Source organism: Oncorhynchus kisutch, linkage group LG11 (genome assembly GCF_002021735.2).
Source record: "Oncorhynchus kisutch isolate 150728-3 linkage group LG11, Okis_V2, whole genome shotgun sequence".
Taxonomy (NCBI): domain Eukaryota; kingdom Metazoa; phylum Chordata; class Actinopteri; order Salmoniformes; family Salmonidae; genus Oncorhynchus; species Oncorhynchus kisutch.
In genome coordinates, this window is record NC_034184.2 from 31,610,749 (window position 1) to 31,682,837 (window position 72,089).

A 72,089-nucleotide genomic window follows, 5' to 3' on the forward strand; every position below is an offset into this window, starting at 1 on the left:
ATCTGTAAATAAGGGCACCCTCATAGACGTCATCCTGACCAACTGGTCCTCCAAATACACCTCCGCTGTCTTCAACCAGGATCTCAGTGGTCACTGCCTCATTGCCTGCATCCGCGACGGATCCGCAGTCAAACGACCACCCCTCATCACTGTCAAACACTCCCTAAAACACTTCTGTGGGCAGGCCTTTCTAAACGACCTGGCCCGGGTATCCTGGAAGGACATTGACCTCATCCCGTCAGTTGAGGATGCCTGGTCATTCTTTAAAAGTAATTTCCTCACCATTTTAGATAAGCATGCTCCGTTAAAAAAATGCATAACTAAGAACAGATATAGCCCTTGGTTCACTCCAGACCTGACTGCCCTCGACCAGCACAAAAACATCCTGAGGCGGACTGCAATAGCATCGAATAGTCCCCACGATATGCAACTGTTCAGGGAAGTCAGGAACCAATACACGCAGTCAGTCAGGAAAGCAAAGGCCAGCTTCTTCAGGCAGAAATTTGCATCCTGTAGCTCTAACTCCAAAAACTGTGAAGACACTGTGAAGTCCAAGGAGAACAAGAGCACCTCCTCCCAGCTGCCCACTGCACGGAGGCTAGGTAACACGGTCACCACCGATAAATCCATGATCCATGCCCCCCCCCCCCCCCGCAGCTACTCGCCCAAGCCTCTCCAGGTTCTCCTTTACCCAAATCCAGATAGCAGATGTTCTGAAAGAGCTGCAAGACCTGGACCCGTACAAATCAGCTGGGCTTGACAATCTGGACCCTCTATTTCTGAAACTATCCGCCGCCATTGTCACAACCCCTATTACCAGCCTGTTCAACCTCTCTTTCATATCGTCTGAGATCCCCAAGGATTGGAAAGCTGCCGCAGTCATCCCCCTCTTCAAAGGGGGAGACACCCTGGACCCAAACTGTTTCGAAGATCTAAGGTCTTCGAAAGCCAAGTCAACAAACAGGTCACTGACCATCTCGAATCCCACCGTAGCTTCTCCGCTGTGCAATCTGGTTTCCGAGACGGTCATGGGTACACCTCAGCCACGCTCAAGGTACTAAACGATATCATAACCGCCATCGATAAAAGACAGTACTGTGCAGCCGTCTTCATCGACCTTGCCAAGGCTTTAGACTCTGTCAATCACCATATTCTTATCGGCAGACTCAGTAGCCTCGGCTTCGCAAATGACTGCCTCGCCTGGTTCACCAACTACTTCTCAGACAGAGTTCAGTGTGTCAAATCGGAGGGCATGCTGTCCGGTCCTCTGGCAGTCTCTATGGGGATGCCACAGGGTTTAGTTCTCGGGCCGACTCTTTCTCTGTATATATCAATGATGTTGCTCTTGCTGCGGGCGATTCCCTGATCCACCTCTACGCAGACGACACCATTCTGTATACTTCCGGCCCGTCCTTGGACACTGTGCTATCTAACCTCCAAACGAGATTCAATGCCATACAACACTCCTTCCGTGGCCTCCAACTGCTCTTAAACGCTAGTAAAACCAAATGCATGCTTTTCAACCGTTCGCTGCCTGCACCCGCACGCCCGACTAGCATCACCACCCTGGATGGTTCCGACCTAGAATATGTGGACATCTATAAGTACCTAGGTGTCTGGCTAGACAGTAAACTCTCCTTCCAGACTCATATCAAACATCTCCAATCTAAAATCAAATCTAGAGTCAGCTTTCTATTCCGCAACAAAGCCTCCTTCACTCACGCCGCCAAACTTACCCTTGTAAAACTGACTATCCTACCGATCCTCGACTTCGGCGATGTCATCTACAAAATTGCTTCCAACACTCTACTCAGCAAACTGGATGCAGTTTATCACAGTGCCATCCGTTTTGTCACTAAAGCACCTTATACCACCCACCACTGCGACCTGTATGCTCTAGTCGGCTGGCCCTCGCTACATATTCGTCGCCAGACCCACTGGCTCCAGGTCATCTACAAGTCCATGCTAGGTAAAGCTCCGCCTTATCTCAGTTCACTGGTCACGATGGCAACACCCACCCGTAGCACGCACTCCAGCAGGTGTATCTCACTGATCATCCCTAAAGCCAACGCCTTTCGTTCCAGTTCTCTGCTGCCTGTGACTGGAACGAATTGCAAAAATCGCTGAAGTTGGAGACTTTTATCTCCCTCACCAACTTCAAACATCTGCTATCTGAGCAGCTAACCGATCGCTGCAGCTGTACATAGTCTATCGGTAAATAGCCCACCCAATTTTACCTACCTCTTCCCCATACTGTTTATATTTATTTACTTTTCTGCTCTTTTGCACACCAATATCTCTACCTGTACATGACCATCTGATCATTTATCACTCCAGTGTTAATCTGCAAAATTTTAATTATTCGCCTCATGCCTTTTGCACACAATGTATATAGACTCTCTTTTTTTTCTTTTTTTTCTACTGTGTTATTGACTTGTTAATTGTTTACTCCATGTGTAACTCTGTGTTGTCTGTTCACACTGCTATGCTTTATCTTGGCCAGGTCGCAGTTGCAAATGAGAACTTGTTCTCAACTAGCCTACCTGGTTAAATAAAGGTGAATTATTATTATTTTTTAAGTACCAGGATTTCTGCATAAATTGGTCAGAAAACTTGATCTGATCTTCATCTAGGTCACAACAATAGATAAACACAGTCTGCTTAAACTAATAGCACACAAACAATTATATGTTGTCATGTTTTTATTGAATATACCATGTAAACATTTACAGTGCAGGGTGGAAAAGTATGTGAACCCTTGGTTTTAATAACTGGTTGACCCTCCTTTGGCAGCAATAACCTTAACCAAATGTTTTAGGTAGTTGCGGATCAGACCACAACGGTCAAGAGGAATTTTGGACCGTTCCTCTTTACAAACTGTTTAAGTTCAGCAATATTCTTGGGATGTCTGGTGTGAACTTCTCTCTTTTGGTCATGCCACAGCATCTCAATCGGGTGGAAGTCAGGACTGACTGGGCCACTCCAGAAGGCATTATTCATTCTGTTGAAGCCATTCTGTTGTTGATTTACTTCTGTGTTCTGGGTTGTTGCCTGTTGCATCATCCAACTTCTGTTGAGCTTCAATTGGCAGGCAGGCAGCCTAACATTCTCTTGCAAAATGTCTTGATAAACTTGGGAATTCATTTTTCTGTCAATGATAGCAAGCTGTCCAGGCCCTGAGGCAGCAAAGCAACCCCAGTAAAGCAGCCCCAAACCATGATGCTCCCTCCACCATACTTGAGATGAGGTTTTGATGTTGGTGTGCTGTCTCTTTTTTTCTCCACACATAGTGTTGTGTGTTCCTTCCAAACAACTCAACCCTATTTCCATCTGTCCACATAATATTTTTCCAGTAGCGCTGTGGAACATCCAGGTGCACTTTTGCAATCTTCAGATGTGCAGCAATGTTTTTTTTGGGACAGCAGTGGCTTCTTCCGTGGTGTGCTCCCATGAATACAATTCTTGTTTAGTGTTTTACGTATCGCAGACTCGATAACAGAGATGTTAGCATGTTCCAGAGATTTATGTAAGTCTTCTTCTTCTTAACCTCATTAAGCATTCTGCGCTGTGCTCTTGCAGTTATCTTTGTAGGATGGCCACTCGTAGGGAGGGCAGCAACAGTGCTGAACTTTCTCCATTTATAGACAATTTGTCTTACCATGGACTGATGAACATCAAGGTTTTTAGAGATACTTTTGTAACAATTTCCAGCTTTATGCAAGTCAACAATTCTTAATCTTAGGTATTCTGAGATCTCTTTCGTTCGAGGAATGGTTCACATCAGGCAATGCTTCTTGTGAATAGCAAACTCAAATTTTATGCAGGTTTTTTATAGGGCACAGCAGCCCTAACCAACATCTCCAATCTCATCTCATTGATTGGACTCCAGGTTCGCTGGCTCCTGACTCTAATTAGCTTTTGGAGAAGTCATTAGCCTAGGGGTTCACATACTTTTCCCAACCTTCACTGCGAATGTTTAAATTATGTATTCAGTATAGACAAGAAAAATACAATCATTTGTTGGTTATTAGTTTAAGCACACTATGTTTGTCTATTGTTGTGACTTAGATGAAGATCAGATCAAATTTGATGACCAATTTATGCAGAAATCCAGGTAATTTCAAAGGATTCACATACTTGTTCTTGCCACTGTACATGTCAATGTCTAGTACTAAATTCAATGTCTTATGACATTGCATTGCTGCCAACATTGTTTTTTTGCAACTACTTCACCAGACAAGTTAATTGACCAACCATAGACTTTTTTCAGCTCACATGATCATGATATTCCTAAAATCTAAATGAAAACCCCGAACTTTGTGAAATGATCAATACAAAAGGTATTCTGCTTACAAATTGAGAACCCATCCAATAGAGTTATTGCCTTGAACTGCAAATATCTACTGTAGAGCCACATTAAAAATACAAATGAATTATCCTTACCTCGTGGCACTCAATAAATATAATCAACCATGTAGAGAGAGGTTCCAAGACAAAGATGATTGAACAAAATACACTTCTAAACTATTTTTGTTCAAGTATTTTGCCATGAATTCATAAGTTGATGTCAGTAGTTTTGAGCAGGCACGCCCCCCTCTTGCTATCTCTGCAGTTCAGTCTCCCAATGCATGAGAGACAGTGATTTCAACTGCCACATCAAGCCAATTTGCATATTTCTCTCACATGGTTTCTCAAACAACCAATGAAACATCTGAGGAGTTTAGCTTCAACCAATCAGAATCAATATGCCTTGGACTCTAGTCAATCCATAATGGGGTTATGAGTGTGCAAGGTCCATGGTTTGGATAACTCAAACTGACACACTTTCTATTTGAAAATCATTGTAGACCTCTGCTGGTATTGATGATGTGCTACAGCTAATTAACTGTTTCTGTTTTATGTTTTTATGATCTCCTTTCCTTCAATATAAAAAATATGAACACGTGACAAAAGTGAGGTGGAATCCTTCAATTAAATTATTTTATCTCACCCCTAGAGTTATCAAGGGCATTTTCCAAGGTGATATGGGTATTGTATTTTGGTCAAATGTTTGCAAGAGTGCTATTTAGAGCTTATTTATTTTCTCAATTGGTTTTAGGCAATGGTTATAAGTTCATTTTTATCCATTATTATCCAAGACCAAATTAATCCATTTGAATCGCTTTTGATATAAGATCTAAAGCCACTTTCTAATAGTGAACAGATAATATTAGTATTTAGAAATGTCACCAAATCACTGTGTGTGTTGACCTATTCTTTATAGTGAGTGAATATATCAGATCTTTTAAAAAAAGATAAAGATGGCCATTTAATTCCCTCCTATATTTGGGCCTGTTCGGCACACTACGGGGCACACTAAGTCATTTCAACGTAGATAATAATATTTGGTAGAGACATTGATCAATGAGATTACAACCTACAGTAAATTCACCCACTCAAAAAGACAGATAAAAGTTAGTGATAACACATTATATATTAAACTATGCTTTCAACGATCTAAAAGCACAATCAAATTCCAATGGAAAAAAAAAATCTGATTTTTGGTTTAGTTGTCAACCAAATGTATACAGTGATGTAAAGTACTTAAGTAAAAATACTTGAAAGTACTACTTAAGTAGTTTTGGGGTATCTGTACTTTATCATTTATATTTTTGACAACTTTATACTTTTACTTCACTACATTCCTAAAGAAAATAATGTACTTTTTACTCCATACATTTTCCCTGACACCTAAAAGTACTTGTTACATTTTGAATGCTTAGCAGGACAGGAAAATTATCTAATTCACACACTTATCAAGAGAAGATCCCTGGTCATCCCTACTGCCTCTGATCTGGCGGACTCACTAAACACATGCTTCGTTGTAAATTATGTCTGAGGGTTGGAGTGTGCCCCTGGCTATCCGTAAATTAAAAAACCCTTCTGGGTTGCTTAACATAAGGAATTTGAATGTATTTTTTAGCAATTACGTTTACTTTTGATACTTAAGTATATGTAAAACCAAATACTTTTGGGTGACTTTACTTGAGTCATTTTCTATTAAGGTATCTTTACTTGACCACTGGGTGTCATGCCTGCTCCCGCACTTCCTTCCCGAGCACCAGACTCCCCAACATTGCGCATTCAAGCCACCTTCAGTACGCACACCTGTCTTTCTCACATAGTTATTCTCACATAGTTATTCCTCTTGTCCAGATGGGTTAGGGCAGTGTGCGGTGTGGTTGCGATTGCGTCGTCTGTGGACTTATTGGGACGGTAAGCAAATTGGAGTGGGTCTAGGGTGTCAGGTAGGGTGGAGGTGATATGGTCCTTGACTAGTCTCTCAAAGCACTTCATGATGACGGAAGTGAGTGCTACGGGGCCGTAGTCATTTAGCTCAGTTACCTTAGCTTTCTTGGGAACAGGAACAATGGTGGCCCTCTTGAAGCATATGCGAACAGCAGACTGGGATAAGGACTGATTGAATATGTCCATAAACACACCAGCCAGCTGGTCTGCGCATGCTCTGAGGACGTAGCTGGGGATGCCGTCTGGGCCTGCAGCCTTGCGAGGGTTAACACGTTTAAATGTTTTACTCACTTCGGTTGCAGTGAAGGAGACTCCACAAGGTTTGTTAGCGGGCTGTGTCAGTGGCACTGTATTGTCCTCAAAGCGAGCAAAGAAGTTATTTAGTCTGTCTGGGAGCAAGACATCCTGGTCCACGACGGGGCTGGTTTTCTTTTTGTAATCCGTGATTGACTGTAGACTCTGCCACATACCTCTTGTGTCTGAGCCGTTGAATTGCAACTCTACTTTGTCTGACGCTTAGCTTGTTTGATTGCCTTGCTGAGGGAATAGCTACACTGTTTGTATTCGGTCATGTTTCCGGTCACCTTGCCCTGGTTAAAAGCAGTGGTTCGCCTTTCAATCCACGGTTTCCGGTTTGGGAATGTTTTAATAGATGCTGTGGGTACGACATCGCCGATGCACTTTCTAATGAACTCGCTCACTGAATCAGCGTATTCGTCAATATTGTTGTTGGACACAATGCGGCACATATCCCAATCCACGTGATCGAAGCAGTCTTGAAGCGTGGAATCAGATTGGTCGGACCAGCGTTGAACAGACCTGAGCGTGGGAGCATCTTGTTTTAGTTTCTGTCTGTAGGCTGGAAGCAACTAAATGGAGTCGTAGTCAGCTTTACGAAAGGAGGGCGGGGGAGGGCCTTATATGCGTTACGGAAGTTAGAATAACAATGATCCAGGGTTTTACCGGCCCTGGTTGCACAATCGATATGCTAATAGAATTTAGGTAGTCTTGTTTTCGGACTAGCCTTGTCAAAATCCCCAGCTACAATATATGACTGTGATTATAATCTAATAGAATTCCCTTGGTAGTTAATGCGGTCGACATTTGATTGTGAGGAATTCTAGAAAGATGCTTGTTTATGTCGGCGCGATGCGTGAAGAAACCAGCTGGCTGCACCGACTCCGATAGCGTCTCTCGAGTGAGCCATGTTTCCGTGAAGCAAAGAACGTTACAGTCTCTGATGTCTCTCTGGAATGCTACCCTTGCTCGGATTTCATCAAATTGTTGTCTTGAGACTGGACATTGGCGAGTAGTATGATCGGGAGTGGTGCGCGATGTGCCCGTCTCCGGAGCCTGACCAGAAGACCGCTTCATCTGCCCCTTTTACGCCGATGTTGTTTAGGTTCGCCGGCTGGGATCCGATCCATTGTCCTGGGTGGAAGGCAAAACACAGGATCCGCTTCGGGAGAGTCATATTCCTGGTCGTAATGATGGTGAGTTGACATTGCTCTTATATTCAGTAGTTCCTCCCGACTGTATGTAATGAAACCTAAGATTACCTGGGGTACCAATGTAAGAAATAACACGTAAAAAAATAAAATACTGCATAGTTTCCTAGGAACGCGAAGCGAGGCGGCCATCACTGTCGGCGCTGGATGTCACAAATGTTTGCCTCCCCGTACCTGCTTCTCAACTCCGGTGTCACTCCTTGCATTGTGTACTTTTTCCACCACTGAATGTATATCTCTGCGCTTTCAGTCATTTAAAAGTATAACAACATTCAAATGGGAATACAATATCAGATAGTTTGCTTATTTATACAACAGAATATTGTGATTTCACTGTGCTTCATCTAATAGCAGAACCAAATGACATGGATTGCAGTTGAGATTACATTAAACGGACATGGTGCAAGTGACCAATGCCGTTCAAGATTCTGCACAAATTATTACAGCAATTGTGAAGATATCCACAGACCTGTGATGACCTATGCATAATATATTGAACATGCATGCTTTAAATGATTACATAAGAAGAAATATATAGTTACAGTAACCTCAAAATGTGGCCCTAGTTGTGTTACTCATTTTAAGGTTGAATGTTACAGTTTGTAAGATAGCCTTAACTTAACAACTGAGTTGGAGACTTGAATCAAACATATAATTTGTTAATTTTTCGACAAATGAATAGGCTATTTATTGTATTTCAAAAGTGATATTGAATTGTGTTTGGTTGTCAGCAAATTTCAGTTTGTCTACAAATTAATCATTTTTATGTTGGATTCATGTCTCCATCTAAAACAATAATCAAAGTCAAAGAATATAATTAAATCCACACTATGAGGTTGGAATAATATTGTGAACTTGTGAAAATTAGGATAATGCCCCTTTTAGTGTAAGAGCTGTTTGAAAACACTGCCTGAAATTTCAGCCTGTTTTGTTGGGATGGAGTTTTGGCCTTCCCTGGTGACATTATTATGCGGTAAATTAGTTAATAGACCAACGAGACAGAGAGTTCCAAAACCCTTCACCAATAACAGGTCATTTTCAGTTTTTCCCTCCCCACTCAGACCACTCCCAGGCAGTGCTAGCTAAATTATTGCTTGAAAAATTGCTCTTTGCTAAGAAGCTATTTTAGTTTATTTTTGACTTTACCATTTTAATTGAAAACAATCACAATAAGGTGCTTAATTATTAACCAGAAATGATTTGATATTGAGATAAAATTGTCTGCAATGGACTATTAACCAACTGAATAGGCAAAAGTTACTTTACTAACCTTTGCCTGCTCATAGTTGTTTAAAATCACCTGATGCACACGAGAAGTCTATTCAAGAACGCTGATTAACGTTTTGGGGAATCGCGTTGTTACAAACAAACCGTCACGCAAGGTAGCATACATTTAATCAAACTGAACGCACCCAAGATGATGTCATCAGTTTTTCCGAATGATGTCATCGGAAACGCTTATCTTCTATCTTTTTGACGTTGAAAGGTGGTGAGATTTTCTTACAATTACATGTATTTACATTTTAGTATTTTAGCAGGAGCTCTTATCCAGAGAAACTTACATAGCAGCTGTGTAAATCACGTCTTGTAGTAAAGTGGTGGTGCATGTAAGGAGTGATATCCTCCAGCAGATGGCAACATCTTCATGGACAGTTCAATATCTAGGTGGTAGCTGGTTACAATATAACATTAGTAATTACGTTCAGCCAAATAAAGGGTTTAAGAAATGTTTCCATATACTGCTGGATTAGCATATGAAACTATTTGCTGTCCACAATGCAAACAGTAAAAAAAATTAATAAATAATATTTCTGAAAAGACGGAGATAGTTCCCCAACCAAAGTTTTTTTTAAAACAATACCACCCATCCACTTAATATATTCAGGGCGTGACAAATGAGAAGGCGGATATGAGGATTTGATGTTGCTCAATGTAAAGCCTAATGTACAGCATAATCTCATATAACTAGGGTGGTAACACTAAGAGTCTGTTACCCTGTTTTGAGTTTGTATGACATTCTATTGAGTTTCTTTCCTGTTACAAACAGACATTGAGCCCCTGCTCGCCTTATACAAATTGGAGTGAACATAGAGCTTCAGAACACTATTGTCGCAGTTTTAGCGAGGCAAAAAAAGGAACAAGGGGGTCTTTCTGTGAGGCAAAGTGGGAAGCCATCTAGTATATTTTGTTGGTTATTTTTATCCATATCTATCGAATATGTGACCCATACTGCTCTGCTCTAGCCTACTGAATGTTTGAAGAAGGACATTTAGAATGTGGCCCACCGTGGAGATGTTGAATGTGGGGTATTGGGGCAACAGGACACTGGCAGGGTGCCTGTTGGGCACTTGGCTTTGAGCACTGAATGACGGCCAAATGAACACCCAATTCATTGTATGGGACAGTGGGATGGGGGAGAGGGTGGAGACAAGAGGAATGGGGGAATATTACCATTTTGGGAGATGTATAAGTCATTTGCATGTGGTGTCCTAGCTCCATCCAAAGTGATTTGGCTTTCCAAATAGGACTCTCTCATGAAATAATGTGTGGATGAAGGGTGGGTAAGTTGCGGGTGGGTTGAATAAAGAGAAAACAATAGCTTAAAGAATCCATACATTTGTAATTATTGTGCAAATTATATCTATAGGCTACATTGAGCTTTTTCTTTCAGTAGTTTAGGCTGGCATTAGTGCTTAAGCCTAAACTTTCCGGCTTATCTGTACACGTGCCAATTAGTCTACATGCCAATCGGCAAATGGTTTTGAGGGCAGAAAAGTTCAGGTGATCCATGGAAGCAAAAATGAAAATGTTGGATTCGAATTCAATAAGAGAAAAGCTGCGGAATTGAGAGTTGGAAATAAACAGAAGGGAGAGATAGACAAGTCATGTTTGGGAAAGAGCTGGTGATGTGGTAAAAGAGGATGATAGTGGTGCCGACTATGTGATGTGTGATGATTTTAAGTCGCTATACCAGGGTTTTCCAACCCTTTTCCTGGAGAGCTACCATCCTGTAGGTTTTTTCTCCACCCTCAGTTGTAACTAACCTGATTGAGCTTATAAACCAGCTAATTATTCTAATCAGGTGCACTAGACTAGGGTTTGTGCAAAAACCTACAGGCCAGTATCTCTCAAGGAGACTGGGGAGCCTTGTGCTATACAAATTCGAGAGACACAAGGGGACTTCAAATAACTGTAGCCTATTGTTCATGGGTTAATTGCATTTTCTCCCTGGTCCTTAAACATATTTTCTCTGCGAAAGAAGCAGAGATGACAGAGAAAACTTGACCTATGTCAACTAGATTGAAGCATTCATTCTATTGATTTATGACATTATTCTAGTGAGCAAGAGTTGATTTAGTCTTCTAGGGAAACGTATAATGACAGAAGAGATGCTGCATGTATTTAACTATACACAGATTGACTAACAAATAGCCTAGATTAAATTTCAGAAATTATAAGCAGAAACATGTCTAAATCCGTCCAAAAAAGAATTCAGCCGTCTTTTACTGTAGCTATAATCTACAGCACATTTTCTGTATTAGCAGGTTAGTGTTGGGTGCTGGCCTCAGATTTTCAATTTATCATATATAGTCGGGAGGTTGCGGATGGGTTAGTTAGTCTATAGTGCCACTGCAGCCACACAAACTGAAGCTTAGAAAGGTTTGGAGACACATTTGTTTTGATATAAAATATGTTATCATATATTTCAACATTGCTTTAGATAAAATATCAGTATGTTTGTTGTGTTTGTCTGACATTCCTGTAATTCATTTACTGCAAACATTAGTATGCACAGCAAAACATCAAAATACAACAAAGCCTTTGTTGTACACTGTTACAAGACTGTACAGAACTTTGTCTATCATTACTGCCCTGCAGGTCTCCTTGATCATCTTTTTCAAGAAAACCTGCAATTCACATCATTACAAGACCACCACTTAAGATTCCCAGTCATATCCCCGGGCATCAGCAATAACCATAGGTGCAGGGTTGGGGTCAATTCCATTTTAATTCCAGTCAATTGAGGAAGTACACTGAAATTCCAATTCTGCTAAAGGCTTTTCAGAAATTATTTTTTTGAATTGGAGCGTGAATTTGGATTACTTTTTGAATTGACTGGAATTGAAATGGAAATGATATGTTGGCAAACGGAATGCGCTACTCAATCCAACATTCTCTTTCGTTTCTGGATTTCTGGCTAAACCTTGAAGTGACCTTGAACAAATACAGTAAAGTGTCTTTCTTCAACCAATAATTTGTTTCAGTGTCATTGTCTACAAGTCATGGACATGCGCTCCATGACAAGAATACTATAGGAAATATTACAGTATTATCTGCACAAAAACACAGTAGTAAATATTACAGTAATGTCTGCAAAAACACTACAGTTTTTTAACTATAGTATTACTACAGTATTTCATTTGCATATGGGTGTGACGAGTGGTGGGTGTGGCATGAAGCAATGAGTTGCGTATTTAAAGTGCAGTGGCCATGCTGACAGCATTCCCCTCTGTTTTTCAACTGGTCATTCAGTACAACATCATTTCCGTTTAATTGAATGTTCCAGAATGTAAAAACGTTCTGAACGCAGCCCAGGTTTTCCATCTATTCTGGCCACGCCCCTCCCTTGCTACTCACCTCACCTGTCACCACTCTACTCATTAACACCCTTGACTATTTAAGCAGCAGTTTCTGCCGCACGTCTTCCTTATTGCTGTTGGTGAATGCATGACGCGGCCATCTTATGGTTTCCTTGCATGTTGTAAGTGACTGAGTACTTTTAGTGACAGGGAAATATAACTTTCTGAAACATTGACACTTTCCAGCCAATTGTGTTGAAAATAGGTTCAGTACTCTATGCTTTGATCAACAAAGTGTACCCTAGTGGCACCGCTGGTCAAAATAATTTAGAGCAGCCAAATTATTGATGACATCCCACACGCGATAACATGTGTGCAGGATAACCTTTTTGTCTTCTACTGAAGCTAACACAAAACCAATCAGGTGGTTGTTTGACAAAAAGAAGCTTAGGACCAGATTTATCACGCTCTTCTGTTAAAGTGATACAAGCATCAGAACACTGCTGTGACGTAAACTACTTAGTGATTTCGACGCAAGCTTTGGAGCTCCGGTATAAAACGAAACCACTAATTTATCCTGCAACCTTTCCCCACGTGCTCCTGTGCTTGTGTGCATTAAAACCACACAATTTGGTTTCCTGCTTCATCTCCTCATTTCATCTGCATTCGTATCAATGTGCCATGGTAGCACTCTGAACCAGTCAACCTTTTCAATAACACCATTTTCGGTGACCCGTTTTTAAAACAGCTGAAACAGCTCTTATTTGTTTTCTACCTGAAATTGTAATAACAGCATGTTACATTATGACATTGTCACCCTAGCTTTAAATATCAACTGTGTTATTATAATTTGAGGAAAATAGGCAGGTCTCTCGATTCACCCTAACTTTTAGAAGGGATGGTGAGATGATTAGCTTAGCAACCGCATGACAACGTGAATACAATTGGCTGACAGTCTGCTGGGCAGAGCGTTACACGTTTCTCCATTAATTTCCCGCTATGATTCTTATCTCTTCCTTTTCTAATATCTCTGAATGCACTGAGCCACTGATGTCCAGGCAAGAAGCAACTCGCCAGGGAATTATCGATTTCAGTCACAATATCCTTTCACCTCATATAATGACTTCCATGACATACACTGCCTTCAGAAAGCAGTCACATCTGTTGACTGTTTCCACATTTTGTTGTGGTACAACCTGCATTGAAAATTAATTATACTAAGATTGGACTCACTGTGTGCAATAACAGTGTTTAACATGATGTTTGAAAGACTACGTCATCTCTGTACCCCACTCATACAGTGCCTTTGGAAAGTATTCAGACCACTTGACATTTTCCGCATTTTGTTATGTTACAGCCATATTCAAAAAAAAAAAAATATCCTCAGCAATCTACACACAATACCCCATAACGACAAGGTGAAAACAGGTTCTGAGAAATGTTTGCAAATGTATAATTATTTTTTGTTTTACTTAAACATGCCCCATTTAAGAAATTTAGAACCAGGAACAGATATAGCCCTTGGTTCTCCCCAGACTTGACTGCCCTTAACCAACACAAAAACATCCTATGGCGTTCTGCATTAGCATCGAACAGCCCCCGTGATATGCAGCTGTTCAGGGAAGCTAGAAATCATTATACACAGGCAGTTAGAAAAGCCAAGGCTAGCTTTTTCAAGCAGAAATTTGCTTCCTGCAACACTAACTCAAAAATGTTCTGGGACACTGTAAAGTCCATGGAGAATAAGAACACCTCCTCCCAGCTGCCCACTGCACTGAAGATAGGAAACACTGTCACCACTGATAAATCCACCATAATTGAGAATTTCAATAAGCATTTTTCTACGGCTGGCCATGCTTTCCACCTGGCTACTCCTACCCCGGACAACAGCACTGCACCCCCAACAGCAACTCGCCCAAGCCTTCCCCATTTCTCCTTCTCCCAAATCCATTCAGCTGATGCTCTGAAAGAGCTGCAAAATCTGGACCCCTACAAATCAGCCGGGCTAGACAATCTGGACCCTTTCTTTCTAAAATTATCTGCCGAAATTGTTGCCACCCCTATTACTAGCCTGTTCAACCTCTCTTTCGTGTCGTCTGAGATTCCCAAAGATTGGAAAGCAGCTGCGGTCATCCCCCTCTTCAAAGGGGGGGACACTCTTGACCCAAACTGCTACAGACCTATATCTATCCTACCGTGCCTTTCTAAGGTCTTCGAAAGCCAAGTCAACAAACAGATTACCGACCATTTCGAATCTCACCATACCTTCTCTGCTATGCAATCCGGTTTCAGAGCTGGTCATGGGTGCACCTCAGCCACGCTCAAGGTCCTAAACGATATCTTAACCGCCATCGATAAGAAACATTACTGTGCAGCCGTATTCATTGATCTGGCCAAGGCTTTCGACTCTGTCAATCACCATATCCTCATCGGCAGACTCGACAGCCTTGGTTTCTCAAATGATTGCCTCGCCTGGTTCACTAACTACTTCTCTGATAGAGTTCAGTGTGTCAAATCGGAGGGTCTGCTGTCCGGACCTCTGGCAGTCTCTATGGGGGTGCCACAGGGTTCAATTCTTGGACCGACTCTCTTCTCTGTATACATCAATGAGGTCGCTCTTGCTGCTGGTGAGTCCCTGATCCACCTCTACGCAGACGACACCATTCTGTATACTTCCGGCCCTTCTTTGGACACTGTGTTAACAACCCTCCAGGCAAGCTTCAATGCCATACAACTCTCCTTCCGTGGCCTCCAATTGCTCTTAAATACAAGTAAAACTAAATGCATGCTCTTCAACCGATCGCTACCTGCACCTACCCGCCTGTCCAACATCACTACTCTGGATGGCTCTGACTTAGAATACGTGGACAACTACAAATACTTAGGTGTCTGGTTAGACTGTAAACTCTCCTTCCAGACCCATATCAAACATCTCCAATCCAAAGTTAAATCTAGAATTGGCTTCCTATTTCGCAACAAAGCATCCTTCACTCATGCTGCCAAACATACCCTTGTAAAACTGACCATCCTACCAATCCTCGACTTTGGCGATGTCATTTACAAAATAGCCTCCAATACCCTACTCAGCAAATTGGATGCAGTCTATCACAGTGCAATCCGTTTTATCACCAAAGCCCCATATACTACCCACCATTGCGACCTGTACGCTCTCGTTGGCTGGCCCTCGCTTCATACTCGTCGCCAAACCCACTGGCTCCATGTCATCTACAAGACCCTGCTAGGTAAAGTCCCCCCTTATCTCAGCTCGCTGGTCACCATAGCATCTCCCACCTGTAGCACACGCTCCAGCAGGTATATCTCTCTAGTCACCCCCAAAACCAATTCTTTCTTTGGCCGCCTCTCCTTCCAGTTCTCTGCTGCCAATGACTGGAACGAACTACAAAAATCTCTGAAACTGGAAACACTTATCTCCCTCACTAGCTTTAAGCACCAACTGTCAGAGCAGCTCACAGATTACTGCACCTGTACATAGCCCACCTATAATTTAGCCCAAACAACTACCTCTTTCCCAACTGTATTTAATTTTAATTTATTTATTTATTTTGCTCCTTTGCACCCCATTATTTTTTATTTCTACTTTGCACATTCTTCCATTGCAAAACTACCATTCCAGTATTTTACTTGCTATATTGTATTTACTTTGCCATCATGGCCTTTTTTGCCTTTACCTCCCTTCTCACCTCATTTGCTCACATTGTATATAGACTTGTTTATACTGCATTATTGACTGTATGTTTGTTTTTACTCCATGTGTAACTCTGTGTCGTTTTATCTGTCGAACTGCTTTGCTTTATCTTGGCCAGGTCGCAATTGTAAATGAGAACTTGTTCTCAACTTGCCTACCTGGTTAAATAAAGGTAAAATAAATAAATAAAAAATCATTAAATAAATAAAATAAAAATTTTATTTCACCTTTATTTAACCAGGTAGGCTAGTTGAGAACAAGTTCTCATTTGCAACTGCGACCTGGCCAAGATAAAGCATAGCAGTGTGAACAGACAACACAGAGTTACACATGGAGTAAACAATTAACAAGTCAATAACACAGTAGGAAAAAAAGGGGAGTCTATATACATTGTGTGCAAAAGGCATGAGGAGGTAGGCGAATAATTACAATTTTGCAGATTAACACTGGAGTGATAAATGATCAGATGGTCATGTACAGGTAGAGATATTGGTGTGCAAAAGAGCAGAAAAGTAAATAAATAAAAACAGTATGGGGATGAGGTAGGTAAAATTGGGTGGGCTATTTACCGATAGACTATGTACAGCTGCAGCGATCGGTTAGCTGCTCAGATAGCAGATGTTTGAAGTTGGTGAGGGAGATAAAAGTCTCCAACTTCAGCGATTTTTGCAATTCGTTCCAGTCGCAGGCAGCAGAGAACTGAGGTGTTGGCTTTAGGGATGATCAGTGAGATACACCTGCTGGAGCGCGTGCTACGGTTGGGTGTTGCCATCGTGAACTAAGATAAGGCGGAGCTTTACCTAGCATGGACTTGTAGATGACCTGGAGCCAGTGGGTCTGGCAACGAATATGTAGCGAGGGCCAGCCGACTAGAGCATACAGGTCGCAGTGGTGGGTGGTATAAGGTGCTTTAGTGACAAAACGGATGGCACTGTGATAAACTGCATCCAGTTTGCTGAGTAGAGTGTTGGAAGCAATTTTGTAGATGACATCGCCGAAGTCGAGGATCGGTAGGATAGTCCGTTTTACTAGGGTAAGTTTGGCGGTGTGAGTGAAGGAGGCTTTGTTGCGGAATAGAAAGCCGAATCTAGATTTGATTTTAGATTGGAGATGTTTGATATGAGTCTGGAAGGAGAGTTTACAGTCTAGCCAGACACCTAGGTACTTATAGATGTCCACATATTCAAGGTCGGAACCATCCAGGGTGGTGATGCTAGTAAGGCGTGCGGATGCAGGCAGCGAATGGTTGAAAAGCATGCATTTGGTTTTACTAGCGTTTAAGAGCAGTTGGTGGCCACGGAAGGAGTGTTGTATGGCATTGAAGCTCGTTTGAAGGTTAGATAGCACAGTGTCCAAGGACGGGCCGGAAGTATATAGAATGGTGTCGTCTGCGTAGAGGTGGATCAGGGAATCGCCCGCAGCAAGAGCAACATCATTGATATATACAGAGAAAAGAGTCGGCCCGAGAATTGAACCCTGTGGCACCCCCATAGAGACTGCCAGAGGACCGGACAGCATGCCCTCCGATTTGACACACTGAACTCTGTCTGCAAAGTAGTTGGTGAACCAGGCAAGGCAGTTATCAGAAAAACCGAGGCTACTGAGTCTGCCGATAAGAATATGGTTATTGACAGAGTCGAAAGCCTTGGCAAGGTCGATGAAGACGGCTGCACAGTACTGTCTTTTATCGATGGCGGTTATGATATCGTTTAGTACCTTGAGCGTGGCTAAGGTGCACCCGTGACCGGCTCGGAAACCAGATTGCACAGCAGAGAAGGTACGGTGGGATTCGAGATGGTCAGTGACCTGTTTGTTGACTTGGCTTTCGAAGACCTTAGATAGGCAGGGCAGGATGGATATAGGTCTGTAACAGTTTGGGTCCAGGGTGTCTCCCCCTTTGAAGAGGGGGATGACTGCGGCAGCTTTCCAATCCTTGGGGATCTCAGACGATATGAAAGAGAGGTTGAACAGGCTGGTAATAGGGGTTGCGACAATGGCGGCGGATAGTTTCAGAAATAGAGGGTCCAGATTGTCATGCCCAGCTGATTTGTACGGGTCCAGGTTTTGCAGCTTTTTCAGAACATCTGCTATCTGGATTTGGGTAAAGGAGAACCTGGAGAGGCTTGGGCGAGTAGCTGCGGGGGGGGGGGCGGAGCTGTTGGCCGAGGTTGGAGTCGCCAGGCGGAAGACATGTCCAGCCGTTGAGAAATGCTTGTTGAAGTTTTCGATAATCATGGATTTATCGGTGGTGACCGTGTTACCTAGCCTCAGTGCAGTGGGCAGCTGGGAGGAGGTGCTCTTGTTCTCCATGGACTTCACAGTGTCCCAGAACTTTTTGGAGTTGGAGCTACAGGATGCAAATTTCTGCTTGAAGAAGCTGGCCTTAGCTTTCCTGACTGACTGCGTGTATTGGTTCCTGACTTCCCTGAACAGTTGCATATCGCGGGGACTATTCGATGCTATTGCAGTCCGCCACAGGATGTTTTTGTGCTGGTCGAGGACAGTCAGGTCTGGAGTGAACCAAGGGCTATATCTGTTCTTAGTTCTGCATTTTTTGAACGGAGCATGCTTATCTAAAATGGTGAGGAAGTTACTTTTAAAGAATGACCAGGCATCCTACCCGGGCCAGGTCGATTAGAAAGGCCTGCTCACAGAAGTGTTTTAGGGAGCGTTTGACAGTGATGAGGGGTGGTCGTTTGACTGCGGCTCCGTAGCGGATACAGGCAATGAGGCAGTGATCGCTGAGATCCTGGTTGAAGACAGCGGAGGTGTATTTGGAGGGCCAGTTGGTCAGGATGACGTCTATGAGGGTGCCCTTGTTTACAGATTTAGGGTTGTACCTGGTGGGTTCCTTGATGATTTGTGTGAGATTGAGGGCATCTAGCTTAGATTGTAGGACTGCCGGGGTGTTAAGCATATCCCAGTTTAGGTCACCTAACAGAACAAACACTGAAGCTAGATGGGGGGCGATCAATTCACAAATGGTGTCCAGGGCACAGCTGGGAGCTGAGGGGGGTCGGTAGCAGGCGGCAACAGTGAGAAACTTATTTCTGGAGAGAGTCATTTTTAAAATTAGTAGTTCGAACTGTTTGGGTATGGACCTGGAAAGTATGACATTACTTTGAAGGCTATCTCTGCAGTAGACTGCAACTCCTCCCCCTTTGGCAGTTCTATCTTGACGGAAAATGTTATAGTTGGGTATGGAAACCTCAGAATTTTTGGTGGCCTTCCTGAGCCAGGATTCAGACACGGCAAGGACACGGCAATTAAATAAGTATTAAGACCCTTTGCTATGAGACTCCTCGAAATTGAGCTCAGGTGTGTCCTGTTTCCATTGATCATCCTTGAAATGTTTCTACAACTTGATTGGAGACCACCTGTGGTAAATTCAATTGATTTAACATGATTTGGAAAGGCCCACACCTGTCTATATAAGGTCCCACAATTGACAGTGCATATCAGACCAAAACCCAAGCCATGAGGTCTGACTTGTTGAATCTTGTTATGTTCATACAAATATTTACTATTATGTTAAGTTTGTGAAAATAAACACAGTTGACAGTTAGAGTACATTTCTTTTTTTGCTGAGTTTATTTGTGGATTTAGTGGATATATGGAGGCTTAAATATCCTGACCGAGTGAGATGGCGGAGGCTCAATCAAGCTAGTTGTCTTGATTACTTTCTTATATCATTCTCGCTGGCACCAAAAGTAAAAATATATATATATATTTTTTAAGTGTTGATAGGGGACAGAATACGGTCGGACCATTAAAAGAAATGGCTTATATATTACTCTTACAGTATTTCTACGTGGGCGAGGATATTGGATGGTAAATTGTTTTTAACTAGGACAGAATATTTATGAAGGACATTAACAGCAGATCTCCTTATTGTATGGGACACTTTTAAATGTGCCTTTATAGGCCATGCATTTCAGAACTCATCTATAAAACAAAAGCAATTTTGGTCAAAATAGACCATATTAACAAAAGACATGGAAGGGCTAATAGTACAGATAGCAATAAAAAAGGTACCATAGAGCCATAGAATATGTTCAAAAAATAATTTAAATGGAGGAACTTATTCAAGAAAGAGCAAGTGTATATATTATTTTTAAAAGTATGCAAACTGGATGGAACATGGGGAAAAAGGCACCAAATTATTTTTTTATCTTAGAAATGCTACCAACAATAATTGACTGAAACTTGTGACAAATGATGGAGTCCCCCATGATTCACCAAACAATATTTTGAAAGAGGATGAAAAGTACTTTAAGCTCATGTTTTCGTTTCAGTCTCCTCGAATTCACCTTTCAGCAAGACAATAACTTAAAGCACAAGGCCAAATCTACACTGGAGTTGCTTACCAAGAAGACAGTGTATGTGCCTGAGTGGCCGAGTTACAGTTTTGACTTACATCTGCTTTCAAATCTAAGACCAAATAACTAATTTGACATAGTTTGAAGAATTTTGAAAATAATAAATGGGCAAATGTTGCGCTATTCAGGTGTGAAAAGCACTTAGTGTCACACCCTGACCTTAGTATTCTTTGTTTTCTTTGTTATTTTGGTTAGGTCAGGGTGTGACATGGGTGATGTATGTGTTTTGTCTTGTCTAGGGTTTGTTGTATGTTTATGGGGGTGTTCTCCTATCTAGGTGTTTTTGTACGTCTATAGTTGCCTGGATTGGTTCTCAATTAGAGGCAGCTGTCTATCGTTGTTTCTGATTGGGAACCATATTTAGGCAGCCATATTCTGTGGGTATTTTGTGGGTGATTGTTCCTGTTCCAGTGTTCACGTTACGGGACTGTATCGTCTTCGGTCTTCAGTCGTTACACTTAGAGACTTACCTAGAAAGACTCACAGCTGTAATAACTGCCAAAAGTGTGTTGTGGAAATTTCCTTTATTACCAAATCATGAGAGAGCAAACCACACACAAGTCAGAGTTATCATAAAGTTCATATTTAATTATATGAGCTTCACCATAGCCCTGTGACTCTCAGATCAATTCAGTGTCTATAAATGAATTCTCTGAGAGTGCTTCCAAACAGTCCTTAGTATCATTTATAGCCAAGACACACCTCTCAACTCACATAACAAATAAGACAGATCTTAGGAACATTACACAAAGGAAGATTTACTAGTCAGAGGAGTATCCCATAGCCGGACAGCATTAGCTATAAATTATCGTTCAGTTTACTCTCTTAAAATGAAGCTCTTATCTCGTTCTTGGTACAACATAGTACCAAGACATTACCTCATCCAATGGTATATATCAATTGTCATTTTAGATAATCCCATCTCAAATACCACCCCTCCTGGACAAGCTCACGGAGATAGTGAGCCTCCTAGGCCATATACTAAATCAAGATAAGGGCAACCTCAGAGGGGACATGTAAATAGTTAGACACATTCCCATAAGAAGACAAGCCTAACCTCTCCCCAATGGGAAAAGTAACTTTTCCCACATAAGCAGACTTATGAAAATGAATCAAACATCTTATTTATAAATGTTACCTAAAGGATTCTGATTCTGCTACCACAGGTGCTTCTACAAAGTAATGACTCATGGGTGTGAATACTTATTAAGTAAGTTAGATATTTCTTTATTTCATTTTCAATAAATTTGCTAACACTTCTAAAAACCTGTTTTCACTTTGTCATTATTAGTTATTGTGTGTAGATTGGTGAGGAAATAAATATATTTAATCAATTTTGAATTCCGGCTGTAACACAACAACATGTGGAATAAGGCACTGAAGGCACTGTTGATAAGATTAAGCCAGTTTTTTTCTAAGGCAACTTTAGTATGCTAGTGTAAGCCTAAGAGCTCCTATCTAGCTATAGTTCAGCTAAGCGTCAGCATTCACTAACAGCCGGCACATTGCTAGCTAGCTAATGTTAGCTTACTGAGGGAGTGTCACACCCTGACCTTAGTTATCTTTGTTTTCTTTATTATTTTGGTTAGGTCCGGGTGTGACGAGGGTGGTACAGTATGTGTGTTTTTGTCTTGTGCTATTGTCTAGGTAAATGTATGTCTATGGTGGCCTGAATTGGTTCCCAATCAGAGACAGCTGTTTATAGTTGTCTCTGATTGGGGATCCTATTTAGGTTGCCATTTGCCATTTTGGTTTTGTGGGTTATTGCCTATGTGTAGTTGCATGTCAGCACTCGTGTTATAGTGTCACGTTTGTTTTGTTAAGTGTTCTTTGTTTAATAAAGAAGAATGCATTCATCAGTTTGTGATTGTACATGCATGATCTTACAGTATGTTTCTGTCTTGCTAGTGAGACAGACAATTATGTTGTCTTAATTGGTACTTATTTAGAATCAAGTGAGTCCAGTTCTCAAGGTTACTCAACAGCAAAACAGAATGAACCATCACAATGAAAATATTTTGTATCAATCAGACTTCATGCCACAGTAAACATACATCATACTGAATTGAAAATACATTAATTGAGAGACATACAGTATCTTCTGCAGGTCACATGATGAGATCTTTATGACTCTAATTCCCTGAACTGTTCAAGCTGAAGTTTCTCTAATCTTACTTTATACAAGTTTTTGGTCCTGAGAGATTTATTTTTAATTCCCAGAGTTCTATGCTCACAATAGGGTGAGAAGCTCTTTTCAAATGCTGAATGTGAATTCTGCTGGGTCAGAAAAATTAAGGACAATTGTGTAGTAGTCTATGTCCTCGTTCCGGTGTATTTTTAATAGTTCTATAAAAACCCACCAAAGAATATAATAAAGGAGGAGTAACAGTTTGATATGCAGTAATTGAGACTGCATCAACTCATGAGAGGAGTGAGGAAAAACTGGGAAAAATAAAAACGTTTACAAATGGTTGCTCTCATTTGCTAACCCCACCTCTCTCTCTCTCACACACACACACACACACACACACACACACACACACACACACACACACACACACACACACACACACACACACACACACACACACACACTCAATTAGTTATTGTGTAACATTACAGATGTTCATTCTACTTTGTTTGCTATTCTCCCCATGTTTAACAGATATCTTGCTTGTCTGGGTATATCATGTACACACACAGTTTATTGGTTGTGTGAAAAGTACATATGCTCATTCTATTTTTGTTTGATATTAATAGTCCTGTTTTTTTGCATGTTCCCTATGAACTATGGAACTTAAGATATGCACCTACTGTTACGGAAAAATATAAACCATTGGAACCAAGACTTAAAAATAACTGATATTGGCACAAGGTGGAGAGAAATATGGAATATTTTAATGGTCTGCACAATCTTCTGAATTGTTGCATTATTTGCTTGGTTTGTTAAGTAGTTTGTGCTTACTGGCTTGTAGCTACTGTGATATTTATGAAAGCAAAGGCAAGGATTTAATGTGAACTGAAAAGTAAAATTCTATCGCCACGCCGCTCCGCAGACTCCGTCATCTCGTAGTGGGAATAGGGCTCTAGTAGTGTATACAGGTTCTTCCTTAGTTATTCTGGGGGTGGCCACACTGCTAGGACAGAGGCATGCAAGTAATCACTGCTCTATTTGATGTATGAGGGACAATGGAGCGACTGTAGAGAGAAGAAAGACAGAATCCTGGGTTGAGAGGGGCGTATTGGCATTACTCTCCTGTGTGTGTGTGTGTGGTGTGTGGATATGTGTTTGTCTGTCTGTCCTAATGATATATGTACTGAAGATGTAAATTAAGGACTTAGAGAGATTGGGGGCATGCTTGGCTGTGCTATCGAAGGAATATCTTCATTACATTTTACACATCATTATATATTAGATCTGAGGAACAAACCGCTATCTCTAGTGTGAGTTGATTGAGTTGCTGATCCAAACAATAATGCACTTTGAAATGAACATGATAGCTACTGCTTTCAGAGGTGTATAATCAGTCTGTTACTGAGAGCAGATTGATAGCTATAGTTATAGAGGAAGTTTTATTGACATAGAGTCACAGAGGAAAAAGCTGGTACAGGCGGGAGGAGTGCCTTTGTGAGACAATTCACACCATGACTGTAAGCCCATCCTCTTTCTATTCACTAACCCACCTTCCAGTCATCATCACATACATTTCACAGAGACCACACATGGACACACACACACACACACACACACACACACACACACACACACACACACACACACACACACACACACACACACACACATGCAGATTGCAGTGAGACTTAAAGGCAAGACTGTGGCTCTGGTTGGTATAATCAGTCCAAGTTTTCATTAAAAATGTTTAGTTTGTGTTAACCTGAACAAAATTGGGCACTTGAACAGCTTAGGTGGACTGAAATGATCACCCACTATAGTGCCAGGAGGTACCTCCTGCCATCTGTTGGCATTGGCAGTGCAACTCACAATCGTCTATTTGTTGTCTGTGGCCACTGGCTACCAGATCACACAAAAAAGCAACACTAGAAAAGACAGACAATATTTCAATTGATAACCACACAGTTGTCTCATGAAGAGAATCTCAATCAAACTATGGATGAGAAAGAGATAGTAGAGCCACAGATACTAAATAAGATGGTACTTTTAAAACTATATATAAACATCCACTTATTACTGTAGTCACAAGACTGCTTTATTTCCCAGAGAGCATGCAATCAATTGTGCAAATTTGGAGAGTCAGTGTCACCTCAAACAGATCACAACAGGTTTCCACAATATTTTGTGAGTCTTGTTTGCCATAAAGTACTTTCACATATCTCATCTTAATCTTGTGACATTTTCAATTAACACTTTCTGTATGTCTATTCTAAGTGTACACAAGTTCTCACAGACGTGACCCTATCACTACATACAAAGACGTGAAAGAAATGTGATTATCAGGGTTGGCAATTTTTAAGAACTGCATTTCCTGTGTTATGTTGACATCATTTTGATTAAGAAAAATAACATTGTCTCAAGAGATTTTTTATTTTCTGGCAACTAATATCAAATAAACTATGGGGAAAATACATAAAAGGTTCTCAATATTATCCTATTCATGCTCATTACCATTCGTTTGTTATCCTCAAGTGTATACACCACAGCACAAAGATCTTGTCAATACTATTGCAATTTTGTATCAAGTATTACAGTATTTCCCCAACTTGACAATATAAATAACTATATCATCCATATAGTCCTTCTAATTAACTGCTTCTCAAAAATAACCATATCATCTGTGATCATTTATTAAACTAATAAAACAAATGTTCAATATTTATATAGTACGGTACGTTCATTCACAGGTATAATTTTGTATGCTGTGTTAAAGTTAAAAAATAGAAATCTGATACAAGTCTAGTGACTACAAATGAACAATAGCAAATATTAGTTCACAATAAAATACACAACCCAAAACATTCCTATGAAGCCTATATTTCGTCTCTATATCGCTTCAGACAAACCATTTTTGTTTACGTAGCAAAGAAGTAAGCCCAGATATAGAAGTGGAGTTTTTCAACCAACTGAGTTCATCAGATTTGTCCTTTGTTTAACCTTAGAAACACTTAGACTTTAACCTTCAAAAAAGCTTACAAAGAAAGAACAGACAGAATGCCATCCCTCGGCACAGTAATTCTCCACTGGCTCCATGTCGTTTATCTCTCCATCCCAATTCCTCTCCTCCAACAGAGTCCTATCCTCTTTCTTCTCCTCCTTCTCTACCATTTCAGGAGCCAGGGGCAATGGATCCTTCTCTCCTCCACTGTTCCCCTTCTCTTTGAGTTTCATGTGGGAGTCCATGGGGCCCTTGCAGGTGGGGGTCTTCAGCACTTTCTCCCCTTTGCACGCGTTGTTCCTCTTCTTCAGCTTGCCCACCAGTTGTTTCCAGTGCCTGACCTGTGCCTTCCTGTCACTGTAGGCTTGGCACAAGTCTGGCTGTCCAGTGTAGCGGCACCAGTAGGTCTGCTCCCCGGAGTTACAGCTGACCAGCAGATTCACCACGCCCTCCCGAGACGTATCCCAAGTACAGTTATGGCCAACCTTTGTGCTGAACCCTCCTGAGCTTGTTACAGAGTTCTTGGGCATCTTGCCTGCCAATGGTGGTGGGAGCTGCAACATCTTGTCGTCGGAGATCTGGTATTTGGCCTCGGTGCTGGGTAGGACACGAAGGCACAGGAGGAAGAACAGGGGCCACAGGAACCTCATGTTTGGTGGTGATTAGTGCTACTTGAAGGGTTCTTTATTCAAGTGCAGCCAAGCATCAGTAAGACGCCGAAGGGAATCAAAACGGGATGCTCCGAGATCAAAAGACCTACAGGGAGTGAAAATGGAGAGGGAAAACAAAGTGAAACATAAATTAATTAACTACACCCCATTTCCCTTCTTTTCATAAAAACACATGAGAAGTTTTACAACATTTTATATTCCCTACTTAGAAAAAAAAACATAATTCATAAGATGTTGTGTACCAATTTGTACAGCACATTAGAATGTGTATGATGTTGGTTTTCAGTGCACCTATTTCTAAATTAATCGTAATAAAAAAATATATACTTTGTCACATCACATTAAATCAATATGAGAGGAATGCTTCAGCTCTAAGCTTAAACACTGTAACATAGATCTCATGCCAAGTGAATCCTCTACGGAGAGAATCAAGAAAAGGGAGAGATGGAAATGCTGTCACGGCAGCTATTTTAGGGGGGCAGCCACAACTGCAGCACTACCTAGTACATGGGACTAATCTGTATAAAAATCACCTCAACAAACATTTTGGAGTATGAATCCACTCATGCTTTTTACACGGGAGTAATCTGAACATCCTTACTCGGAGTATGTCCTGCCATGTGAAGGAAATCATATTGGATTGTTCCAAAATAGTGGTACATAACAAAGACATACACCAAAACAAACAGCCCCAAGCCGGCGCAGAATTTCCTTACTTCACTTAGAAATAACAGGGAAAATATACCCATACTTTGCAAACATACAGTACACCTGGTTGCAAAAACAAAATGTACCAATGAAATGATATTCAGTTCCAATATTTGGTATTCGGTATCTATGTAAATGTCGCACTTACCATGTTGGAACCGTAGTGTCTGCTACTATTTGCAAATGCGGGGGCCCAGGACACTTGCATAAAAGGGGCTTATAGAAGAATAAAGGAGAAAGGGGAGGGGTGGAGAGGGGAGGGGAGGGGTACGGGCTTAAATGGGTCTACCCAGACCTCCCTTAAGCAGTGCCCTTCGTAACAATACTCCTCACGACCCACAGCCTAAAGACTGTGTGTGGGGGAGGTGAGGTAGTAGGTGGGGTTTGGGTCATGAAGTGTTGACTCACACACCCCAATACCCAACACACCCCCTCTTCACAGCTAAGAAGACAATGTTCTCTAGAAATGTGATTCTATTTGCTTTTTTTCTGTCCTTTCTTTAAGCTTCACTCTGCTGGTGATACTAAGAGAGTCCTTGACGAGAAGGTTTGAGAAGACCAATCTCCGTTAAATTGTTTGCAATCAATGTGCTGCTAGCTGACTGCATTTAAGATACCATTGACTGTGATTAGACACTGATTGAGGCGCGTAGTGCTGCCCCTGTCCTCACCCCTCAGACCGTAGTGACAGGGGGAATCTAATTGTGAAGCAGAGGAGAAGCACATTGCTTTGCAGAAAAGTTAGCATAGTGTATGTAAATACAATGAAGATTGCCCTCAGCACAAGCTTCCATGGCAACACCTGGTTATTAGTGCTTAATTTCTTTGCATAATGAGGAACACAGACATATTGACTGATGGCCTGGCATTGCTATCATGTCACTCTGTATGGTGTCTGTATGTAGCCTCACTACTTTTATAGCCTCGCTACTGTATATAGCCTCGCTAATGTTATTTTTCACTGTATTTTTACTGTTGTTTTTATATCTTTACTTACCTATTGTTCACCTAATATTTTTTTTTGCACTATTGGTTAGAGCCTGTAAGTAAGCATTTCACTGTAAGGTCTACACCTGTTGTATTCGGCGCACGTGACAAATAAACTTTGATTTGATTTGACTCTAGACAAAAGTGCACTGTTATGGTGCCAATGTCAATCCATTTTAAGATCATAGCATGTGTGTGTGTGTGTGTGTGTGTGTGTGTGTGTGTGTGTGTGTGTGTGTGTGTGTGTGTGTGTGTGAGGTGGGGTTAGCAAATGAGAGCAACCATTCTTCTGGCCATATACAATGTTATGAGCATGGGGTTCATCTGGTCTATCAGATACTGTCCACCTGAGTGCTCTGCAGAACAATATATGGGTGAAGGAAAACAGTTTGTTTCTAACTAAGGTCAGAGAACACTGACAGAGGAGTGCATGTTGTGGACTTAAAACTTCAATCTACTCCTCCTTTATTATATTTTTGGGTGGATTTGTATAGAACTATTAAAAATACACCGGAACGAGGACATAGACTACTACACAATTGTCCTTGTTTTTTTCTGACCCAGCAAAATTCACATTCAGCAATCAAAAAGAGCTTCTCACCCTACTGTGAGCATACAGCCCTGGGGACATTTATTTAATCTCAGGTCCAAAAACTTGGGAAAAAAAGAAGATTAGAGAAACTTTGGCTTGAACACGGAACTGGAGTCATCATAAAGATCTCATCATGGAAACTGCAGAAGATACTGTATGTCCCTCAAGTAATGTATTTTCAATTCAGTATGGTGAATTGTCTGTTTACTGTGCCATAAATTCTGATTGATACAAAAATCTAAATCTTTTCATTTTGATGGTTCATTCTGTTTTGCTATTGTGTAACTTTAAGAACTGGACCCACTTGATTCTAAGTAAGTACCAATATATTCCAGTTTGTCTTTCTCACTAGCAAGACAAACACTGTAAGATCATGCAGTACACTCAAACTGTAGGTTAACAATACTCACCCTGGAATGGATTTTTATACCATTACTCCAGGTTCTCAAGGTTATTATCAGTGGCGACCCGTCAATATAAAGAAAAAATTGTGCCCGTTTTGTACCCAAATCATTGAGTTAATAAAGCTGCATTCAAACATGGTCTGTTTTTTGCTTTCTTGAGCAGGCAGCTCCAAAATGCAGGTGTTTCAGCCTAGCTCAGTGGTTTCTGTGGTGGTGGGGCAGCCAGCAGAAAATAAAGAGCGTAGGGGTTGCTCATATTCTCTAGTTTAGCCGTGATTGGCTCAGTGTTCTGTTACTCATGGGGACACTACATCACCTCAAAATCTATAGGGAGAGATAGAAAATGAATTCCCCTTGGGTGCTGCCATAGATTTACATTAGAAGTGCCCATTCAAGAAGGCTGAAGTCACTGGCCATAGATAAAATGATGTCAAATCACGCTATATCTACCACAGCTTTAATTGGACTGATCATGTCAACATACTTTCAAAATCTTAGCTAGCAAGCTAGACAATGAGTCAAGTCAAATATCTACTTGCAAATCCTTTTTAGTCCTTGCCATATGAAGATAAAATGTATCAGTGCTCATCAGTCATTGAACATAAAAATTACACAAGTTGTAAATCGCAAATTCAACAATGAGCGGTTTGGAAGGAATCAGTGGCTAACTGCAAGCATTGCAAACCAATCAATAGCCTGCTATTCAATGGAAAGGGTGTGTGGTCCAAGTCTGGGTTTAAGGGTTTATTTTCCAAGCTTAAAAGGTTAAACATTCACATGCAACACCATGGGCCAGAAAAGGTTGAACACATTGGCCATGCTGTCAATCCAGCATGACTTCTGCCTCGTTCAAAACAACTGGAAACTCGGAACTGGGAAATATCAGACTTTAGTGAGTTCAAGAAAACTGGGAACTCTGAAAAAAATTGCTACGACTGGAAACAGTTCAAACAGTTTTGAACAGTCATCCAACTTGCAATTCCAAGATTGGAACTCTGGCCTCTTTCTAGAGCTCCCAGTTGTCTTGAAAGCACCATCAATTCAGAGAATGCCATACATTGATGACAAAGTTTGTTGACAAAATTTGGCACAAGAAGGACTACCTTCCTGTTGAAGTGAGCACAGCACAACAATGTGAGTCAAGCAATGTGTACAGTGCATTCGGAAAGTATTCAAAACCCTAGACGTTTTCCACATGTTGTTATGTTACAGCCATATTCTAAAATGGATTAAATAGTTTTTCCCCCTCATCAATATTCACACAATACCCCATAATGACAAAGCAAAAGCAGGTTACAGACTCAAGTCTTCCTGGGTATGACACTACAAGCTTTTGGCACACCTGTATTTTGGGAGATTCCCCCATTCTTCACTGCAAATCCTCTCAAGCTCTGTCAGGATGGATGGGGAGAGTCGCTGCACAGCTATTTTCAGGTCTCTCCAGAGATGAGAGAGACCTGTTTGATCAGGTTCAAATCTGAGATTTAGCTGGCCCACTCAAGGACATTCAGAGACTTGTCCCCAAGCCACTCATGCATTGTCTTGGCTGTGTGCTTAGGGTCGTTGTCCTGTTGGAAGATGAACAATCGCCCCAGTCTGAGGTCCTGAGCGCTCTGGAGCAGGTTTTCATCAAGGATCTCTCTCTACTTTGCTCCGTACATATATCCCTGAATCCTGACTAGTATCTCAGTCCCTGCCTCTGAAAAACATCCCCACAGCATGATTCTGCCACCAACATGCTTCACTGTAGGGATGCTGCCATTTTCAAGTTTTGCCATAGATTTTAATGACGATTTAAGTCAAAACTATAACTAGGCCACTAAGGAACATTCAATGTAATCTTGGTAAGCAACTCCGGTGAATATTTGGCCTTGAGTTTTAGGTTATTGTCCTGCTGGAAGGTGAATTTGTCTCCGTGTCTGTAGGAAATAAGACTGACCCAGGTTTCCTTTAAGGATTGTGCTTGTGCTCAGCTCCATTCGTTTTTATTTTTATCCCCCAAAAATAACTCCCTTTGCTGATGACGAACATATTCATAACATGATGCAGACAGCATTGTGCTTGAAAATATGAAGAGTGGTGTTCAGTAATGTGCTGGATTTGCCCAAAACGTAATGCATTGTATTCAGGGCAAAATGTGAATTTCTTTGCCCCATTTTTTTAACTTTGGTGCCTTATAGAGAACAGGATGCATGTCTTGGAATATTTGTATTTTGTACAGACTTCCTTCTTTTCAATCTGTCATTTAGGTTAGTATTGTGGAGTAACTACAATGTTGTTGATCAATCCTCAGTTTTCTCCAATCACAACCATTAAACTCTGTAACTGTTTTAAAGTCAACATTAGCCTCATGGAGAAATCCCTCAGTGGTTTCCTTCCTGTCTGGCAACAGAGTTGCCTGTTGCCAGTATCTTTGTAGTGACTGGGTGTATTGATACACCATCCAAAGCATAATTACTAACTTCACCATGCTTAAATAAATATTCAGTGTCTTCTTAATTTTTTTTTTACCCATCTATCAATAGATGACCTTCTTTGCGAGGCAATGGAAAACCTCCCTGGTCTTTGTGGTTGAATCTGGGGTAGAAATTCACTACTCAACTGAGGGAGTTTACAGACAATTGTATGTGTGGGGTCCACTTTTACATTGTGAGGTAATGTATGTAGATCAGTGGCACAAAACCTCAATTTAATTCATTATTAACACAATAAAATGTGGAAAAAGTCCTCTCGAGAATTAACAATGCAGTTACTAATGGAAAAATGACTTTTTGAAATCTGACACAGTGGTTGCATTAAAGAGAAGTTTATCTTTAAATGTATGTTAAACACTTGTATCTTTCATCAATGTTTATGATGAGTATTTCTGTAATTTGATGTGGCTCTCTGCACTTTCACCGGATGTTTGTTTGAGACCATGCATTTCTGAACATAACGCACCAATTTACAATGAAGTTTTTGGACATAAAGATTAACTTTATCGAACAAAATACACATTTATTGTGTAACATGAAGTCCTGTGAGTGCCATCTGATGAAGATCGTCAAAGGTTAGTGACTAATTTAATTGCTATTTCCGACTTTTGTGAGCAGTCTCCTTGACTGGAAAATGGCTGTATGGTTTTCTGTGACTAGGCGCTGACCTAACATAATCACATGGTATGCTTTCTCCGTAAAGCCTTTTTGAAATCGGACATTGTGGTTGGATTTATAAGAAGTTTATCTTTAAAATGGTGTATAATACTTGTATGTTTGAGGAATTTCAATTATGTGATTTCTGTTGTTTTGAATTTGGCGCCCTGCAATTTCCCTGGCTGTTGTCGAGGTGGGACGCTAGCTTGTACCAGTGAGGATAAAAAAGCCAGACTACGGTTTGCAACTGCACATGGGGACAAAGATCATACTTTTTGGAGAAATGTCCTCTGGTCTGATGAAACAAAAATAGAACTGTTTGGCCATAATGGCCATCGTTATTTTAGGAGGAAACAGGGGGAGGCTTGCAAGCCGAAGAACACCATCCCAACCATGATGCACGGAGGTGGCAGCATCATGTTGTGGGGGTGCTTTGCTGCAGGAGGGACTGGTGCACTTCACAAAATAGATGGCATCATGAGGCAGGAAAATTATGAAAATTATGTGGATATATTGAAGCAACACCTCAAGACATCAGTCAGGAAGTTAAAGGTTGGTCGCAAATTGGTCATCCAAATGGACAATGACCCCAAGCATACTTCCAAAGTTGTGGCAAAATGGCTTAAGGATAACAACGCCAATGTATTGGAGTGGCCATCACAAAGCCCTGACCTCAATCCTCCAGAACATTTGTGGGCAGAACTGAAAAAGCGTGTGCGAGCAAGGAGGCCTACAAACCTGACTCAGTTACACCAGCTCTGTCAGGAGGAATGGGCCAAAATTCACCCAACTTACTGTGGGAAGCTTGTGAAAGGCTACCCGAAACATTTGACCCAAGTTAAACAATTTAAAGGCAATGCTACCAAATACTAATTGATTGTATGTAAACTTCTGACCCACTGGGAATGTGATGAAAGAAATAAAAGCTGAAATAAATCACTCTACTATAATTCTGACATTTCACATTCTTAAAATTCTTAAAAGTGGTGATCCTAACTGACCTAAAACAGGGAATTGTTACTAGGATTAAATGTCAGGAATTGTGAAAAACTGACTTTAACTGTATTTGGCTAAGGTGTATGTAAACTTCTGACTTCAACTGTATATCTGTAAATGGGGCAAAGACTTTGTGTTTTCCTGGAGAAAAAGATCAGGATATCACCAGGTTGCTTCCCGAGGCTGTGAGTCAGTCACCGGGGGCTGATACTGTCAAGGTTCATGTGTGGTCAAAGGACATGATGAAGGGCAGCTCAGAAGAGCTGAAGATGGATTTCAAATAACTAATTGGGTCATTACTCAACAACAACAAATGCCCTGTAATAACTGGCCCTCTGCCCTCCCTACATCATGGCATTGAACAGTTCAGCAGACGTTTAGCCCTCAAGAAACTGGTTACGAGACTTTTTAAAATGTATTTTTATTTCACCTTTATTTAACCAGGTAGGCTAGTTGAGAACAAGTTTTCATTTACAACTGCGACCTGGCCAAGATAAAGCATAGCAGTGTGAAGAGATGACAACACAGAGTTACACATGGAGTAAACAAAAAAAAAAAAATGGAAGTCAATAACACAGAAAAAGAAAGAGTCTATATACATCGTGTGCAGAATGCATGAGGAGGTAGCGAATAATTACAATTTAGCATATTAACACTGGAGTGATAAATTATCAAATGGTCATGTGCGGGTAGAGATACTGGTGATACTGGTGTGCAAAAGAGCAGAAAAGTAAATAAATAAAAACAGTATGGGGATGAGGTAGGTGAATTGGGTGGGCTATTTACCGATGGACTATGTACAGCTGCAGCGATCGGTTAGCTGCTCAGATAGCAGATGTTTTAAAGTTGATGAGGGAGATAAAAGTCTCCAACTTCAGAGATTTTTGCAATTCGTTCCAGTCACAGGCAGCAGAGAACTGGAAGGAAAGGCGGCCAAATGAGGTGTTGGCTTTAGGGATGATCATTGAGATACACCTGCTGGAGCGCGTGCTATTGGTGGGTGTTGCCATCATGACCAGTGAACTGAGATAAGGCCTGGACCTGGAGCCAGTGGGTCTGGCGATGAATATGTAGCGAGGGCCAGCCAACTAGAGCATACAGGTCGCAGTGGTGGGTGGTATAAGGTGCTTTAGTAACAAAACGGATGGCACTGTGATAAACTACATCCAGTTTGCTGAGTAGAGTATTGGAAGCTATTTTGTAGATGACATCGCCGAAGTCGAGGATCGGTAGGATAGTCAGTTTTACTAGGGTAAGTTTGGCGGAGTGAGTGAAGGAGGCTTTGTTGCGAAATAGAAAGCCAATTCTAGATTTGATTTTAGATTGGAGATGTTTGATATGAGTCTGGAAGGAGAGTTTACAGTCTAGCCAGACACCTAGGTACTTATAGATGTCCACGTATTCTAGGTCGGAACCATCCAGGGTGGTGATGCTAGTCAGGCGTGCGGGTGCAGGCAGCGAACGGTTGAAAAGCATGCATTTGGTTTTACTAGCGTCTAAGAGCAGTTGGAGGCCACGGAAGGGGTGTTGTATGGCATTGAAGCTCGTTTGGAGGTTAGATAGCACAGTTTCCAAGGAAGGGCCAGAAGTATACAGAATGGTGTCGTCTACGTAGAGGTGGATCAGGGAGTCGCCCGCAGCAAGAGCAACATCATTGATATATACAGAGAAAAGAGTCGGCCCGAGAATTGAACCCTGTGGCACCCCCATAGAGACTGCCAGAGGACCGGACAACATGCCCTCCGATTTGACACACTCTGTCTGCAAAGTAGTTGGTGAACCAGGTAAGGCAGTCATTAGAAAAACCGAGGCTGTTGAGTCTGCCGATAAGAATATGATGATTGACAGAGTTGAACGATTTGGCCAGGTCGATGAAGACGGCTGCACAGTATTGTCTCTTATCGATGGCGGTTATGATATCGTTTAGGACCTTGAGCCTGGCTGAGGTGCACTCATGACCAGCTCGGAAACCAGATTGCATAGCGAAGAAGGTACGGTGGGATTCGAGATGGTCAGTGATCTGTTTGTAAACTTGGCTTTTGAAGACCTTAGAAAGGCAGGGTAGGATAGATATACTTTCAACAATTTTCGGCAGATAATTTTAGAGAGGGTCCAGATTGTCTAGCCCAGCTGATTTGTAGGGGTCCAGATTTTGCAGCTCTTTCGGAACATCAGCTATCTGGATTTGGGTGAAGGAGAAATGGGAGAGGCTTGGGAAAATTGCTGTAGGGGGTGCAGAGCTGTTGAATGGGGCAGGGGTAGCCAGGTGGAAAGCATGGCTAGCCGTAGAAAAATGCTTATTGAAATTCTCAATTATCGCAGATTTATCGGTGGTGACAGTGTTTCCTAGCCTTAGTGCAGTGGGCAGCTGGGAGGAGGTGCTCTTATTATCCATCGACTTTACAGTGTCCCAGAAATTTTGGGAGTTTGTGCTACAGGATGCAAATTCTATTTTAAAAAGCTAGCCTTTGCTTACTTAACTGCCTGTGTATATTGGTTCCTAACTTCCCTGAGAAGTTGCATATCGCGGGGGCTATTTGATGCTAGTGCAGTACGCCACAGGATGTTTTTGTGCCGGTCAAGGGCAGTCAGGTTTGGAGTGAACCAAGGACTATATCTGTTCCTGGTTCTAAATTTGTTTAATCGGGCATGCTTATTTAAGATGGTGAAGAAAGCACTTTTAAAGAATAACCAGGCATCCTCTACTGACGGAATAAGGTCAATATCCTTCCATGATACCCATGCAAGGTCAATTAGAAAGGCCTGCTCACTGAAGTGTTTTAGGGAGCAGTTGTTACGGATTCAGGCAAAGTGATCGCTGCGATCCTGGTTGAATACAGCAGAGGTGTATTTGGAGGACAGGTTTGTAAGGATGATATCTATGAGGGTGCCCGTGTTTACGGATTTGGGGTTGTACCTGGTGGGTTCATTAATAATTTGTGTGAGATTGAGGGCATCAAGCTTAGATTGTAGGACGGCCGGGGTGTTAAGCATGTCCCAGTTTAGGTCACCTAACAGCACAAGCTCTGAAGATAGATGGGGGGAAATCAATTCACACATGGTGTCCAGGGCACAGCTGGGGGCAGAAGGTGGTCTATAGCAAGCGGTAACGGTGGGAGACTTGTTTCTGGAAAGGTGGATTTTTTCAATTAGAAGCTCAAATTGTTTTGGCACAGACCAGGATAGTAAGACAGAACTCTGCAGGCTATCTCTGCAGTAGATTGCAACTCCGCCTCCTTTGGTAGTTCTATCTTGTCGGAAAATGTTATAGTTAAGGATGGAAATTTCAGGGTTTTTGGTGGTCTTCCTAAGCCATGATTCAGACACGGCTAGGACATCCGGGTTGGCAGAGTGTGCTAAGGCAGTGAATAAAACAAACTTAGGGGGAGGCTTCTAATGTTAACATGCAAGAAACCTAGGCTTTACGGTTACAGAAGTCAACAAATGAGAGCGCCTGGGGAATGGGAGTGGAGCTAGGCACTGCAGGGTCTGGATTAACCTCTACATCACCAGAGGAACAGAGGAGGAGTAGGATAAGGGTACGGCTAAAGGCTATAAGTACTGGTTGTCTAGTATGTTCGGAACAGAGAGTAAAAGGAGCAGGTTTCTGGGCATGGTAGAATAGATTCAAGGCCTAATATACAGACAAAGGTATGGTAGGATGTGAATACAGTTGAGTTAAACCTATGCATTGAGTGACGATGAGAGAGAAATTGTCTCTAGAAACATAATTTCAACCAGGTGAGGTCACCGCATGTGTGGGTGGTGGAACTAAAGGGTTAACAAAGGTGTATTGAGCAGGGCTAGAGGCTCTACAGTGAAATAAGGCACTAATTACTAACCAAAACAGCGATGGACAAGGCATATTGACATTAGGGAGAGGCATGAATAGCCAGGTGATCATAGGGGTCCAGTGAGTGACTTGGCGGGCCGGGGAGACACGGCGATTCAGGCAGCTAGCGGGCCTGGGCTAGCAAGCTAGCAGAAGGGCCTTAGAGGGACGTCACTGTGGAAGAAGTCAGTTGTAGCCCCCTCGTACTGTTACCTTGGCAGACCAGTCATCATGGATCAGCAGGGCTCCGTGTGGTAAAAGGGTCCAGGCCAATTGGCAAAATAGGTATAGTGGCCAAATAATTTGTCCGATGTGTCTCTTAAGCTAACAGTCCGATATGCTCTATACAGCTAGCAGGCCGTGGCTAGCAGGCTAGCAGATGGACATTCAGGGGACGTAGCGACGGAGGAGCCATTTGAAAACACCTCTCGGGCAAATTACGTTGGTAGTCCAGTCGTGATGGGTCGGCTAGGGTCCAGGCCAATTGGCAAAATAGGTATTGTAGCCCAAGGAGTGGCTGATGGACCGCTTCGGCTAGCCAGGAGATGGGCCTAGCAAAGGCTAGCTCCAGGCTAATTGGTTCTTGCTTTGGGACAGAGACGTTAGCCAGGAGTGGCCACATGGATAGCAGCTAGCTAGCTGCGATGATCCAGGTGAAAAGGTTCAGAGCTTGCGGTAGGAATCCGGAGATATGGAGAAAAATAAGTCTTATTTTCTCTGGTTTGAGTCGCGCTGTGCAGACTGGTGAGAGTTGTCCAGACTAAAGGTAGCTTATGACTGCTAGCAGTGGCTAACTGACTACTAGCTAGTAGCTAGTTAGCTGGCTAACTCCTGTTGGGGGTTCCAGTACTGAAGTAAAGAAAATAGCAGATTCATACCACATTGGATGAGGTGGATTGCAGGAGAGTATGTTGAAGTTGAGGTTAAGAAAAATATTTTTTTTAATATATGCGAAGAAAAAAGATATAAACACAGGACACGACAAGACGAGGAAAAAAGATGTCTGACTGCTAAACCATCTTGGATCTTTGTAAACAAACAGTATCCTTTCAGTTGAGCATACTAGCTCTTCGCCTATCTACCGGAAGTTGATGCTGTTGCTATGCAACCTCTTGCTAGCTACAAATTACTAGTTAGACATTTTACGACTTCAGGTGTGTTCTTAAATTCAATCTGGAGTGCTCTAGTAAATTCAGAGCGTTGTTAGAGTGTAAGTTTCTAAATTCAGAGTGTTTCACTCTCAGAGCGCACACTGGACACTCAGGCCGAGGAGTAGGATTGATTTGAGTTTGAGCGTTCCGACCTTACAATGGTAGTCAACCACCCAAGCTAATGTTGGCTAGCTTGCTAGCTACTTCCAGACACAAATGAGACCACTCTAACCATTTTACTCGCCGTAGCATAGCTGGTTAGACAGTTTTCATGTTATCCAGAGCTTTGGTGACTAACTATGCTGCTGGCAACAATTTTATTCCGCTTTATTGCCAACGTTTACTGACACTGGCCATATTCAACGAGTGCTCGTAAATTCATTATTCTGCACTCTGGTACACTCAAACGAGAGTGCTCTGAAGTCAGAGTAGATAGCCAGAGCGAATTTACAAAAGCACCCAAATGTCCATTGAGAACTCACAACGACCATACCATTTAGCTAAGCTAAGAATGACGAGAATAATCAAGTCAATAGACATTGAGTAGTTAGTTAGATAGCCTATAGTTAATATACTGGCAAGTTTGATGTATAAGTAGCCAACTAACGTTATGGTAATGATATGCTACAGTATGTGGTTCGTAATTGTCAGCCAACATTGTCAGCCAACGTATAAGGTAACTTATTTCAAAAGTCATTACTTTATTACATAGCTCAACATTATCTTAATATTTGTCATAATTAGTTAAAACATTGCATTTGTATCCGCTCTCGTTGTACTTCGGCTGCATATTTTCTGCCATTTTCTTCAAATCTGAAAACTATGAGAAGCCGCGCCTATTTCCTGAATAATTAATCATGGGCCCAAAAGAACAGAAATAGCATCCTCTGTGTGTATACTTCATATTTTGGCGAATTTAGTACGACATCTGGGAACTTTTGACATACTAACTATATCCATACTATGACCAATACTATATACTATATACTCAATTCACGTCACACATTGTACTGTGGGTGTAGTTAGTATGAGTATTTGAACACAGCTCTAGGTTCCTGAAATGGGTCACATTTAGCAGCAAATCTGCTGATAGGAACACCACTGAAAGTTGTCCAACGGCTCTATCGAACAAGGACAACCATATCTACACGCACAAAAATGTATAGTGTGATCAATAACACATATAGCCTTTGTAAAATGCCACAAAGCAGGACTACATTTACTTTTGAAAGTACCATGCTCAGATTCCTAATGACATCTCAGATTTTATTATTTGCAGAGACAGTTTCGTTGCAAACAAGACACACAATTGGCATAGGACAAATATGACAAGATGAACAAATAGGCCTCTCTGTCCATTCTTATCCTGTAATTTAGGTCATTTGTAGGATATTTAAAAAAAAAAATCTGTTAATATGTAAAATTATGCATAATTGCTTTATTCATTCAAAGGAGATTTTTTTCACCCTTACTCTTGTCTACAGTGAGATGCGAACCCACAACCTTCTGGCCCACAGTCCTGTGCGCTATCAAAATTCCTGCGTTTACATGTAATGCTTACAGAACAAAGAACAGTTTCTAAAACTGCATATCGGAAGGCTCTGGTCTGTCCAAGAAGTGAGGGTAAACAGCAGACATGTTTTCTGAAATTCACTTTGTTTGAATTATTATGTTGGGTACACGGGAGAATATAATTTTCTTAATGGAGGGCCATCCATTTTCATTTCAGAAAGGTCCGATTTTCTCCATGTAACCTTTATTAAAAATAACGTTCAGTCTATAAGGTAGTTTGCACTCTTAAATAGGTTCTCTTCAAGGATTTGCCTATATTTGGCTCCAATTATTGTTCCCTCTATCTTTACCATTCCCTGACACTGAAAAGCATACCCATAGCATGACACTGCCACCAACATGCTTCATGGTAGGGATGATGTTAGACAGGTGATGAGCTGAACCGGGTTTTCTCCAGACATAGCACTTTGCATTCAGGCCAAATAGTAAAATGTTTGTCTCATCAGACCACAGAATCTTTTGCCATATGCTATCAAAGTCTTTCACGTGCCTTTTTGGAAACTTCAGGCATGCTGTCAAGTCCCTTTTTCTCCGGGGTGGCTTCCACTCTCCCATAAAGCTCAGATTGCTGAAGTTCTGTAGTTCTTCTGGCAGGTTCTCCCATCTCAGCCAAGGAACTCTGTCAAAAGATGTTATCGGCCACAGGTGGACTCCAATCAAGTTGTAGTGACATCTTAAGGACGAATTTGGAGTGGCATAGCAAAAGAGTGTGAATACTTATGTTACTGAGATATTTCTGTACTTCATTTTCAATAAATGTTCTAACATTTTTAGAATCATGTTTTCACTTTGTCATTATGTGGCACTGTCATTATATGGCACACAAAATATGGAATAAGTCAAGTGGTATGAATATTTTCTGAAGGCACTGTGTGTGTGTGTGTGTGTGTGTGTGTGTGTGTGTGTGTGTGTGTGTGTGTGTGTGTGTGTGTGTGTGTGTGTGTGTGTGTGTGTGTGTGTGTGTGTGTGTGTGTGTGTGTGTGTGTGTGTGTGTGTGTGTGTACACGTTTATTTGTGTTCATGCGTGTGGGTATACAGTGTATGCTCAAGTATACTTGAACCCACCAGGTTTGACCTATGTATTTTCAATATAACTAATTTCCTTTTATGCAGACATTTATCAGAAGCTGGTTCTCTTTTGCCTAAAAGTTCATTTCCCCCATTCTTCAATAGTATTTCAAACAAAAACATTGTATTATTTAAAATTCTATGTTTTGATCAAGTCACTGCATGTATGAGTCCAAGCTCAAATGTTAATCTGCAAAATTGTAAAAATAAGTAAGGTCTTTGAAATGTCTCTTTAAATATCTGCAGCCATTTGGAAAACTAAATGACGGGGAGGTGATGAGGATAATGTCATATCAATATAATGAAATATCATCACTAATAACACAAGATGATAGCATGACATTACATCAGCTGGCTTGTGTATGAAACACACCTGTGTGTCCACTCCACTCCACACACCTGCCATGCGGTTCATCAGGTCACATCTCTCAGTGTCCAGAGACACCTACTCTGTTTTTCAACCCTCTGTCCATTGAAGATGAAAGGGGCACTTGAAAAATATGGCTTGGTTGTAGATCCAAAAGGACCATTCAAATAGGCGAAAACTTAGGTGTTGATATTAGGTAATAACCACTACAAAATGTCTGTCCAGAACAATGAGGAGTCAGAATGTCCAGGTAATGGGGGTTTAATTGACAGGAAGAATCCCCCCCCACACACAAACACAACATCAATATACTGTAGATAGTGGTTCTAAAAGGGTGGAAGATAAAAGGACATATTATAGTACACAATAATACATAAAAGGGGTAAAGCTATTTACAGATACACCTTGACTTAACTGAATGATAATGCAGCACATGAATATGAATGACAATAGCAGGATAAAGCTGCAGTCTTTACTGCTACATAATACAGATCCAAAATGCTCTGACTGTAAAGTATAATGTGGCCCGAGAGTACACATGACCACCGCATGGTGAGAAAACTGTCACTAAACCAAGTAATGGCGAACAGAGTAAGAGGCTCACCAAAACGACTCAACATGCGACACTTGGCTAGTAATCTGCTGCAATAGCGAGCAGGCTGTACAGTACAACAAACTCTGCATAGAATGTAACTACTATAACAAAGCTATTACTATTGTACGTATAAGCATAATGTAACTGAAAAGCACTGTGTTCATGACACTGTGAAAAGGTAACCAGTGAGCCTGGCTAACTGGCTACTTAGCTAGCAATGACAGTGCACACACATATTTTACAAAATTCTATACAAACACCCAAACTTTATCCCCCGCAAATCAATACCTGGAGGCGGGACTTACAACAAGCAAGTGATAGAGAATGTCTCTGATTGGTAAGAAACATACAAGTGATTGACTGAGGTGCTGTTGGGAATTCTAACTAAAGGGACAAACTAGGAGTACATAGAATGAGTAACTGCGTGGCCAATTTTACAGCACTGGTGTAATTTGGTGACTCTGACAGTAATTTTTTTAACAGATGTGAAGTGAAATGTATTTTATTTTGGAATAGTAGACTATATTTTGTATTTAACCTGGAAAGTCAGTTAAGAACAAATTCTTATTTACAATGACCGCCTACCCCCAGACGATGCTGGGCCAATTGTGCGCTGCCCTTTGGGACTCCCAATCATGGCCGGATGTGATACAGCCTGGAATTGAAACAGGGACTGTAGTGACACCTCTTGCACTGAGATGCAGTGCCTTAGACCGCTGCGGCACTCGGGAGCCCTATCACATAATGCCTATAATATATAGCCCTATATCTTAGACACCCTTCCCATTTATTCAAATTTGATTCATGGGGGGAAATGGCTTTGATGGGAGATATTTTAGATGTTGAATATTTAATCATGTTCTAAAGCTGATTCTGAAAACATTTTGGGCCTAGGGATTTTGGGCCAGGGCTCATTTTACTATTTTATATCTGCCAACACCGCAGAGCAGCTTTGGAGAATATAATAATCCTAAAATAAAAATAGATGCAATTATCAGAGGGGAAGATGTGGTTCTGTTACCATGGGTTACATGGTGTTGTCAGGGACTATGCAGAAGACAGTTGCAAACGATTATAGTGAAGCTTTGGCAAGAACATAATCAGTTCTACATATTTTCTAGCTATATTCATTTACAAATGGTTGAGTATATTTTACATGTTTTAATTTAAATGTTATTTGTAAAGTGTGTTGAGACATTGTGAAATGCACTTTAAATAAATGATGACTTAACTTGAGTAAGAGGTGGCAAAAGATTACAAGATTTCTACAGCTATTTTCACAAAACAATGTCAAGTTATGGTTCCATTATTATATACTGTATCTGATTAAACATATCAACTTATACCAAAATAATTACCTTTTCATTAAGTATTATTTTACCATTATTGCTAATAAATGTGAAAAATAAAATGTGATTTGATTTGAAACAGATTACTCCCATGGTGTTTGAGAGCTACTTTGCTACAGAAACACTACCACCATCCTCATTGAATTAGAACAAGTATTTTGGCAAGAGTTTTAAAAAACACTAACAAAATGTACTGATATCCTCTCATTATGCAATACACATCACATAGCTTATTCGTTCAATTGTGTCTTTTTATGTATATATTTTTCATTCAACCTTTATTTAACTAGTCTCAATTATTTGAAATGTGTGTAGTAGCAAGACTAAAACTAGGCTAACATTTCTACGTGATTTCCTTCCATTTATCAAGACACATGCCTACTTTTTAAAATAATCTCTGTGTAAATGTATTGATCATGATCAGTGAGATAATAAAGAAATTATAACATTGCGCACGGCATTATGCAAAACAACATAAGTGAATGATTTCACAATAAAATATAACTTAAATAAATACAAATAAATCAATATTTCATGAATAAATCATAGCCTACAATTGTGCAAGATTCTAATCGTGGTTTTGACCATGGATTGCATCGCACTCCATGGCTACAGCTGTGGTAAATTACATTTCCCCGTCACACTGGAATTGGACATTGGCTGGCAGAAACATGTTCTTGTGATTGCGGGATGCGATTGAGATAAGAGAAACTTTGTCGAACAGTGGGGTTGTGTCCTCTCCCAAGTTAGGGATTGCGTTTGGATGGTGTGTAGCCATTAAGACTTGTGCGTCTTTTTGGAGCGTTGTGTCGTGGTGATAGGACACCAATTCATTGCTGAAATTAACAGCCTCCAATGTATTGGTTGAACACATTTTATTGCAGCCTAGAATAGTTGTAAAGGCTTTTCTGAAATCTGCGTTAAATGCGTAAATGACGGGGTTTAACGAAGAGTTGGCCCAACCAAACCAAACGAAAATTGTGAACGTGGTGTCGCTTACACACGGAGGGTCATAGAAAGGTACCATGCAGTTTAGGACAAAAAAGGGCAGCCAGCAAAAAACAAAAACTCCCATGATAATGGAGAGGGTCTTTAAGACCTTTGTTTCTTTTTTAAAAGCAGTTTTCAATGCGTTTTCGTGTGCGCAAACGTTTGGGTGTTGGTTATTTTGCGCTTGCTCCACAGCTCTCTCCAATGAGGATATCCTCCGTATCTGTGTTTGCGCAATACGGAAAATCCTCGTGTAGGTGGCAACCATGATGACAACTGGGATGTAGAAACTGATCAGTGATGTGAAAATAGCATAGGTCTTGTTCAAGTTCGCTATGCAGTTCTCGGAGTGGTTGCTAACGTTTCCCGCTGATGTCTCCTCCTCGGCCACGTGCCAGTTCAGTTGGACAGGTATGAAGGATATGAGAATTGACAGCGTCCACGCCACTGCAATCATGATAAATGCTACTCTGTGGGTCATTTTCCGTTCATATCTAAAAGGACTTGCTATAGCCCAGTATCTGTCCACGCTTATGATACACAGATTAAGAATTGATGCCGTCGAGCACATTATGTCAAAAGCTATCCATATGCCACAAAATCTACCAAACAGCCAGGTCCCAGTCACTTCGGATATTGCCTCCCATGGCATCACGAGGACGGCAACGAAGAGGTCTGACACAGCCAGAGAAATCACGAAAAAGTTGGTTACCTTGGACCGGAGGTGTCTGAATTTAACGACTGCGGCGCACACGAGCGTGTTCCCCAGTAGTGTCGACACAATGAGAACAAACAAAATGCATCCAATTAGCGTCCGCACACCATTCCCGCCGGTCTTGGCTTCTGTGGCGTAAGATTCCGACATAACTTGCGTTTCATTTCCAGTGTAGTTTTCCATTTGCACTTTTCTGCCGTTGCGTAAAAACGCCTCAATTTCACATTTAACTAAGTATTTATTCACTGTCTTTATTCTCATGTAGGTTTCTCTGACTGCTTCCAACCCGTAGCAATTCAACTGGTCTCAGTACTCAGTAAGCTACAAAAAAACGTTGCAAACTGTCCGATGATTCTTTCTCGTGACAGGCTATGACTCATAGCAGGTGAGATAATTATGTCTATAGTCTGTCAGGATAGTGAGGGGTCTAGCCCAATGTCAGCAGCAGTGGTCCACTCATCCAGTTTGTCATAGGCTAGATTATAATCTTCCAAAAAGAGCTTCAGTGATGGGGATGAATAAAGAATATAGTAATTAGCCTATTTCTATATGCATGTTGAAATAATAGGCTACCATAAACTATATTTTGACATTAGTATGCTTGTGACTACAGTATTTTAGCCTATGCTAGACATATGTAAGGATTATGCACGAAATATAAGTATTTTATGTTTGTAATCAATATTTTAAATAGGGTTACTACACATCTGTTTGTGCATGGCCATTCGGTTCCTGTCAAAACATCTTTAATAATCTGGTTTCCAGATTATATCTGTTTACAACTTCTTTGGAACTCTACATGACCCCAAGGCCTAAAGTTAGTATCTGTGTAATTCATACCATCTCAAATTTAAAATCACATTGTTTTCATTAACTGGCTGCTTGGCTCAGGGTCATTTTAACACTGTGTTGCAATTGTCCACAACCCTAGAAACCATGACAATATCTCACGGGCCTAGCAAGAGACAACAACAGTGAAGTCAATAATGTCAATGTTTACCCAAAACATAGGCCTAGTGATGAAATTGATGCTAGTTTAAATTATTGTAGATTAAGGCTCAGGACAGTAGGCTAGCCTATAAGAGCAATACAGCCAGTGGAAAAAAGTGACTCACAAAAAAATATTAAAAACAGTATTTACCCATAAAAGGTGTGAATAGTGCAATTTTTTGCCGAAACTTTTCACAACATTTCAGAAATGCCAAGTTGATCAAATATTGTTTACCCAGTAAACACGCACACCTTTGGCCGACATATCAAAATGCATGTGTTGTAGTTGTATGGGTGTATGTAGTTTGGAGAGTGTTTGCAAATTGGGAAAATGTTACTGAGACATCAGAATAGAATGTTGTTGTCTGCCGACATATAAACGATGTACAACTAAATCATTTATTCTAAATAGCCTACAAGACATAATGAGCAAATGACATCTAAAGACAAAGCTGTGCTATACTAGCCCATGTTAGCTAGATAGGTAAATTAGGCTAACCAGCTATCTATATCTTGTAGTTACTGTATGTAGCCAGATTACATGCCTGAGGGCCTGACCCCCAGGGGGCTCCCATTGATTTTGTTGAGTCACCAGGGGTCGGACTGGGAACATAAATCGTCCCTGGCTTTTCTAAAGCAGAAAAACAGACCTTACGCAAACAGAGCGCAACGGAGTATGTGAATGCAGTTTCACTTCACAAAATGTGTGGCTCCATGTAGAACATACGCCTGCCTATACTGCGGGGGCAGCGTTGAGTAGCATGAAGTTCTATATTTTACCACCAAACTTGATTTGGTTGAAAATGGAGCAAAGTTAACGCAAAGTTGCTTCACAAAAGAACAAACTCTGCATATACAGTGGGGAGAACAAATATTTGATACACTGCCGATTTTGCAGGTTTTCCTACTTACAGAGCATGTAGAGGTCTGTCATTTTTATCATAGGTACACTTCGACTGTGAGAGACGTAATCTATGTAAATGTAAAGGTGTGCGGGAAAACAAGACAAAACAAATGGAAAATGAAAGGTGGAGCGGCGATGGCTAGAAGACCAGTAACGTCGACCGCCGAGCGCCGCCCGAACAAGGAAAGGAACCGACTTCGGCGGATTTCCCTATCCAGAAATCTGGCAGTGGCTTCTGATTAAATTCAATTTTCACAGAACTGCTTGTTGCAATTTTTGTGAGGCTCTCTTGTTCAGATATCGGTAAGTGGAATGGAGGCAGGGCATGAAAGGGATAACGAATCCAGTTGTTTGTGTCGTCCATTTCGGGAAAGTACCTGCGTAATTGTGCACCCAGCTCACTTCAGGTGCTTCGCTATATCACATTTGACATTGTCCGTAAGCTTGACTTCATTTGCACACAAAAAAATCATACACTGATGGAAAGACCTGTGTATTGGCCTTGTTAATGCAGAAAGAAATATAAATAATCAGTCTAAATTTTGTCCCGCACATTTAATATAGTTGCGGAGAGTCCCTGTAATCTGAGATTCAGATCATTCAGGTGAGAAAAAACATCAACCAGATAGGCCAGTCGTGTGACAAACTCGTCATCATGCAAGCGGTCAGACAAGTGAAAATGATGGTCAGTAAAGAAAACTTCAAGGTCATCTCTCAATTTAAAAAAACTTTTCAATACTTTGCCCCTTGATAACCAGCATTCTAAAAACATTACATGGTCCTGCCCATATCATTGCATAATGCAGAAATACACGAGAGTTCACAGGCATTGCTTTAACATAGTTAATCATTTTCATAGTGTCTAAAACGTCTTTCAAGCTGTCAGGCATTCCCTTGGCAGCAACAGCCTCTCGGTGGATGCTGCAGTGTACCCAAGTGGTGTTGGGAGCAGTGAAACAGTGTTGTTTGATGAAGGCATTGTCTGTGTAGTTTTTTGGGACTTTTCCCCCAGCATTGTCCCAGCCATATCCGCAGCAGCAGAGGACTCTACCACCAGTCGACTTAGCGAGCCAGCACACCAGTCCATTCAGCAGTCCGTCCAGGTCAGCAAAGCCCGTTTGTGCCTCCCGGACAAATATGACGGAACCCCATCTAAATACTGTGGCTTCCTACTCCAGTGCTCCCTCTATTTTGCGCACCAGATGGGAGCCCCCACCACCGAGATGTCAAAGGTTGCCACAGTTTTTTCTTTGCTGACTGGGTGGGCGTTGGAGTGAGCTACAGCCAGCTAGTGTGATCGACACTAAAAAGGGTTTGGCAGAAAGTGATGAAGATGTGATAATTACACCTGCCCCAGGAGGTGGAAGATCACGTGAACGTCCCTCATGTGAACGTCCCTATACATTTAAACTCGGGATCTACAAGAGCAGAAGGACGTTTGCGTGATCTTCCACCTCCTGGGGCTGGTGTAATTATCCCATCTTCATTACTTTCTGCCAAACCCTTTTTAGTGTCGATCACACTAGCTGGCTGTCCCTCATGTAGTGTTTCTATAATGCAAGTGGATTCTGGTGCTGCGGGGAACTTTATTGACCAGACCCTTGCATCCTCTCTGAAAATCACCTCATACCTCTCTGTTTCTGGTTCAAGCCCTTGATAATCGGCCACTAGGATCCGGGACCATCACCACACCACTCACCATCACCGTGGAGTCCATACATCAGGAGAACATTCCCTTCTTCATCATTAGTGCACTAGCTCACAAGATCATCCTCGGCCTCCCATGACTCCAACACCATAACCCCAGCATGTCATGGTTGAGGATGAAAATCACGGACTGGGCACCAGACTGCTGAATGACCTGCTGTCCCATCCCCTGTGGTTGTACGTCAGTTGAGAGTCCTGTGGTTGCCCTTCAGCCCTACATCCCAGAGGTTTACCAGGACCTGGGTGAGGTTTTTTCCAAAACCCGTGCCACCGGTCTCCCTCCTCATTGCCTCTGGGACTGTGCCATTGACCTGCTAGCAGGCTCTGCGCCCCCGCGCAGACACATCTACCCTTTGTCGGTGGCTGAAACTAAGGTCATAGAGGAGTACATCCATGAGGTGCTCCAACAAGGCTTCTTCTTCATGGAGAAGATGGATTGAGGATAACGCCTGTGTACTGATTACAGAGGACTGAATGAGATCACCACTAAATACCATTACCCTCTCCCATTGGTGCTGGCAGCTATCGAACAGCTCCTTGGGGCTCAGTTCTTTACCAAATTGGACCTGAGGAGTGCATACAATCTCAACCGCATCCGGGAGGGGGATGAATGGAAGATAGCTTTTAGCATGATGTCTGGTCACTATGAGCCCTTGGTGATGCCTTTTAGGCTAGCCAATGCTTCATCAGTGTTCCAGACATTCGTCAATGAGGTATTCCGGGGCATGCTCAGATGCCAGGTGGTCGTGTATATCGATGACATTCTGGTCTACTTGGCTACCTTGGAGGATCACATCGCTCACTTCCGAATAGTCCTGGAACGCCTCCTGGCCAATCAACTATATGTCAAGGCAGAGAAGTGCCAATTTCATCAGGAAGCTGTCTACTTTAGGCTACCAGATCATCTGGCAAGGAGTGATGATGGATGTTAAGAAGGTAGATGCGGTCAGGTCACGGCCAGTCCCAACCATCATAAAAGGTTTACAAAGTTTTTTGGCGTTTGCCAACTTCTACCTCCGTTTCATCAGGACCTTTAGCTCCATCGCCTCTCCTCTCACCTCTCTCCTCAAGGGTGGTCCCCATAGATTGGTGTGGACTCCGGCAGCTGACAAAGCCTTTTGCCTACTGAAGGGACGTTTCACCTCCGCCCGATTGCTCAAACACCCGGATCCTATTAACCTTTGTGCTGGAGGTGGATGCTAAAGAGGTGGGCATCCTTGTGCGTATTACTCTAAGAAACTGTCTCCTGCAGAAAGAAATTATGACATCGGTGATCGAGAGCACCTGGCGGTGAAGTTGGCATTAGAAAAGTGGACACACTGGCTGGAGGGCGCCAAGGACCCATTTGTCATCCTCACCGACCATCAAAACCTGGAGTAAAAATGGACAGAGGCGGCTGAACCCACGCCAAGAAGCTCGGGGTCACGGTCAGCCTCACTTCCAGGTATAGGCCTCAGTCTAACGAGCAGGTGGAGAGGAAAAATGAGGAGCTGGGAAGGTTCCTGAGGAGCCACTGTCAGGACAGGCAGGGGGAGTGGGCCCGATTCCCTCCTTGGGCGGAGTACGCCCAGAAATTGTTACGTCACTCCTCCACTGGACCAGACCGAAGCTCATGCGGTGGATGAGTGGTTCAGGCGCGCAGAAGAAGTGTGGAGCAATACCCACGTGAGACTCCAGCGCGCCGTCCACCATCAGAAAGAGCAGGCGGATTTCCATGAAAGGGAGGCTCCTGTGTCCCATCCTGGTGATCACGTCTGGCGCTCCACCAGGAACCTCCCACTCCGCCTGCCCTGCAAGAAGCTGAGCCCCAGGTTTGTGGGGCCGTTCAAGGTTCTCTGGAGGGTCAACGAGGTGACATATAGATTACAGCTCCCCAGTGACTACCATATCTCACCTTCCTTTCATGTCTCCCTTCTCAGGCCGGTGGTTCCTCATCCCCTGGCTGAGGCTGTCCCCCACGACACCCCTCCACCTCCCCTGGATGTCGAGGGAGGTCCTGCCTATGCTGTCAGATCCCTACTGGACTCCTGACATTGTGGGGGTTGGCTCCAATTAACGTAATTTCCGGTCACAACTTGCAGACTTGTTTTCGAGTTGCTGTGCGTTTTGTTGCCAACCTATTTTGCTACCTGACAACAACTATATTTTTTTCCCTCAACTTTTTCACTCCGGACGCTTTATCTGGACACGATTCGTCAGGACCTCCAACAGCCGAAGCTAAGTAGTAACATTAACATGATGCCTTCTAATTGCAGTCGCTGTACTCGCCTTACGGCGAGGATAGCTGTGCTACAAGCCCAGCTTCAGACGCAATCGTTAGGCAAGGGTAATTTCAGTGTAGGAAAGGATGAAACAGCGTCTGTGCCACCAGTAAGTACAGATAGTAGTATAAATCCCCTGGCACAGTCCCCGCAGCCGGACAACTTTCTCACGGTTTCTGGAAGGAAATGCTGTAGGAACGCTCAACCGGTGTCGCTCATTCAGCCGACAGAAACTTTCAACCGGTTTTCCCCATTAAGCAGCGAGTCGGAGTCAGAGGCTTCCAGAGTCTTCTCTGGTCTCTACTCCTCCCGTTACGGGGTCTGAGACGCCGAAGCTTCCCACCATTAGCTCTGACAAATTGAAAACTCTAGTCATTGGCGACTCCATTACCCTTAGACTTACGTATTAGACTTCAAACGAATCATCCAGCGATCATACACTGTTTACCAGGGGGCAGGGCTACCGACGTTAAGGCTAATCTGAAGATGGTGCTGGCTAAAGCTAAAACTGGCGAGTGTAGAGAGTATAGAGATATTGTTATCCACGTCGGCACCAACGATGTTAGGATGAAACAGTCAGAGATCACCAAGCGCAACATAGCTTCTGCGTGTTAATCAGCTAGAAAGATGTGTCGGCATCGAGTAATTGTCTCTGGCCCCCTCCCAGTTAGGGGGAGTGATGAGCTCTACAGCAGAGTCTCACAACTCAATCGCTGGTTGAAAACTGTTTTCTGCCAGCATAGTGGAGTCTGCCACTAGAACAGTCAGTGTAGTCAGCTCAGCTATCACCATTGAGACCATGTCTGTGCCTCGACCTAGGTTGGGCAAAACTAAACATGGCGGTGTTCGCCTTAGCAATCTCACTAGGATAAAGACCACCTCCATTCCTGTCATTATTGAAAGAGATCATGATACCTCACATCTCAAAATAGGGCTACTTAATGTTAGATCCCTTACTTCAAAGGCAATTATAGTCAATGAACTAATCACTGATCATAATCTTGATGTGATTGGCCTGACTGAAACATGGCTTAAGCCTGATGAATTTACTGTGTTAAATGAGGCCTCACCTCCTGGCTACACTAGTGACCATATCCCCGTGCATCCCGCAAAGGATGCACGAAGTTTTCGTCTTTTGAGCTTCTAGTTATGAAATCTATGCAGCCTACTCAATCACTTTTTACAGCTACTGTTTACAGGCCTCCTGGGCCATATACAGCGTTCCTCACTGAGTTCCCTGAATTCCTATCGGACCTTGTAGTCATAGCAGATAATATTCTAATCTTTGGTGACTTTAATATTCACATGGAAAAGTCCACAGACCCACTCCAAAAGGCTTTCGGAGCCATCATCGACTCAGTGGGTTTTGTCCAACATGTCTCTGGACCCACTCACTGTCACAGTCATACGCTGGACCTAGTTTTGTCCCATGGAATAAATGTTGTGGATCTTAATGTTTTTCCTCATAATCCTGGACTATCGGACCACCATTTTATTACGTTTGCAATTGCAACAAATAATCTGCTCAGACTCCAACCAAGGAACATCAAAAGTCATGCTATAAATTCACAGACAACACAAAGATTCCTTGATGTCCTTCCAGATTCCCTCTGTCTACCCAAGGACGCCAGAGGACAAAAATCAGTTAACCACCTAACTGAGGAACTCAATTTAACCTTGCGCAATACCCTAGATGCAGTTGCACCCCTAAAAACTAAAAACATTTCTCATAAGAAACTAGCTCCCTGGTACACAGAAAATACCCGAGCTCTGAAGCAAGCTTCCAGAAAATTTGAACGGAAATGGCGCCACACCAAACTGGTAGTCTTCCGACTAGCTTGGAAAGACAGTACAGTGCAGTACCGATGAGCCCTTACTGCTGCTCGATCATCCTATTTTTCTAACTTAATTGAGGACAATAAGAACAAACCCTAAATTCCTTTTTGATACTGTCGCAAAGCTAACTAAAAAGCATCATTCCCCAAGAGAGGATGACTTTCACTTTAGCAGTGATAAATTCATGAACTTCTTTGAGGAAAAGATTATTATTATTAGAAAGCAAATTACGGACTCCTCTTTAAATCTGCGTATTCCTTCAAAGCTCAGTTGTCCTGAGTCTGCACAACTCTCCCAGGACCTAGGATCAAGAGAGATGCTCAAGTGTTTTAGTACTATATCTCTTGACACAATGATGAAAATAATCATGGCCTCTAAACCTTCAAGCTGCATACTGGACCCTATTCCAATTAAACTACTGAAAGAGCTGCTTCCTGTGCTTGGCCCTCCTATGTTGAACATAATAAACGGCTCTCTATCCACCGGATGTGTACCAAACTCACTAAAAGTGGCAGTAATAAAGCCTCTCTTGAAAAAGCCAAACCTTGACCCAGAAAATATAAAAAACTATCGGCCTATATCGAATCTTCCATTCCTCTCAAAAATGTTAGAAAAGGCTGTTGCTCAGCAACTCACTGCCTTCCTGAAGACAAACAATGTATACGAAATGCTTCAGTCTAGTTTTAGACGCCATCATAGCACTGAGACGGCACTTGTGAAGGTGGTAAATGACATTTTAATGGCATCGGACCGAGGCTCTGCATCTGTCCCCGTGCTCCTAGACCTTAGTGCTGCTTTTGATACCATCGATCCCCACATTCTTTTGGAGAGATTGGAAACCCAAATTGGTCTACATGGACAAGTTCTGGCCTGGTTTAGATCTTATCTGTCGGAAAGATATCAGTTTGTCTCTGTGAATGGTTTGTCCTCTGACAAATCAACTGTAAATTTCGGTGTTCCTCAAGGTTCCATTTTAGGACCACTATTGTTTTCACTATATATTTTACCTCTTGGGGATGTTATTCGAAAACATAATGTTAACTTTCACTGCTATGCGGATGACACACAGCTGTACATTTCAATGAAACATGGTGAAGCCCCAAAATTGCCCTTGCTAGAAGCATGTGTTTCAGACTTAAGGAAGTGGATGGCTGCAAACTTTCTACTTTTAAACTCGGACAAAACAGAGATTCTTGTTCTAGGTCCCAAGAAACAAAGAGATCTTCTGTTGAATCTGACAATTAATCTTAATGGTTGTACAGTCGTCTCAAATAAAACTGTGAAGGACCTCGGCGTTACTCTGGACCCTGATCTCTCTTTTGAAGAACATATCAAGACCATTTCAAGGACAGCTTTTTCCATCTACGTAACATTGCAAAAATCAGAAACTTTCTGTCCAAAAATGATGCAGAAAAATGAATCCATGCTTTTGTCACTTCTAGGTTAGACTACTGCAATGCTCTACTTTCCGGCTACCCGGATAAAGCACTAAATAAACTTCAGTTAGTGCTAAATACGGCTGCTAGAATCCTGACTAGAACCAAAAAATTTGATCATATTACTCCAGTGCTAGCCTCTCTACACTGGCTTCCTGTCAAAGCAAGGGCTGATTTCAAGGTTTTACTGCTAACCTACAAAGCATTACATGGGCTTGCTCCTACTTATCTCTCTGATTTGGTCCTGCCGTACATACCTACACGTACGCTATGGTCACAAGACGCAGGCCTCCTAATTGTCCCTAGAATTTCTAAGCAAACAGCTGGAGGCAGGGCTTTCTCCTATAGAGCTCCATTTTTATGGAACGGTCTGCCTACCCATGTCAGAGACGCAAACTCTGTCTCAACCTTTAAGTCTTTACTGAAGACTCATCTCTTCAGTGGGTCATATGATTGAGTGTAGTCTGGCCCAGGAGTGGGAAGGTGAACGGAAAGGCTCTGGAGCAACGAACCGCCCTTGCTGTCTCTGCCTGGCCGGTTCCCCTCTTTCCACTGGGATTCTCTGCCTCTAAACCTATTACAGGGGCTGAGTCACTGGCTTGCTGGGGCTCTCTCATGCCGTCCCTGGAAGGGGTGCATCACCTGAGTGGGTTGATTCACTGATGTGGTCATCCTGTCTGGGTTGGCGCCCCCCCTTGGGTTGTGCCATGGCGGAGATCTTTGTGGGCTATACTCAGCCTTGTCTCAGGATGGTAAGTTGGTGGTTGAAGATATCCCTCTAGTGGTGTGGGGGCTGTGCTTTGGCAAAGTGGGTGGGGTTATATCCTTCCTGTTTGGCCCTGTCCGGGGGTGTCCTCGGATGGGGCCACAGTGTCTCCTGACCCCTCCTGTCTCAGCCTCCAGTATTTATGCTGCAGTAGTTTATGTGTCGGGGGGCTAGGGTCAGTTTGTTATATCTGGAGTACTTCTCCTGTCCTATTCGGTGTCCTGTGTGAATCTAAGTGTGCGTTCTCTAATTCTCTCCTTCTCTCTTTCTTTCTCTCTCTCGGAGGACCTGAGCCCTAGGACCATGCCCCAGGACTACCTGACATGAGGACTCCTTGCTGTCCCCAGTCCACCTGGCCGTGCTGCTGCTCCAGTTTCAACTGTTCTGCCTTATTATTATTCGAACATGCTGGTCATTTATGAACATTTGAACATCTTGGCCATGTTCTGTTATAATCTCCACCCGGCACAGCCAGAAGAGGACTGGCCACCCCACATATGCTCTCTCTAATTCTCTCTTTCTTTCTCTCTCTCGGAGGACCTGAGCCCTAGGACCATGCCCCAGGACTACCTGACATGATGACTCCTTGCTGTCCCCAGTCCACCTGACCGTGCTGCTGCTCCAGTTTTAACTGTTCTGCCTTATTATTATTTGACCATGCTGGTCATTTATGAACATTTGAACATCTTGGCCATGTTCTGTTATAATCTCCACCCGGCACAGCCAGAAGAGGACTGGCCACCCCACATAGCCTGGTTCCTCTCTAGGTTTCTTCCTAGGTTTTGGCCTTTCTATGGAGTTTTTCCTAGCCACCGTGCTTCTACACCTGCATTGCTTGCTGTTTGGGGTTTTAGGCTGGGTTTCCGTACAGCACTTTGAGATATCAGCTGATGTACGAAGGGCTATATAAATAAATGTGATTGATTTGATTTGATTCAGTACCTGATGGACTGGGAGCGGTACGGTTCAGAGGAGCGGTGTTGGGTTCCAGTAGAGGACATTCTGGATCCCAACATCATCCGTGATTTCCACCTTCGCGTCCGGACCAGCCTGCTCCTCGCCCTCGGGGCCGTCCCCTTGGCCGGCATCGTCCTGTGGCTGGAGCTGCACATCTGGGGGGGAGTACTGTCACATTTACTCCCGCTCCCCCTCTCTGGCACTCGACGTCACCAGTTTACTAATCACTGGCTCTGACAACCATCATTACGCACACCTGGCACCATCGTTACGAGCACCTGCGCCTCATCATGAGACACACCTGGTCTCCATCACTTCCCTGATTACCTCCCCTGTATTTGTCGCTCCCTTAATTTAATTCCCAAAGGCAGCAATAGTTATGTGTTTCATGTCCAGACGCTACTCTTGTTTTGTATAGTTCCTTGTTTATTGCATTATTAAACTCACCACCTGCACCTGCTTCTCGACTCGCAGCGTCTCCGTTACACCCATGTTGACTCCAATGCTTCCCACAGTTGGGTGGACCATTCTTGATACATAGGGGAAACTGTTGAGCATGAAAAACCCAGCAGCATTGCAGTTCTTGACACACTCAAACAGGTTCCTGGTACCTACTACCATGTTTCATTCAAAGGCACATACATTTTTTGTCTTGCCCATTCACCCTCTGGCACACATACACGATCCATATGTCAAGGCTTTAAAATCTTTCTTTAACCTGTCTCCTACCCCTTCATCTACACTGAAGTGTAATTAACAGGTGACATCAATAATGCCAGGTTGTAGTTGTAAATTATAACTTGTTCTCAACTTGCCTACATGGTTAAATAAAGGTGAAATAAAAAAAGGGATCATAGCGTTCACCTGGATCCCCTAGTCATTCGGTCATGAAAACAGCAGGTTTTGTTTTGTACACTCAGTGTAGATGTGCCTATACTGCCAATTCACTTTGATGGACACTAGATGAAGTCGGTATATTTTGGGGGCTTTCATTTGAAGGAAAAAAACAGTACAAGACTATTCACAGATTGTTCTTGCCATAATATGGTATTTTACCAAATAGGGCTATCTTCTGTATACCTACCCTACTTTGTCACAACACAACTGATTGGTTCAAACGCATGAAGAAGGAAAGAAATTGAAGAAGGTACACCTGTTAATCGAAATGCATTCCAGGTGACTACCTCATGAAGCTGGTTGAGAGAATGCCAGGAGTGTGCAAAGCTGTCATCAAGGCAAAGGGTGGCTACTTTGAAGAATCTCAAATATATTTGGATTTGTTTAACCCTTTTTTGTTTACTAAATGATTCCATCTGTGTTATTTCACAGTTTTGATGTCCACTATTATTCTGCAATGTAGAAAACAGTAAAAGTTAAGAAAAGTCCTGGAATGAGTAGGTGTGTCCAAACTTTTGACTGGTACCTTATATATATATATATATATCATTTTTGCTCACATATTTTAAAAGATAAATTGTTTGGCGTAGGCAGGACCATAAGTAAATATGCAAACTGGGATATAACTAAATAGTTAATCAGGGTTATTTTTCTAGGAATAGACAAGAATTTACCTTACCCTCTATTTTTGCTAACTTCCTATAAAAAGGTGTAGTAAGTTTGTTTATTTCTTTAGGGATATGAAAACTGAGTATGTCCACTTCACCGTCAGACCATTGTATTGGTAAACTACACAGTCATGTAAGAGTTGTATTTTTTAGCTGCCCAATAGGTAATATGGTAAACCTATCATATTTTGGTTGTAATCCAGAGAGGTCAGAAAAACTATCTAGATCCCCTGAGGTTGTGCAGGGATCCAGTTTGCGGATTTAAGAGGAAACTTGAGTCAACAGCGTACAATGACACCTTTGTTTTTAAGCCCTGGATTTCCAGACCATCTATATTAGTGTTGGGTCTGATTTTAATAGCAAACATATCCATATCCATGGCCATAAGAAATAGATATGTAGACATTGGACAACCTTGTTTTCCTCCTCTTGACAGTTTAATGTATTCTGAAAAGTAGCCATTATTTATTATTTTACACATGGGGTTACTATACATAACTTTAACCCATTGCATAAGACATTATCAAAAATTAAAAGAGCCCAGATATTTATATATAAATTCTAGTCAAGATTTTTTGTGGTGTTCTATTGTTTGAAGTCTTATATTATCTCCAATGTATCATCCATGTAAAAAAAAACTGTCTGATCAATATGAATAATATCTCCTTCAAAACACCTTTTTAATTCTATTCGCTATGCATTTTGCTAGGATTTTTGCATCACAGCACTGAAGTGTAAGGGGCCTCCAGTTTTTTAGATAGACTGGATCTTTATACTTAACACATATTTCCTGTTTCAGTAATAGTGAAATCAGACCTTCTTGCTGAGTACCTGATAGTTTACTATTTTTATAGGAGTGGTTAAAAGTGCTAATAATGCTTCTTTGAGTAAATTGGTGGGTGATTCTTCAACTTCAGGCACTTTGGCCATGCAAGCTTTCAGAAATTAAAACTTTTTGAAACATCATTTTAACAGTATTATAATTGTCTTTGATTTGTCTAGAAACAATATCTGATAATGGCTGAGATCATATTATTCAGTAATTTAAATATTTGTGTCATTTTTCTCAGACAGTCATAGACAAATATAATTTCCATCAGGTCCATTAAACATCCATTTTAGTTGATAATTAAATATCATACAATTAATTTATAAAACATTTATTATTCATTTGTACATGAACTTGTATTGAATACTATTTTTAAGGTTTTCCTAATATTAATAATGCAACACAACGTCTGAATGTATAAACTTGCCAATGTGACAGCTGAAAACATTTATTTATCATGATAAATAAGATTTCCAGCCAACCTTGTAGTGGGATTATGATAACAACCATATGATTTCCCTATCTAAAACCAATCAATCAATGTAAATTCTACATAATATACAAATTTACCTCAAACATATGTGTGTGATGGAAATTACAATGTGTTGGAAATTACATGTAAAAAAAACGAATGAAAACAATATTGCAAAAATGTTGAACTACAACCTTTTTTAAACATTTAATTAATATAAGACAAAGTAAGATTCCAAAAGTAGCCGATGGGCAGAGCTCAAGGAAGTAGGACAGTGTTTTTGAGAGATGGACCCAGATTGCAGAGCGGTCATCCGCATAGAAGAGCTCAGTGAGCAAAGTGAAACTGTATCATTTGTGGTATATCCAACACAGGTGTGGAGGGTCACCTGCTTGTGAGAATTACCGAAGTGAAGTGCCTGAATTTCACTGGTGAATTTACAAAGGTAGTTCTCTGCAAAGTCAACATGCACAATGGTCCCCTCTTTCCGCAGATTCTCTTTTAACTCTCTCAGTTTGGAGTATTGGTATTGAATGCTGTACACGTGTATCCCCAACTTCTCTTTCAATCCTTTAGAGAAGTCCTCCAGTACAGAAAACTTGTGCAGTCCATGAGGAGGAGATGTACTGCAGTACTTAATGCAGCTGGTGGCCACACCAGATACTGACTGTTGCTTTTGATTTGGACGCCCCCTTTGTTCAGGGACACATTGTTCCATTTCTGTTAGTCACATGTCTGTGAAACTTGTTCAGTTTATGTCTCAGTTGTTGCATCTTGTTATGTTCATACAAATATTTACACATGTTAAGTTTGCTGAAACTAAACACAGATGACAGTGAGAGGACGTTTATTTTTTTGCTGAGTTTATATAGCCTTGCCATAACAAAAGGGTTGTGTACTTATTGACTCAAGACATTTCAGCTTTTAATTTTGAATTAATTTCTAAAAATGTCGAAAAACATAATTACACTTTGACATTATGGGTATTGTGTGTAGGCCAGTGACACAATCTCAATTTAATACATTTAAATGCAGGCTGTAACACAACAAAATGTGGAAAATGTCAAAGGGCGTGAATACTTTCTGAAGGCACTGTAATTTCCTGCAATTCTACCCATTTCGCCATGGGGTGGAGAGAAATGTTTGCAGTTTTAACACAAGGTCGCTGGTTGTTGATGGACCTCCCTTCAAGCTAATGAGCAGTCATTCTGACAGCAACATTATATCAGTGTAATATATTTCATATATGCTATAGCAAAAATAATCATTTGGGTGTGTTTATGAAGGCTTTGGGTAACATTTGTAGTTTATTTGAAATAACATAATAGCATTTTCATTCATTTTGTTACTGTAGGTGTCACGCCTTGGTCATTGTATTTTGTGTTTTCGTTATATGTTTGGTCAGGCCAGGGTGTGACATGGGTTTATATGTTGTAGTGCGTATTGTTTTTTTTGTATTATTGGGATTACGGCTGAGTAGGGGTGTTGCATAGGTTTGGCTGCCTGAGGCGGTTCTCAATCAGAGTCAGGTGATTCTCGTTGTCTCTGATTGGGAACCGTATTTAGGTAGCCTGGGTTTCGCTTTGTATTTCATTTTGTTCCTGTCTTTGTGTAGTGTTCACCAGATAGGCTGTATTAGGTTTCACGTTCCGTTTGTTGTTTTCGTATTTAATAGTTATTTCATGTATCGTCATTCATTCATTAAAGAACATGAGTAACCACCACGCTGCATTTCGGTCCTCTCTTTCAACAAACGAAGAACGCCGTTACAGTAGGCTATATGTAAAAACAAAAAAACGCCCAATATTCGCCTGCAGTTTTCCTTACGTCCACCAACAGCAGTTAGGGACCATCAACATAGTGACAAATCAAATTTTTCACATTTCAATAGTTCTTTAACCATTACTCCTAAAACTGGTTGTAGCTAACCTGATGGCATAGACACACATTGCACACACCTTTTTTTGTCGATTTACATCTCGCACTATTTTAAATGATTTATTTACATTTTGTCATTTCAATAGCTTTTTGGTCATCTGACCTATTGACTTCAAACAAGGTTCAGAATGTACACTGACTACCCTTCTATATTGCACACCCTTTAGTTTGTCCATTTTCATCTCACTTAATTTTACATTAATTTTTCAAATTTCAATAGCTCCTTGGTAATGTGACCTACTGACATTCTGAAAGTGCAGAATGTCCACTCAAGTGGGCCTACACATTGCACACCTCTTGGTTTGTCCATTTTCATCTCTCATGTTTTTACATGAAGTTTTCACAATTTAACATTTCAATAGCTCCTTGGTCATGTGACATACTGTCTTCAAACAAGGTGCAGAATGTCCACTCAGTGGGCACTCCTTTTACTTATTAAGGAGTCTCTAAGCCTGAGACCCAGTAGGTGTGGACATTGCTGTACAGTGGACACCCACACTCAGAAGTCATTTGGAGAAAAAAATAGATTCTGACTGACAGAGTAGTTCACAGTGATTACTATTATCTGTCTGACCCCCTTGTACCCTCATACCCTTCCAGGGAATTCTAACGAACCACTATTCTCTGAAATGTCTATGTATTTTAGTTTAAGCTTAATTATTTCTATAATGTTCTTCACATTCAAAGCATTATACAGACAATCAAATAGTACTTTCAAGCAACCACAAAAAGCTGCGGTCACGGGACAAAGATTTACATCCTAAATCATTACTCAACCCAAGCCATTCTAAATGGAGAAAGAAGTTTAGTGTGAAAGCAAAGTCTGCCCAAGGTACTAATACAATCTGTTATTGGAATTGTAAAGGGTTAACTATTGATTTAAAAAAATTGGCTTAGTGGCAAGCATGTGAAATCATTTATTTTAGGTGATCTTCTGGACTACAATGCTGTCATGAGTTTCTTGAATGTGAACCAGAACCACTGGAAGTTCATTGTGAGTAAAATCCTTTTTCCAAAATTGATGTAGGTACATTTTTGTGAAGGGGTATGAGGGTTGTGATATGGGTAATTTAATAGTACAATTATTTAAGGGATCAATACATTTCTATATTGCTTCCCCAGTATCTGCAAGAATCATCAGGCCAAGTGTTTTTGGTTGATCCTGCTGGACAGAAAGAGAAGGAGGAATCAGAACACGCCGAATTCAAATTCAGGTCTTAGTTATTCCATTGTACTGGATCTAATACACATGAGCATTTTACATACATTCATAAGTGTAATATTTTTTTATGACATACTGTGAAAAACACTCTTGGCTGCTGGCTCTGTCACTTTCAGACATACACAGAGCAGACTGTGAGGGGAAGGGTAGCTTTTGACTTGAACCACAGGGGTTCTCTGTGAAGAAATAGTAATCCAAAAAGCAGACACACCCCACACACTTTCAATTGGCACCCTTGACCTGTATGTATTCTCTCCTGATTGACTCTGTGGTGCACAGTCTGCCAGAGGTATAAGGAGAAACATCCTCTTTTGTATTTATGGGAACAAATATTTCCTAACACTTTGGATCCTATTCTTGGACAGTTAGAAGACAAAACGCGTCAATGCAAAAAAAATATATACTAATTACTCTCCATGAGTAACCTTAACCTTGTGGGTCTGTGGGTGTTTGGGCCAATAAAGTGCCAACTCAATTCTACCACTGACTAGTCTCTCATGCCCCTATGGATGGGGACACAGGGCAATAGTTTTAAATCTAAACCAGGCCTTTTTTACTGGAGTACACTAACCCCTAATTGGGGCTCTTTTCTTGACACACAGTAGCAGTTTACCAGATAAGAAGTCAAGAAGATCAAAAAGTAGATTGTTGTAAGGGTGTATTACGTCATGTGCCGGCCCCATCGTCATATCCATTCTGGATTCTGAGTGGTAAAATCATAGCTGAAAAATGCCTCTATGTATGTGTATACTGTATGTGGGAATGTCTTATGTCCGTCCTACATTTCATGTTGGTACATTAAATATTCCTCATCAGTATATATCATGAATTGTTATTGCAAATAGAAGTATTATGTTCAAAAACTGACATTTTCAGATATTATTTTGACAAACACCCTTTAACACACTTTGGTGCTTACAATTCATTCTTTATTGTCATAGACTTGATAGGCACTGTCATCTGTGATCTTTGTGATGTTACTTTTTTTTAAGCACGTACTGATGAAACTGTAACTTCATGTTTTTTTCTTAAAGTCTACAAACGCTCTACATTTATTCACTCTGTGATAGGATTGGATCTTATATGCAACATTTATTATTGTCCTGTAAATGGTTCAGTGCCTATAATTTAGGCTGTGTGTATAATGGGCCATAAAGGAAATTACCTCTACTAGATTATAGTGATAAGTAAAACAGCATACCATTTTGGCCTGTGTATTCATTTGCCTACAACTAATCAACATAAAAAAGAGAATACTTCAAAATGAGAAGATCCTGCCATGGAAAAGATGACTGGGTGGATATAAAGTGGAAAGGAAGGGTGCCTGTTCGGGCAGTGCTTGGTGGTCGTAGTCACCGGTCTACTAGCTGCCACCGAATCATTTTCCCTTTTCTGTTGGTTTTGTCTTATTAGTTACACCTGTTTCTTGTCTACGTTTAATTGGGCAATTTAAGCTGGTCGGCCCGCCTGCTCTTTGTGCGGGCTTATTTTTCCCACTGTGTTTGTGTGTGGTAGTATATTGGTAGCGTCTTTCATTTTGGGGTTTTCCCTCTGGACTGGTTAGATGCTGGTTTTGGGTACCGTGTTTGTTGCGCCTGTGAGTTTTGGCCCGGACGATTTTCCCCGTGCCTAATAAAGCACTACTCAGTACTTTCTGCCTCCTGCGCCTGACTCCGCACCCACTACGCTTAAGTGGGTCACAGAAGCCCGCACCCACCAAGAATGGAGTCAGCAGGAGCCGAGACCAACCCCCTTCTATCGGTGGAGGAACGCGTCCTCCACCATACCACCATCCTCCATCGGATTGGGTCTACAATGGACCAGATGATGGAGCGAATGGACCGATGGGAGAGGAGTGGTCTCCCCACCTCATCTCCGGCTCCTCTGATTAGTCAACCTACTCCTCCGGCGGCATCCGGCTCCAGCGCACTTCGTCTTGCGCCCCCGAGGGAGTACGATGGAGCGGCGGCTGGGTGCCAGGGGTTTTTACTCCAGCTCGAGTTGTACCTGGCTACCGTGAGGCCGACTCCCTCGGGGGAGGAGAGTGTGAGCGTCCTCGTCTCCTGCCTGACGGGCCGAGCTCTGGAGTGGGGCAACGCTGTCTGGAATGGCCCAGACCCACCGTTTCCGGGCAGTGTTCGACCATCCTCTGGACGGCCGAGCGGCGGGTGAGCGACTATTCCACCTTAGGCAGGAGACGAGGAGCGCGCAGGACTTTGCGTTGGAGTTCCGGGCCTTGGCCGCAGGGGACGGGTGGAATGACAGGGCCCTGATCGACCACTACCGGTGCAGCCTCCGGGAAGATGTCCGCAGGGAGCTAGCTTGTTGGGACACCACTCTCTCCCTCGACGAACTGATAGACATGTCAATCCAGCTGGACAATCTGCTGGCTGCCCACGGGCGTTCAGAGAGGGTCCTGTCAGTTCCACCTTCCAGCCCTCCCGCTCCTACTCCTATGGAGTCAGGGGGTGCTGCTTCGAGGGGTACCGGAGGAGGTGGCCCCTCCTGTACCAGCTGTGGTCGAAGAGGACACACGGCCAACCGGTGCTGGAGGAGCCTGTCTGGGAGTCGAGAGGGCAGGCAGAAGACTTCTCGGTCACCCCAGGTGAGTCAGCATCAAACTCACCCAGAGCCCCCTGTTGGTCACATGTTTGTCTTTCTTTTTTTTCTTGATTTTTCTCCCTCTTTCCAGCATAAGGCGCTAGTCGATACAGGCGCAGCTGGGAACTTTATGGATCGCGGACTCGCCCGTAAGCTGGGAATTCCGTTGGTGCTGATAGATCGCCCCTTCCCCGTGCAATCCTTAGATAGCCGACCATTAGGGTCAGGGCTGGTCAGGGAAGCCACGGTTCCACTGGACATGGTAACGCAGGGGAATCATAAGGAGCGGATTAGTCTCTTCCTTATCGATTCACCTGCGTTTCCAGTGGTGCTGGGAGTTCCCTGGCTGGCCAGTCACAATCCCAGGATTTTGTGGAGACAAGGGGTTCTCCAGGGGTGGTCAGAGGAGTGTTCAGGTAGGTGTATGGGAGTTTCAATCGGTGCCACGTCGGTGGAGAGTCCATACCCTGTGTCCACTGTGCGCATTCCCTCTGAGTATGCCGATTTGGCTATCGCCTTCTGTAAGAGGAGGGCGACTAAATGAACACCTCATCGACAGGGGGTTTGTGCGATAAACGTCCAGGTAAACGCTGTGCTTCCCAGGAGTCACGTGTACCCATTGTCACAGGAGGAGACGTTGGCTATGGAGACATATGTCACGGAATCTCTGCGACAGGGGTACATTCGTCCCTCCACGTCACCAGTCTCCTCGAGTTTCTTTTTCGTGAAGAAAAAGGAGGGAGGTCTGCATCCGTGCATTGATTATAGAGGTCTCAATTCCATCACAGTGGGGTTTAGTTACCCGCTACCTCTCATCGCCACGACGGTGAAATCATTTCACGGAGCGCAGTTTTTCACGAAACTGGACCTCAGGAGCACGTATAATCTGGTACGTATTCGGGGGGAAGACGAGTGGAAAACCACATTTAGTACTACATCGGACCATTATGAGTACCTCGTCATGCCGTATGGGTTAAAGAATGCTCCAGCCGTCTTTCAATCGTTTGTAGACGAGATTCTTAGAGACCTGCACGGGCAGGGCGTGGTTGCATATGTCGATGATATTCAGATCTATTCCGCCACACACGCCGTGCATGTGTCTCTGGTGCACAAGGTGCTTGGGAGACTGCTGAAGCATGACCTATAAGTTAAGGCTGAGAAGTGTGTGTTCTCCAAATTAGCCGTCTCCTTCCTGGGTTATCACATTTCCACCTCGGGGGTGGTGATGGAGTGTGACAGCGTTAAGGCCGTGCATAATTGGCCGACTCCAACCACGTGATGGAGGTGCAGCGGTTTTTAGGGTTTGCCAATTACTACCAGAGGTTTATCCGGGGTTTTGGTCAGGTGGCGGCCCCCATTACCTAACTGCTGAAGGCCGGTGAGTTTAAGGTGGTCGGCAGAGGCTGACAGAGCCTTCAATCGGTTGAAGGTGCTGTTCACTGATGCGCCCATGTTGGTATATCCGGGCAGCTAGGAGACTGAATCCGCGTCAGGCAAGGTGGGCCATGTTCTTCACCCGGTTTAGGTTTACTATCTCGTATAGACCGCGTTCTCTTAACACGAAGGCCGACGCGCTGTCCTGTCTCTATGACACGGAGGATCAGCCCATCGATCCCACTCCCATCCTTCCAGCTTCTAAGCTGGTGGCACCGGTGGTATGGGAGGTGGACATTAAGCGGGCGTTACGTGTGGAACCTGCGCCTCCAAAATGTCCTACAGGTCGGAAGTATGTGCCGCTTGGTGTCCGTGATCAATTGATTCGGTGGGCTCACACACTACCCTCTTTGGGTCATCCTGGGGTGGCGAGGACAGCGCGGGGTCTTCGGGGGAAGTACTGGTGGCCTACCTTGGTTAGGGACGTGAGGTTCTATGTCTCTTCCTGTTTGGTGTGCGCCCAGAGTAAGGATCCTAGGCACCCTCATAGAAGGAAGTTACAGCCCCTCCTCGTTCCACAGTGGCCGTGGTCTCACCTGTCAGTGAACTTCCTAACCGATCTTCCCCCATCTCAGGGGAACACTACGGTCCTGGTTGTTGTGGATCGGTTTTCTAAGACCTGCTGTCTCCTCCTGTTGCTCGGTCTCCCTATGGCCCTACAGACTGCGGAAGCCCTATTTACCCACGTCTTCCGGCACTACGGGGTGCCGGAGGACATAGTCTCTGATCGGGGTCCCCAGTTCACGTCTTGAGTGTGTAGGGCGTTGATGGAGCGGCTGGGGGTCTTGGGCAGCTTGACCTCTGGTTATCACCCCAAGAGTAATGGGCCGGTGGAGAGAGTGAACCAGGAGGTGGGTAGGTTTCTGAGGTCGTATTGCCAGGACCGGCCAGGGGAGTGGTCAAGGTACGTCCCATGGGCGGAGTTGGCCCAGAACTCACTCCGCCACTCCTCCACGAACTTGTCACCATTCCAATGCGTGTTTGGCTACCAGCCGGTCCTGGCACCGTGGCATCAGAGTCAGACCGAGGCTCCTGCGGTGGAGGAGTGGGTGCAGCGCTCCAAGGAAACCTGGAGGGCCGTCCAGGAATACCTCAAGCAAGCCAGTGAATGGCAGAAGAGGGGAGCTGACCGCCACCACAGTGAGGCCCCTGTGTTTGTACCGGGGGACAGGGTCTGGCTCTCGACCCTAAACCTACCCCTCCGCTTGCCCTGCCGGAAGCTGGGGCCGCAGTGTGTGGGGCCCTTCAAAGTCCTGAGGAGGATAAACGAAGCGTGTTATCGATTACAACTCCCTTCCTATTATCGTATCAACCCCTCGTTTCATGTGTCTCTCCTCAGGCCGGTGGTAGCTGGTCCCCTACAAGAAGGTGAGGTGCCAGGGATCCCTCCGCCCCCTCTGGACATCGAGGGGTTCCCGGCGTACACAGTTCGTGCTGTTCTGGACTCGAGACGCCGGGTGAGGGGCCTGCAGTACCTCGTGGACTGGGAGGGGTACGACCCGGAGGAGAGGTGTTGGGTACCGGTGGGGGACATCTTGGATCCGTCACTGTTGAGGGATTTCCATCGCCTCCACCCGGATCACCCTGCTTGTCGCCCTCCGGGTCGCCCTCGAGGCCGGTGTCAGTGAAACAAGGATTGGACCAATACGCAGCGTGGTAGGTGTCCATGGTTTTTAATAAGAAAAACTCAACATGAACACAAATACAAAAAACTATAAACGTGAACTAAACGAAACAGTCCAGTGTGGCACAAACACTGACACAGGAAACACTCACCCACCAAATACCCAAAGAATATGGCTGGCTAAATATGGTTCCCAATCAGAGACAACGATAGACAGCTGCCTCTAATTGACAACCAATCTTGGCATCCATAGACATACAATATACCTAGACAGGACACAGCCCCATAAACATACAAACCCCTAGACAAGACAAAACACATAAATCCCCCATGTCACACCCTGACCTAAACAAAATAATAAAGAAAACAAAGATAACTAAGGCCAGGGCGTGACAGCTATTTAAGCCAGGCGGCCCGCCTGTTCTTTGTGTGGGCTTATTTTTCCCACTGTGTTTGTGTGTGGTAGTGTATTGGTTACGTGTTTCGTTTTGGGGTTTTCCCTCTGGACTGGTTAGGTCCTGGTTTTGGGTATCGTGTTTGTTGTGCCCGTGAGTTTTGGCGAATTTCCCCGTGCCTAATAAAGCACTACTCAGTACTTTCTGCCTCCTGCGCCTGACTCCGCACCCACTACGCTTAAGTGCATCACACCAGCAAACCCACTGCAGCCTACCTTACTAGCTCACTCTCCATCCCTGCTTCGGACAATTAATAACATGACTCTCGTACTTTGCCCTTTTCCTTTATGTTTGATATTAACGACGAAAGGAGATATTATCTGTCTCTCTCCTATTGTGTACCGCTGTTAAATACTGTGGCAAAATAAGTACTTAGAACTACCAATTATTATAGGTACATATTAAAGAAAAGGGTAAACAACACTGGACTGAAACCCCCTAATTGTCAAACTAATATTAATGTACAACAACATAGAAGAGACATGACTAGAGGTTATGCAATATGGGTGTATATCCAATGTACGTTACACCGTGTTACAGTACACAAACAAGAGTGTGCAATATATAATAAGGGTAGTCAGTGTACATTCTGCAACTTGTTTGAAGTCAGTAGGTCACATGACCAAGGAGCTATTGAAATTTGGAAAAATTCATGCAAAATCTTGTGAGATGAAAATGGACAAACTAAAGGGTGTGCAATGCGTAGGCCCACTAAGTGGGCATTCTGAACCTTGTTTGTAGTCAGTAGGTCATATGACCAAGGAGCTATTGAAATGTCACATTCTTTAAAATTCATGTAAAGATGTGTGAGATGAAAATGGACAAACTAAAGGGTGTGCAATATATAAGGGTAGGCAGTGTACATTCTGCACCTTGTTTGAAGTCAGTAGGTCACATAACCAAGCAGCTTTTGAATATTTTTATTTTGAAAAATTCATGCAAAATCTTGTGAGTTGAAAATGGACACACTAAAGAGTGTGCAATATAGAAGGGTAGTCAGTGGACATTCTGAACCTTGTTTGAAGTCAGTAGGTCACATGACCAAGGAGCTATTGAAATTCGAATGTAAAAAAAGTTTGTACTTTGTTTACGCTCCCTAACTAATTCAACTAGGAATACAAAATGCTGCTCACATTTCCACATTTATTAGCTTTGGAAAGCTAATGTCCACATCGTGAAAATAAGACCTGTGCAATGTTCTGCGCAATTTTTCCAACATCATGACACTTATTTTGAGTCTGTGACTCAAGTGGCTTGAAAGCTAGAATATCCGTTGAATATCCAACTTGAAACTGGCTTTAACTAGGTCAAATTATTGTCCCCCCCCCCCCCCCCTTGTAATTTCCTTAATTTTGTGCCCAGACAAAATACATATCATTTTAAGATTAGGCCTTCCATTGCTCATCAACTCACCCATTCTCCTCATCATATTTTTCGGTTCAGTTGCGAGGCAATTGTCGGTGGGGATTATCAACTGGGCACTGCACCTTCATATTTTGGAAGAAGGGGCGGAATAGACCCTGCCGTTTGGAGAAGGAGGTGCAAAGGGGGAAAACCATTTTTAAAAATTACATGCCCTCCTAAAACTGGTTATATCTCCAGTTCTGTTTTTGATATTAAGATTCTGACATCGGCAGTGTGTTATATAGACTTATTTAGGAAAAGTCAATGATGGCGGGGGGCATGGGGAAGTAAATGACAGAGTAATAAAAAAAATAATAATAATCATGAGCAATCAAAATGACTGTTTTAGCTGTTCTAGTGTTAAAGCAAATGTCCTGCAATTGTACACTTTTTGCCACGACTTATGCCATGTTAATGACATGAGTGAGACTGAATAACAAAATCAATTGGGGCCCCGTGGAGTTCAGGGCCCCTGTGCACATGCCCTTCGTGGCCGGTCAGTATTCAGACATGATAGCTGGCTAGACTAATTTACCAATCTAAAAATGATTAGCTGACATGGCTAATTGAATGACTGTCAGTGACTGACATAGCAAGAGAGAAACTGCTGATGCACAACCAAATTTAGAAATGGCACCTTGTGTATTCTAGCTTTCAGCAGTACGTTGAGACCCCTACTGAGTTCCTTATCTCGCTTTTGCCTGGAGCCAGCCATGTATGGATATAACATTCATTGTCTGTCCAAGTCACGCCCCTGTCTTTACAAGACCGTAGAACACACAAACAAAATTCAAGACAATTCAATTTGTTTTGTATTACTTCATTAGCATCTAATCACCACAACTAATATTGGGGCAGAGCTGTGAGTGGAAAAACAAACTCCGTGAGCCCTTTCTAAAAGCCATGAAATATGATTGACTGATTGAGACTTGGCCAACTACTCTCTAATGGTCAAAATTCATGCAATTTACTACTTAAACGTTTCAAATAAATCCTGGATTCCAACATATACACTCAGTGTACAAAACATTGGGAAAACCTTCAAAATATTGAGTTTTTTTTGCCCTCAGAACATCCTGAATTCGTCTAGGCATGGACTCTACAAGGTGTCGAAAGCGTTCCACAGGAATGTTGGCCCATGTTACGCCAATGCTTCCCACAGTTGTGTCAAGGTGGCTGGATGTCCTTTGGGTGATGGACCATTCTTGATACACACCATTCTTGATACACACTTGGTATACCGTATATATGTACCATATACCGTCAAAAAAATATATTTTAAGTTTTTCAATACATTTGAATATATTTCTACATACTTTTTATGTTATTACCTGCGGTCAACTTGTGGAGATAAAGCGGATTGTGTTCATAATTTCCCCTGTCACATTATTTGAAATTATGAAGCTTACCGTAGTTCCCCAGAACAGTTGAGTCAGTCATGTGTTTGTAAATGGCACAACGGGAAAAAGCGAGCAGGTGAGTCCATAGCGTTCTATATCTATCGGTGAGTCTGTTGTGCAGCGCACATGAGGTGATGAAGTTACACTTGTATGCAATTCACTACTAAATGTTTGCCATCAGATATCTTATAATGGCTTCTGCCAGAAGTGAAATAGCTCTAGATGAGTTATCTTTACAGCTGCCATTTGTTCCCCATGCGTTCTCTTTTCTTATCTGCTCTTCTCCCATATGCTCCCTGTACACATGCTAATCTTCCTTCAGAAAAGCATGCATCACAACTCTGTTCATTTGCACAATTTTCTCGTTCACTTTAGCTTGTAAATGTCCACACTTACCGAAAATGACATTCAGTAGCTGTTGGCTATGCTTGTACAACTTTGAGCTGGATTTCAAATCAAAGTGTATTTGTCACGTGTGCCAAATACAACAGGTGAAATGCTTACTTACAGGCTCTAACCAATAGTGCGGAGAAAATAATTGTGTGTGTGTGTGTGTGTGTGTGTGTGTAGGTAAGTAAAGTAATAAAACAACAGTAAAAATATATTTGAAAATAAGAGTAGCAAGGCTATATACAGACACCGGTTAGTCGGGCTTATTGAGCTAGTATGTACATGTGGGTATGGTTAAAGGGACTATGCATATATGATGAATAGAGAGTAGCAGTAGCGTAAAAAGAGGGGTTGGCGAGTGGTGGGACACAGTGCAGATAGACCGGTTAGCCAATGTGCTGGAGCACTGGTTGGTGGGCCAATTGAGATAGTATGTCCATTAATGTATAGTTAAAGTGACTATGCATATAATAAAAACAGATAGTAGCAGCAGCGTAAAAGAGGGGTTGGGGGGGGGACAATGCAAATAGTCCGGGTAACCATTTGGTTACCTGTTCAGGAGTCTTACGGATTGGGGGTAAAAACTATTGAAAAGCCTTTTTGTCCTAGACTTGGCACTCCGGTACCGCTTGCCATGCAGTAGTAGAGAGAACAGTCTATGACTGGGGTGGCTGGGGTCTTTGACAATTTTCAGGGCCTTCCTCTGACACCGCCTGGTGTAGAGGTCCTGGATGGCAGGCAGCTTAGCCCCAGTGATGTACTGGGCCATACGCACTACCCTCTGAAGTGTCTTGCGGTCGGCAGTGATAAAACCGGTCAGGATGCTCTCGATGTTGCCTGTCTTTGCAGATTAGTTTATGTTAATTTTCACTCGTTAGCATTAGCTAACAGCATCTGTGATTTCGCTATTAGTTTGCTAATTTTGTTAGCATTCTGGTAATAGATGCCCAATGGGCTTTTCTTGCATTTTTAGCGCCCCTTCTGTGCTATGCTGGTTATGCCGGTATGAGAGAAGGACAGTATGACAATATGAAAATCTGGATACCGCCCAAGCCTAACAAGAAACTGTTGAAAGTGAAAAATCCAGCAGCGTTGTAGCTTTTGACACACATAAATCGGTGTGCCTGGCATCAACTACCATACCCTGTACAAAGGCCCTTAAATATTTATTCTTGAC

General features: G+C 42.5%; 3 protein-coding genes across 3 annotated transcripts in view; all 3 read right to left on the bottom strand.

Annotated features, from left to right (window-relative positions):
• LOC109899125 (protein phosphatase 1 regulatory subunit 3C-B-like) overlaps window positions 1-4,626 on the bottom strand; it is a 7,472-nt gene extending 2,846 nt beyond the window's left edge. Inside the window, exon 1 of the mRNA XM_020494180.2 lies at window positions 4,444-4,626. The gene's annotated coding sequence lies outside the window, so the exon portion shown is untranslated. The remainder of the gene's footprint in view (window positions 1-4,443) is intronic.
• Window positions 4,627-24,674: 20,048 nt separating this feature from the next.
• LOC109899124 (fibroblast growth factor-binding protein 2) lies at window positions 24,675-27,285 on the bottom strand. Its single transcript, XM_020494179.2, has 2 exons — window positions 27,121-27,285; window positions 24,675-26,349 (listed from the first exon to the last, which is right to left on the bottom strand). The coding sequence occupies exon 2, from the start codon at window positions 26,241-26,243 to the stop codon at window positions 25,611-25,613; it is 633 nt and encodes a 210-aa protein (XP_020349768.1). The 5' UTR covers window positions 26,244-26,349; window positions 27,121-27,285; the 3' UTR covers window positions 24,675-25,610.
• Window positions 27,286-41,323: 14,038 nt separating this feature from the next.
• On the bottom strand, window positions 41,324-45,026 carry LOC109899123 (D(1)-like dopamine receptor). The gene has a single exon (XM_031835626.1). It carries the CDS (start codon window positions 44,980-44,982, stop codon window positions 43,642-43,644), a length of 1,341 nt encoding a protein of 446 aa, XP_031691486.1. The 5' UTR covers window positions 44,983-45,026; the 3' UTR covers window positions 41,324-43,641.
• Between the last annotated feature and the right edge of the window lie 27,063 nt (window positions 45,027-72,089).

Excerpts from the sequence above, each read along its gene's own strand:
- LOC109899124 (XM_020494179.2), bottom strand. The coding sequence starts at position 26,243 with ATGAGGTTCCTGTGGCCCCTGTTCTTCCTCCTGTGCCTTCGTGTCCTA.
- LOC109899123 (XM_031835626.1), bottom strand. The coding sequence starts at position 44,982 with ATGAGAATAAAGACAGTGAATAAATACTTAGTTAAATGTGAAATTGAG.